A 72,089-nucleotide genomic window follows, 5' to 3' on the forward strand; every position below is an offset into this window, starting at 1 on the left:
CAGTTAAGGGTTAGGTATACAAATATGCATTGTGCAGGTACCCTTGTTGATGAGGTGTGCCGGCCCCATCCCCACACAGATATTGACTATTATTAATCCCACCTCCCTTCCCCTTCCTGCCAATTCTTTTCTTATAGTATTACGATAGTTGTTCAAGGTCCACTTATGAGTGAGAACATGTGATACTCTGATCTTTGTTTCTGTGAGAGATCACTCAGTATTATAAACTCTAATTCCATCCAGGTTGCTGTGAAATTCATGATTTTGTTCTTTTTTGGCTACGTAATATTCTATTGTGTATATGTACCACACTTTTTAAATCCAGTACTCTTTTGATGGACAGCATGGTTGGTTCCATGATCCTGCTATTGTGAACAATGCTGCAATAAACATATGTGTGCAGGTATCTTTTTTATAGAGTGATTTGAGTTTTTCAGGGTATATTCCCAGTAGGGAGAGTGATTTGAGATCTTCAGGGTATATTCCCAGGAGGGAGATTGCAGGGTAATATGGAAGGTCGATTTTTAGAGCTTTTAGGGATCGCCACACTGATTTCCACAGAGGCTGCACTAGTTTACACTCCTACCAACAGTGTAGAAGTGTTCCCTTTTCACCACATCCTCTCCAGCATCTGTTATTTTTGAGTTATTGATAATGGCCATTCTGACTAGAGTTAGGTAGTATCACAGTGTAGTTTTAATTTGCATCTCCTTGATGACTAGTGAGACTGAACATTTTTTCATATATCTGTTGGCCACTCGTATATCTTCCTTTGAGAAGTGTCTGTTCATGTCTTTTGCCCACTTTGTAATGGGGTTGTTTGTTTGGTTTTCTCAGCACATTTGAGTTCCTGGTAGATCCTAGATGTTAGGCCTTTGTCAGACATGGAGTTGGCGAATACTTTTTCCCAGTCTGTGGGCTGTCTCCCTGCTCTCTTGACGGTTTCTTTGGCTTTGCAGAAGCTTGTCAGTTTAATGAGGTCCCACTTGTCTATCTTCTCTCTTATGGCCCGTGCATTTCGGTCTTTGCTCAGGAATTTGACAGATTCTCTTGGGTTTTCAAGGTACACAATCATGTCATCTGCAAAGAGAGATAACTTGACTTCCTCTTTTCCTATTTGGATACCCCTAATTGCCTTCTCTTTTCTGATTGCTCTAGCCAGGACTTCCAATACTATATTGAACAGGAGGGGTGAGAGTGGGCATCCTTGTCTTGTTCCAGTTTTCAGAGGAAATGGTTCCAATTTTTGTCTGTTTAGGAGTATGCTGGCTGTGCGTTTCTGGTAGATGGCTTTTACTATTTTGAGGTATGTTCCACGTGTACCTAGATGTTCGAGGGTTTTTATCAAGAAGGGGCACTGCATTTTATCAAAAGCTTTTTCTGCATGTAATGATATAATCATATGGTTTTTGTTTTGACATCAGTTGATGTCTTTAATTACATTTATGGATTTATGAATGTTGAACCAGTCTTGTGTCCCAGGGATGAAGCCTACTGGTCATGATGGATGCTTTTTGAGATGTGTTGTTGAATCTGGTTTGCTAGGATCTTGTTGAGAATTTTAGCATCTATATTCACCAAAGATATTGGCCTATAGTTCTTTTTCTTTGTTGGCTCTTTACCTGGCTTGGGTATCAATGAGATGTTAACTTCATAAAATGATTTGGGGAGAGTTTAATCTTTCTCAATGGCCTGGAATACTTTCAATAGGATTGATATCAGCTCTTCCTTAAAGAATTCTTCTGAGATGTCATCTGGTCCAGAGCTTTTTTTTTTTTGTAGGTAGTTTTCTTATTACATAGGCAATTTCCTTGATCATTATTGGTCTATTTAGGGTCTCAATTTCTTCTTGTTTCAACCTAGGCATGTTGTGTGATGTCAGAAAGTCCTCCATTTTCTTAAGGTTTTCAAGTTTATTTCCATACACGTGTGCTTAATAGTCTGTAATGATCTTTTGTATTTCTTCAAATTCAGATGTGACTTCATCTTTTGTTTCTGATTGTGTTTATTTGGTCTTTTCCTCCCTTTTTCTTGGTCAGTCTAGCTAGGGGACCATTGATATTGTTTATCCTTTCAAAGAACCAGCTTTTTATTTCATTAATTTTCTTGTATTATCTTTTTGTCTTCTATGTCCCGGATTTGGGCTTTTATTTTGGTGATCTGGATTCTTCTGCTGAAGTCAGGGTTTTGGTGTTTTGCTTTTCCAGTTTCCTTAGGTGACTTGTTAGGCTGTTAATTTGTGATCCTTCCATTTTCTTCATTGGCATTTGTAGAGATATGAATTCTCCTCTTACTACAGCCTTCATGGCATCCCAGAAATTTTGGTAAGATGTTTCTTCATTTTCATTTGTTTCCAGGTTTCTTTTAATTTCTGTTTTGGTTTCATCACTGACACAGGAGTTGTTTATCATCATGCTGCTTAGTATCCATGTCTTTGTGGGTTTTGGTGGAATCTTGTTGGTGTTGATGTTCATTTTTATTCCACTGTGGTCCGAGAAGGTGCATGGCAAACTTTTGATCTTTTGAAATTAGTGTATGCTTGATTTATGGCCAAGTACGTGGTCAATCTTAGAATACATTCCATGCAGTGAGTAGTAGAATGTATATTCTATGGTCATTGGGTGGAGTGTTCTATAGTTATCAGTTAAGTCCTTTTGGTCAGGTTACATTGAGGTTCCACATCTCATTGCTGATTTTTTGTCCTGATGATCTGTCTAGGGTTGAGTGGGGTATTAAAGTACCCAGCTAAGATAGTGTTAGAGTCAATATCTTTTTTGAGTTTACTAGAAACTGCTTTATGAAAGTTGGTGCTCCTATGTTGGGTGCATATATGTTTAGGATGGATATTTCTTGTTGATGGATTGAACCTTTTATCATTATGTAGTGGCCTTCTGTATTTTTTTTTTAATTTTTGACAGCTTAAAGGGTATTTTGTCTGAGAATAAGATTGCGACTCCTCCTTTCTTTTGTGTTCTGTTCACCTGTAAATTTGTTTCTCATCCTCTTACTTTGAGTCTATGAGTGTCCTTTCTAGTGAGGTGAGTCTCTTGAAGGCAATATATTGTGTTGCCTGGTGATATTTTATCCATTTTGCCAGTCTATGTCTTTTCAGTGGTGCATTTAGTTCATTCACATTCAGATTAATTATTGAAATGTGAGAGTTGATCCCTATCATAAGGTTCTTACAGAGTTGTTGTTGTTCCTCTTTGTTGTCTTTCTTTTGGTTTTGGGGTTGATTCATGTGTGTTTTTAATCTTTTTCCTGTACTCTTGTGAAGAACGCTGTTGTTCTTTTTTCCTTTTCTTCTGTGTTCAATACTTTCTTAAGTGTTTCTTATAGAGGTGGTCTGGTGGCAGCATAAGTTCTTAGGGATTGAATATCTGGGAAAGATTTCAATTCTCCCTCACTGATGAAGCTTAGCTTGGCTGGGTAGGTTATTCTCAATTGAAATTGTTTATCTTTTAGGACTTTGAAATAGGGTTCTAAGCTCTCCTGGCCAGAAGGGTTTCTGTAGATAAATCTGCTGCTATTCTAATTGGTCTTCCCTGGTAGGTAGTCTGACCTTTTTCTCTTGCTGCCTTTAGGATTTTTCTTTTATACCTACTTTGTTTAGGTGAATTATTATGTGTCTGGGAGTTGGTCTTCTCATTTGTTGTCTTGCAGGGGTTCTCTGAATCTCTTGTGTTTGAATTTTTGCAGCACTGATGAGAAAAGGGAAGTTTTCTTGAATGATTTCACGAAATGTTTGTTCTAGTGTGGTCTCTCTCTCTCTCTCCCTCTCTCTGCTTCAGGAAGGCCAATTACTCTTAGATTCAGTCTCTTGAAGTAATCTTTCATCTCTTGAAGGTTTTGTTCTGTCTTTTAAAACTTTTTAAAACTTTTCTATGTTTTTGATAGTTTGGGTTAGTTCTGTATTTTGCTCTTCAAGCTCTGAGATTCTTTCCTCTGTTTGGCTAATTCTGCTTTCCATGTTTATTAGTTTGTTATTTATTTCCATCATAGTATTCTTTACTGCTGTTATTTCTGTTATCAGCTCTTTCCTATTTTCCTTTTGTCCCTTCTCAATTTTTTTCTCTCTCTATTAATGTCTTGATGTCTGGGTTTGTTGCATTTGACCAGTCTGGGGGCTCTTCATTGTTGTGTTCTGAAGTCTGTTTTTTCAGTGTCTGACCTCCCAAGGGTCTGTGTGAGACCTATATTCTTTTGATTTTTCTTCATTTGTGCAGATTTTTCCTACCTACTTTTTCCTTCCCTCCACTTCTCTGTCTTCTTTAATTCTGTTAGTCAGGGGTGGAGGGGTTGCTTTTACTCCTGTTGCTATGAAAATATCAGTTTTTCCATTACTTATGCTTGAGTATTTAATTTCTTAAAGAAGAGTTTAATTTTTTTCTTTTTAAAAAGAGGAAAATAAATAGATAAAAGGCAGCTGCTTGTATATAAGGATGTATATGTGTGATTCTTAGCCACCTATAGAAAATGGATAATTATCATTATTATAATAGTCTAGGAACTCAGCTGAAATGATTATGTTGTTTGCAAAAAACAAGATTGTAACTATGGTCTTGGTTGCTTGCTAGCTTTGTAATTCTGTCCTAGTAAAAGTTATCATAAATTTTTTTTCTTCAGAAAGATAATAACTAACTTATGTGGGAATTTTATAAGCATAAACTGCTTTAGGTATATCAATGGTTCTCAAATGTAACATTTCTTTACCCCCAGGAGAAATCTGACAATGTGTGGAGACATCTGTGGTTGTCTCAAATGAAGGCTACTAATGACATCTAGAGGGTATGCTATGGTCCCAATAACGCTTGGCTGCTCCCCTTCATACAAATAAATCAAAGGAGAAGGGAACTGATAGAAATAAGCTTATTTCTGAGTTCAAATAGAGCAGAGCCAGATTCAAGGTTTTTCTAAAATGGTTCTGCTTACCCTCCAGACATCTATAGTTCACTTTTAAAAGTTCAGAGTTGTTAGTACCTATACATTAGTGACGTGACCAGCAAAGCGTTGTATACAACTTGAGTTTCAGCTGCATTTATCAATAGTGACATTTTTTGGTTCAGACTTCCTGGTGGGAGATATCAGAGGTATCTCATAGTTTTTATCAGTAGGGCCTGGTGAAAGTGTTAATCAAGTTTGCCATAGAGTAAAGGGTGTCTACAAGACCTAAGGCATCATGCATTATGTAAAAGTTATACAAATCACAAAACTTATGATTACATTGATACAAAAGTTATACAAACCACAAGACTTACAATTACATTGATATTATGTTATTCAAACTTATAACCACTCAGAAAAAAAGGAGTAATGGAGATTTGCACCTTTCAGTTGTTTGGGCACAGACTACAGACAAGTCAAGGTTCCCCTGAAGCTACTTACTGGGAGTACATAAGAGATAAGAGGAAGTGCACCTTTTATTAGTTCTCAGGAATATTATTCAGGAATGTACAGGAGTGCTAGAGCCCTTGGCATGCCCTTCTCTAGGGGCTGTGACATTATGGACAGACATTAGCGGGTCTCTCTCAGGCAGAGACTACAGATGTTACCTACCATTCTACATAGGCTCTTCTACCTCTAACAGAGAATTATCCAGCTCAAATGTCAATACTGCTGAGTTGTACAACCCTGATCACAAGTTTATTTAAAAGGAAGAACACTTCCTCTTAGTGCTAAAGAGATAACCTCTAAATCTCTAGGTGCAATTTTAAAGTAATATCTTTCTATAACTAAACTTGCCCAACTCTAAACCAAGGACTCTTAAGCTGAGGTCCATGCAATGCAAGAAGTCCATGACTAACCATTTTGAAGTCTTATGTAGCTATTATGTATATTTAAAACTGCATATTTATAAGGGATTAGTCTATAACTTTCATCTGACTCTCTAAAGTACTTATGAGTCCACAAAACCAGCTACTGAATTTATTTACAACCTCAAATAGTTTTAGTGTATTAATCAAGCATTATCTTCCTTTTGTTCAGTCAAGCTTCTCTTTTAGGCATTGCTTTCCTGTACTTTCTCTGACATTACTCACCTGGGGCACGACACTTACTGAAATGAAGTTTAAAGATTTCCAGTTGATTCTCTTTTATTAATAGAAATAATATTGACAAGCAATGTTCCTTTTGGGGAGCTCATCATTTAAGAAGTCAGATTTTCTACTTTAACCACCATTTTTACAATTTACACTTGAGTATATTACATATTCTTTATGCTCCACATGTTTCTTAGGTGTTTATCATGATAGTATATACTATACAGTTAACAATGAATTTTTCCTAAGCTTCCTCTTTGTCCTCTTCTTCAGTCTTGAGAAGTGGTATTACTATCAGTCCAAGTCACCAGACCAGAAAAAATAATGGAAAATTTTCTATATGCTCTCATTTCAAACTTTAATTATTTTTCATGTTTTGTTCATTTTATTCCCCAAATAACGATCAAATCCCTTCACTCTTCTCAATCTCTTCTGCCATTTTCTCAGTTCAATAGCTCATTCGTTTTCTGTTGAAACATTGCATTAATAGCCTTCTAACTGCTGTTCCTGATTCTGCTCTTTTCCATTTAATTCTTTATACCCCTGCAGAGACATCATCCTAAAATATAAATTGAACTAGGTCACTTGCCAGGTAAAATACTAAAGGTCTGTCTTCCTATTACCTTCATGGGGTAATATCCTAACTTCAACATGGCAAGAAGGATCTTATATATACAGGTTCAAGTTCCCTTTATGACTTTGACTTCCCTATAGCTATGCCCTCTGGAAGACTGTATACCAACTGCATTGATTACTCACCATCCCTGAATATGTACTTTTCTGCTCTGTCCCTGCTTTGTTTACATTATTTCCCTCTGCTGTTGAAATTCTATTCATCCTTCATAAAGAAGCTGGGCTTTGAAATTTTTTTTTCCTTAGGCAGAATGCATTATTCTCCTATGTCTGCTAAAAAATGGTTGATACTTCAATGTGTTTTCATCTTTGTTTTCCAAGCACCTTGAGCTTAAGTACATTTTCAATAAATATTTCTGCAATTGGATTAGCAACACTGCAAATTCTAGACTTTGCTCGTTTCGGACTTCTTACATAAGCATTGTCTTTGTTGGTCAGGTTAAGTAATAGAGAATTCATGAATTAATGGAAGGAATAAAAATTTTTTAAAATTACAACTTGCATTTTAGTTTTTTACATGACAATTATTAACAGCATAATTAAATACATTTTCAAAATAACTTGCATAATTCATATCCCTATTTTATTAATAGAATAAGATGTCACCCATGAGACAGGCACCAGATTCTTCAGATCAAAATATGCAAAATTGAATAAAAATTAATAATTAATTATAAAATACACATTCATCAATGTTCTAAAAAATTGCTATTTTTATTCTAATCACAATTCTAATTATTATTAATTAAAGGTATATGCAATAGCAGCATTATATAGCTGCAGAAAGGTAGAAGTTTAAAGTTTAAGGTGTATAGATGAACAAAGTTTAAGATATTAAATGAAATAAAGTCAGAACACCCAGAAAGCTGAGGAGAATTGAGTGTAAGTAAAAACAACCCTTTCCACTTCAGTAGTCTTTAGGTAAATCACCTTATTAAAATACAGGACAGGGTTTCATCCTTGTCACTACTCCCATTATGGTCTAGATCATTCTTTCTTGAGAGAAAGGGCTGTCCTAGGCATTGTAGCACATTTAGTAGTCATTGTGGTATCTTCTTAGCAGAAGCAAGTAGCAATAGATACCCTCCCCAACATTGTAACAACCAAAAATTTCACCAAATATCCATCATGTAGGGATGAAAAATTCTCCCTGACAGTGAGGACCACTAACATAGGACAATGATCATTTGTCTTCATTATACATTAGTAATTAAGAAAAGGTTGAATTATCTTCTGTGTATTCCAGTTATTGGCTATTGGAAAAATTACTGAAGAAAAATTTCCATAAATGTTGTTAACAGCCAAGTACATAAGCAGGTAGGTTTCAGTTTAGAAAATTGGCCTTTGTGAAATATCTACTATGCGTTTTAGTGGGAAACAATAAGAAGTCACATTGCTTGAGCTGTGATAATAGAAGAGATTCCTAATATATTAGGCCTCTGTTTATTTTTCTATTAAAATGAAGGACTTGGTCTAAATGATCTTTAACATCTTAATCAAGTTCAATACCTTTAATGCAATGGAACTAAACAAATAAGTTTTACAATTCAATATCTATCTACTCAACATATTTACTGAGTGCCAACTATATGTTGGATACTGAGCCTGTTAGCATTTGTCAGAAAGATTAAACACACATTATCATAATATTTATTTTCAAAAGTAATGCAATTTAAAATTACTATTGTATTTTATTTTAAACATAAAATGTGATTTGTTATTGGCCTTAAATTTGAGATTTCTTTTAGCAATTTTAAGTCGTCAGGCAAGACTTGAGTTTAGTGTGACCATGTGCCCCACCTGCTTCTTCCTTCTTGCCCACCACCTCCTGTTCTTATTAGTTTTAATCTTTATGGTTTATTATGAAACACTTTCCATGTATTATTACCAGAATCACTTGACAGATGAAAATGAAAATCTGAGAACAAGGAAAGTTATCACAATTACACAATTAGGAGACTGTGTACTCTAGACTAGTTATACAATTAGGAATGAAAACACCTGGATTAAAAACTAGGGCAATGACTTATTTTGCTATATATAGCACAGTGCCTTATTAAGTTTATATTCCTCCATATCTACGATATCCAGAAGCACACTGAATTCTTGGGGGAGTATTAAAGTCAGAGTTAATCAATAATGCAAATTAAAAATGTGGAAATTATAGATGTCATTTGTATATTGTTCTTGGAAGTCAAAGAGAAAATTTAAAGTTTTAAATATTTTAATATTGAATATTAAAACTTTATTAGACCCCATCTGAACCAAAAGTGCACTGAGAACCAAATTTTGAAATAAACTATTTTGATTTTCACTATTGCTAAAGTTACTTAACTCTGAATATATAATATGATAATGGCACTTTGATAATGTAGTTTACCGCTTTTGGAAGGGATATGCTATTGAGCGGTATTTGAGAAATATTCTGGCAATGTTAAAATAATTGGAACTTCTGATGAATTTCAAGTTTAATGGCAGTAAAAACTGTTCATTATTCAATTGCCTAATTTACAAGGGTAATCTGTTATCTATCGGCTGTATGCCTGTATATGTATAGATACATCTTTTAGTTTATAATGGTGGCAACATTATAAGATGGTAAACAATGGATTCTGATTCCCAGAATTAAGTAAAAAATATCCTAAACACCTGAAAATTAACATTTAGAATAGCTTACTCCCCCCTAGTAACACAGAACCATTTAAAAAAACCTTTTCATGTTGCATTTTATAAAAACTTTCTAGAAATATCATTGTATTGTGATTGAAGAAATACATTTTTTCCTATCCTTAATTTTACATTATTCAGTCATGGTTGCCTAATGAGCAAAGCATCTTGAAGAAGAAAAGTAAAATTTAAACAGACTATATTTTATTTTGCTTTATTTATCATTTCTTTTGAGTATAAAGTTTTATAAAAGGAAATGGAAACTAGAGATGCCCTCTGACATAGACAATTAGATGTTTTTCCAAGACCAGTAGCTTCAGTGACCTTAATAACACAGGAAAATCCCTGATTTCTTTTCCAAACTATCACATAACTTTTTTCAGCATATTAATCATGGCTGATCAAACTGTTTTTGACTTCTAACCCTGTGCTTGGGAAAGAGAGACTAGTTAACCTGATTATATTAAATTAATAAAATCGCAAACCATAAAATCCAGCTTGCTGATTCAAGAATGGCATTCTGTCATTTGTTTAAAAGTCAGAGGAAAAAATAAATGTCATTTCATGCAGATGAAAGCTGCATTTGATTGCTTGTCTGACACACTTAATGGTTGAAAAACATCAGTGAATATTAAAGGAGAAAGTATTGTTATCACTTGTTTCATGTAATAATTTAGAAATAGAAATGAATGTGATTTGACATAAATGTTTAAACAAGAAGGAGGGAGCCCTGTTAGCATTTTAATTTTTTTCTGATTGAAGGTACTCTTGTTCCACCATGAAAAAAATAATGCCATTCTTCTAGCATGCCTCATTTCCAGTGGAACTTGGTAGAATATGAACATGCTAGCATTAGATTCCGCAGTGTTTAACGCAGTTGCACAATGAGGTTTTGCCAGAAGGTGGGATAAATATCACAGCTATTCATTTCATAACTTTCTTCAATCTGGCTGCAACTTTCTCTAAGCAGCACATCAGTGAATAAAAAGGAAATTATAAGGAGGGGCAGGAAAACAGGACTTTAGAGAAAGGGGGTTTTCAAAAACATTTTGGGCTTTATAGAAAACAATTCAATCATTTGCATGAGTAAAATTTCTGCTTAGCTTAAGTTGTTGAAAACACTAAAAGCAGAACTTTTTCAGGAAAACATCCTCCCCTCACACACACAACTGTCCTCTGAACTCTATTAGTGAGGATCCAGTGGAGCCAGAGTAAACATCCATATTTTGTATAGTTGAATCCCACTTCTTTAGACAATGCAGGAAATGTCCTCATATAGTGTACTTTCTGTGTTCATGAAAAAGGACATAAAATCCTGGTAACTGTTTCTAAATCAGTTCCATTAGCATTTACACCATGTAAATAATTTTTATACCATGTACTGTATTACACTAAAAATTAAATATTAGAAAACATTTATATTCCTTTGGTTGCAAAAATGGCACATGTGGACATTGTTCATAGTAGCAAAGGAAGAGGGCAAGACTTTTATTTTGAGTCTAGTTTTATTCCTTGGTATATTTGCCACAGTGGGAGACTAAATACAGGATATATGATGGCTATTCTTCTTCTGAGGTCTGGCAAGTTCTTTTTAAGAATCAAGTTCTCAAGTAGATTGTTCTGCACTCCTGTAGTTGTATAATATTTCTGTCTCTTTGTATAGAGAAAATATATACATTGCAAATTCATTTTTACCTACATTCTCATTTACTTTCTTCATGAACCTTAGGATGTCAGTACGAATGTCTATCTCATGTTTGTTTTCAGATGAGAAAACAGTCTCAAAAACTATCTTGTACAGACTCTTAGAACTACTGTGGGATGGAACTTAATTTTGAGCCCCAGACTCCAAAAGTCATCACATTATACCAGGCACTGAAATTAGAATGTGTCAGCATTTGCTAATTAATCAATTCATATTAAAAGTTTAGCATTAGCCTATGGCTAAGGAAATAGTACAGAATTGGACATAATTTAAATTAAAAACCAAATATATAAGTGATTTAATTAGTAATGCTGATATACTTGGATGAAGTATTGTGTAAGTGATTGGAATTTATACTTAATCATAAAAAGTTGTTGGTGGTATTGACTTATTTAATGTCGTATTTGTATCTATGATATGTAGTAAAAAATTATACTTAGCAAGTATACTTTATGGTAATATTTTCAACTTGGACTCTATAAAAGGAGAAAAAAGATAACTTTAGATTTCATATCATTTACTCTTTTTCTGTGGGAATATTTACTTTGATATTAAAACCCCAAATTTATATAACAATAATAAAATTGTTTCAAAATGTTAACAAAATATCCCAAATTAGGTCTGTACTAGGTTTCTAAGATATTCTAATTAATTTTTTTTACAATATATGTATTGAAATAATGTTAAGGATAGTAGCAGTATTTTGAAAAAATTACACCATAGTAGCCTTAATGATATTCTTAATAAAACATAATTTCCATCATTATAAATTATATCACCAAAATGATTTCAACTCAGTTAAATTAAATGGCAAAATAATTGACAAACATTCTTTTTCAAATTGATGATATTCTACCTGAACATATTACAAGGGAGGAAAAATGCATTTTCTCTGCCCTTTCCTAGATTCATTACTGAGGTTTTTATGACAAAGATAGATTAACAAGAGTAAAACGTAGGCATTTATCTAATATATGTGACATAGGAGATTTTATAAGGAAATAAAAATTTGAAAAATGGGTAAACGTATGTTTTTTATGCTAAGTTTTATGAATAAGTGGGAAGTACTGGAGAGGTATGATTAGATAAAAAAAGTATGACCTCATGATAATAAACTAAAAGAAATATAGTAAACCTATTTCTTCAGATTCTTCTCTGTGATCCCTTGTCGTTAAAGACGTGTTCTTTCCTCTGGGTTTAGGGAAGGCACCTCTCACAAAAGGGTTCTATGACCTGCTTCTGGAGAGAAGGGCAGAAGAAGGTCAGCCACACATTCATGTTTCTGTGTTTTTGTCAAATTCTTGCAGCCTAAATACTTTGTATGCCAACGGGCTATATTTTGGGGTTGTGTGCTCTCAATTCCATTAATATTCATATGCAAAAAAGACGAAATTTCAGACAGCAATAAAAGCAATTTCTTTTTGCTGTGTAAATGCAGATTTGAATGGACAAAAAAACTATGCTTTCATATATTTATAGCTAATTTTTTTAGGGAATTTTTACCAAATTCATTTTTTAAGTATTTATATATTATAGGTGAACCTTATAATCTATGTCCTTATTTTAGAAGGTAAAATTTGTAGGGATAGATAAAAATTATATTTTTCTATGTACAAGTATCAAAATTTTAACAAGTCGGCATTTGTAATTTACTTATAAAAATGAACAAAAAATATTGATTTTGTATATAAATATTTTAAGACATTCTTTCTACCTATCTTTTATATTATTCCTTACCTTTCATACACATTGTTCTTCTGTAGTCACTTTTAAATGATAAAAACAAATGCAATAAAGCATAATACTAAGCTAAACTGAACATGTGTCTGGTATTATTATATTTTGGATTGCAGTGTAAGGTCGTGGAGTGCAACAGATCAAATAGCCTATTTGGGACAGACTTGCAAGGTCAGTTTCATAGGCATGTGACCAGAGCAGTCACAAGGAAGCCTGTGTTCAGAAGCACTCCCTTTCATGTCAACACCACTTAGGGGTTAACGCTCTACAGTCACTGTCTTGATATTGTCAGTAGCTTTATGTTTGAATTTGTGTTTTGGAAGTGAAGCCCCATGAGACAATGGAGAGTGCACTGGGGACTCAGTGGTTACCCTCCGGCACGGCTCCACATTCCCCTGGATGAGTTCTTGGCCAACTACTTCCCCTCCTTCACTCAGAGATCGCTATAGCCCTCTGTCTCAGTGGGGACCAAAACACTGGCATGCGTGTAATACACTCTGATGTGGAGGGCAGGATACCAGGGATGTGGGCGTCTACATTCACCCTGCCAGTATACCTGTTTCAAATAGAGCAAGGCATTAAATAGCAAATGAAAATCAAAGTGACTGAATTTTTTTCTTTTTTTCTTTTTTGAATAGGAGTCTCACTCTGTAACCCAGGCTGGAGTGCAGTAGCATGCTCAGGGTCACCACGGCCTCAACTTGTTGGGCTCAGGGTATCCTTCCGCCTCAACCTTCCAAGTAGCTGGAACTACAGGCGCTACGCCATCACGCCCAGCTAAATTTTTGATTGATTATAGAAAGGAGGTCTCGCCAAGTTGCCCAGGCTCTTGCAATCCTCTCACCGTGGTCTCAGGTAATCCTCTCGCCTCTGCCTCCAAAATCGCTGATACTACAGGTGTGAGCCACTGTGCCCGGTCTTGAAGTTTTAAAAAAAAGTTTATTTCCTGCTTTTTTGAACAATAGCCTTGCATTTTAGTTTTCACTGGACCTTGACAATTTTATAACTGGCCTTGGTTATTTATAACTAATGTTAATGGATGTGACTGTTTGATGCAGCAGTTCAGATAAGAAGGGCAATTCTGAGGTGCGTGATATTTCAGGGGTATCAGGGACTTATTTAGAAAATGACCATCTAATGTTAAAGACTTAAATCTCCTCTCTAAACTGTTGCTTGGTCAGATAGATACACACTTACTAAATATCCTCACTATGACTACCACTAACTCCAAGTTCATCCAGTGTGTCTTGGTGGTGAACCAACAGATTCCTCAGGTAGTACCTGCTCTGCTTCCAGACTCAGGAAAGCAGAAAGAAGTAGCCATCAGAGATTCATACTTGTATTTTAGAAAATGTCATAGCTCACTCATGAGAAGGAATTATTTGTGTTAACTTGGAACACGGTGCTAGAATTAGCAATATAATTTTCCTTATATTAAAATAATAATTTTCAAGGCTTTCTCAATATTCATAGTTTGTGGAGCATGAAATGAAATGTTTTTCTAAAATTGCTAGATATTGAATAGAACTTGAAGATTACAATGAAGTGCATTCATAACTGGATCTTTAAAAATTTAATTATATGTATGCATTGAATTAATACATATATACATACATGTTATATACACATAATAACCAAAACAAACTTCTCACTACTTGGAACTGATACATGAGCAGAATATAGAACATACTGGACAAGTGAAGGGAGACAGCACATAATGTGTAAAAAAATACACTAAAGTCTTTTTATCTATCTACATAGACTGCTTCTCCTGCTTTCTTTTTTCACATTGGTAACATGTTGCCTATCTATCCTTTTAAAAATTGTTTTAATTTAAATCCTTATAGATACATAATCATTTTACATATATTGGGGGCATGTGTGATATTTTGATACAAGTATTCAATGTTTAAGAATCAAATCAGTGTAACTGGTATATCCATCACCTCAAACACTTACCATTTTTTTTTTTGTATTGGGAACATTTCCAAATCCACTCCTCTGTTATTTAAGAATATACAGTAAATTATTGTTAATTGTAGTTGCTTTATTGTGCTACTGAACACAAGATTTTATTCTTGCTATCTAACTGTAGTTTTGTATTTATTAACCATCCTCTCTTTGTTCCCCAATTCCCATTACCTTTCCCAGCCTCAGGTAACCATCATTCTAATTTCTACCTCATGAGATCAATTTTCTTACATCCCGCATATGAATGGGAGAACATGTGTATATGCCTTTGTCTGGCTTATTTTACCTGACATAATGTTTTCCAGTTTTATTCATGTTGTTGTAAATGATAGCGTTTCATTGTTTTTCATGATTGAATAATATTCCATTATGTACAAGGGTGCCTCCCCCCAAAAACAACAGAATTATTTTTTGGAGGATAGGTCTCTCATAGTACAGGGCTTTCCCACCAGCTGAGTGTTCTAGGAACCCACTGGCTTCAGTGTACCAGATAGCAATGTTGTCAGAGGATACGTTGCGCTTTCGTGAATTTTTTTTTTTTATTGAGTTCTTTCAATGTGTTTACCCATTTCATGATGGATAATTTGTAAGGAAATCTTTTTACACCACGCTGGTGCTGAGCTCAGCAGTTTTTGACCAAAAATGGCATGACCCCGGTGTGTCACCCTTCCTATTCACCCGATCTTGGCCTGAGTGACTTTTTTGTTGTTATTGTTGTTTCTCTGGATGAAAAAGTCTTCAAAGGGAAATGTTTTGTCAACGCATAAGAGGTGAAACAAAAAAAATGGCAGAAGCATTAAAATGTATCAAAATTGCCGAGTTCAAAAATTGTTTTGAGCAGTGGAAAAAGCATCTTGGTAAGTGTATTTTATCAAACGAAGAGTACTTTGAAGGTGACTAAAGTTTAAACATGTGAGAATAAATACACATTTTTAAATAAATAAATTTAGATTTTGGGGGATCTCCCATGCCAATTTTTCTTATGCATTCATTAATTGATGGATACTTAGGTTGATTTTATATCTTGAATAATGCTGCAGTAAACATGGGAGTGCCGACATATCTTCAATATACTATTTCCTGTCTTTTGGATATATACCTAATTGTGGGATTGCTGGATCATGTGGTAGCTCCATTATAAGTTTTTTGAGGAATCTCCATACTGTGTTTCATATAGGCTGTACTAATTTACATTTCAACCAGTAGGGTAAGAGCAATTTCCTTTTTCCTCATCATTGCCAGCATTTGTTCCTATCTATCTTCTTAATAAAAGTCATTTAACTGAGGTGAGATGATATCTCATTGTGGATTTGATTTACATTTTCCTGATGATTAGTGATGTTGAGCATTTTTTGTATACTTCTTGGCAAGAAAACAACCTAGAGAATGGGAGAAAATATTCACAAACTATTCAACTTACAAGGGATTAAAAACCAGAATATTTAAAGAATTCAAAAAGCTCAATAGCAAAATAGTAATCCAATTAAAAATGGGCAAAAAAGTCGGGCTCGGTGGCTCAGCCTGTAATCCCATGCCTTTGGGAGACTGAGGTGAGTGGATTGCCTGAGCCCGTGGGTTCGAGATCCGCCTGGGCAGCAAGACCTCATCTCTACAGTAAATAAAAAAAATCAGCTGGGTGTGGTAGTGCATGCCTGTAATTCCAGCTACTTGGAAGGCTGAGGCAGAAGGATCGCTGGAGTCCAGCAGGTCAAGGTCGAGGCTGCGGTGGCCGGGAGCGGCCACTGCACTCCAGTCTGGGCGACAGAGTGAGAATCCAACTCAAAAAAAAAAAAAAAAGGGCAAAAAATCTGAATAGATGTTTCTTAAAAGAAGATCTACCTATCTTGTTAGAACTAGATTAAACCTAGTTTTTATCATTGAAAACTCTTTGAAACTTTTTTCTAGGTCCCGAGGAAACACTTGCTCAACTCTCTCCACTATAGTGCTTTTAGCATTTTTGTTAATTCTTTCTAAATAAGTGATATTTAATCTTTTATTCAAAATTTTGTCTGTTGTCAGACTTCCTCAACCTGGGCTCATAATGACCATGACAGGAGCATCAGCTGCACCATTCTGAGGGTACTAAGGTGTTAGTTAATTCTTTAAGGTCTATAACAAGTTGCACGTGCTACACAATCTACCCTCCATACCCTGCTGTTATATGAAACCAATAACATCCCGATAAATGCACAAATAAAAAGAATCCCAATGCCTTTAGGTACAATTGAGCAATATATCACACATGACTGCAATAGGTCACACTTGCCAATGGCTTCTTTAGAAGAATACAGTACAATAACCAAAGCATGCTAGTGGGACAGTTTTGGGTATTTGTCTTTCATAAGTTTTCCTACAAGTGTCTAGGTAGATCATTTTTGTGATTCTGCAAATTGACAAGTATGAGAGACGGAGGCCATAGGTTGGTACGAGAGTTATCCAGACTTACACTTTCTATGTCCCAATAAGAATCAGTATATTTTATAACATTCCCTAAGTAAAGAAACTGACCAGTTACAAGCATGCACTGCACTCAGGAAAACTCATGAAGAGTTATAGTCATTCACAGATGCAGTTTACCAATCAGAATTTACTTTTATCATAAGCAGTGTTGTCTAGTAATATAGTTGACATTCCACCAGCATCAGGTTTCCATGGAAATAGAACTTGAAAGTTAACACAGTGTCATTTTCATTTTCACAGGAAAAGAAAAAGAGAATATGTTTTGCTATGCCTTTATTCACATCAAGAAACAGAAATATTTGGGAATTTTGATTACTAAGCAGACTCTATGCTCTGACTTATAAAACAATAAAATACAAAATGAAAGTATCCATTGAACTCAAGAAATGAAAAAAAGAGTTACAAATCCCCCCAAAAGATAAGAAATACTAATATTTTAAAAATTAATAAAAACTAGCAATCTTATTTTAAAAATTAATAAAAACTAGCAATCTATAGAAAATGGAAATCTTGATTTAAAAAAATATTTTATTTTGAAAATAATGTTAAAAATATGTTTTTTCATGTAAAATAAGAAGAAAAAGTAGAGCGGAAATACATTAGTATCTTTAAAAATCAGAATAAAGTATTTAAGAGACTACTATGTGTACATGTAATTAGAATGGCTAAACTTTTAGAAAAATAACAATTATCAAATTTACTTCAAGAAACAGTTAAACACCCAATACCAGCAGGAGAAAACGAAAGTCAGTCAAACCTTTCCCCAAAAAATGAAGCATCTTGATGACATGATTTGTGGGCTATTTTTTATTACTGATAATGTTCAACATTGTTTTAAAAATATTCACAATGAAATAAGACAAGTGTAAAAACCTCATGAGACCTACATTTTGAAAAGGTAAGGTGAAATTCTCAATATTTATACACAATATTGATCTAAGTGATACAAAATAATCAACAAAAACCTACTACAACAAATAAAAAAGAGGAGTAAACTTGGATATTTATATAATTTATTGCTATGTATTATATATATGTTAGATATTGTGTATAATATCTAACTAAATTAAAAAATATATATATATTTTTTCAAGAGTATCCATCTATACCAGCAATAAAAAACACAATTATAAAAATTTCATCCAAATTCCAATGAAAGCTAAAACCTACGGAAAAAATAGAACAAGAAATGAGAAAGATTTCCATGAAAAAATTTATGAAACTATTAAGAAGTTAAAAGTTCTAAATGAGTGCAATAATTGCCATGTTTCTGACATAGTGACTTAGTATATTGTACAAATGTGAATTCTGCCCTAATTATTGTTATACCATAGAATTTTAAAAATATTGCTAACTTCTCTCCCCAAATCTGAAATTATATATTGGAGAGAAAATGAAAGACTAAGTGTTGAGAAATACACTTGTGTGTCAATGTGAATTATTATGTGAAAAATAAAGCATATAATGTGGCAGACACATAACATATTGTCTTGTAGTTTAAAATATTTTAAATAGTATATGTTTCATACTGTTAAATATTTAAATATTTATATGTAAATATATACTAGCTTAAATTCAGTATTTACATATAAATATTTGTTTTGTATATTTTATAACAACTATGATTCATATGTAAAATTTATATAACTTCAAAATATGTAAATGTAAATTATAAAGAACAGAATTTTAAAAATTTTACCAAAATCCAAATAAATATAAAATTATGAAAAACTTCTGCTTAGAATAAGTTTTTCATATTGCTTTTACTTCTTCCTAGTTGCCTTCTATCTTTAATATTTTAAAACCATGCTGCCCTTACTGGGTAAAAATACTCTCAGTTACTTAAAATGTTATGTATATAAATTAATTAGTGACATTCGATGATTTAAAGCCTAAAAAAATATAGCATTTTCCATATCACGATTGGGTCTGGAAACACATAAGAATGAAAAATTGACCCTCAAAGTGCTTGAGAAATTTTACCTATTTCATTCAGAAAGTAAATAAACCTTAATTCATTTTAAGCAATGTCATTTTGAACAAAATATAGCAATTAATTCAGTGATATGAAGAATGGATCAGAAAGCATTTCCATGTAGGATACTTTAATTTATTTCTTATTGTACAATTTCTTAATGTCTAATTTATTTTTCATTATTTCATTGCTGAGTAAACATTTCATTGTATAACCGTGATGGTATATTACATGTCTCTATATTTGAAGTAAACATAAAAAAAGAACAAATTCGGACCTTTAAAATTTTTGTATTTTAAAATCTGTATTTATGAAATTATAAAATTGGTAATGTATACATGAAAAGTTATTTGGGGCTTTTCTTTAGGTGGCCTGCCATTAATGAATCAAATGTGGTATCTGAGGCCATTCAGTGAGAAGCAAGGACATCTGTAACACATCTTTAAAACTCAGGGAGACTTAAATATCCTTTGATATTCAATCTTAGAATCCAGTAAGTAGACATAGACTTCTTCCACTTTCCATTAGTTAGACAATTTTATTTTCTGCTTTTAATGTATAGCCACTTATGGCTGAAAGTCAAAGATCTGCTTCCATGAGATACCTAAAAACTGACAGAACAGGGAATGCCTTGTATTGATGTTTGCTCTTATCTTGAACAGATGGTAATCGAATAAAACTCTCTTAATTTAGTAAGAAGGAATGAGCTATTTTGCTCTCTTCAATTTACCATTAAGAAAACCTCTGCAACTGTAGTGATTAGTTATTGCTTTTAGCTGGTGTTTTCGCCAATTCTTTACTGAAAATGTGGACCTTAAGTGCTTCCTTTCCCCTCTATCATACTTTCCACACTTCTTCCTGTCACTCTTATCAGAATTTTTCAACATTTTTCCATTACCATTAGGATAAAAATCTAATTTTTTACACAGTATAAAAGGATGCATAGTTCTTTACCAATCTCTTCTAAAACTTCTGTCTTTTCTGTTTTAAATTTTATGCTACACAATATTTATGGTATCAAGCCCTCCCATTCTGGTTCTTGTATTTGAGATACTTATTTCATAACTAGTAGCAGTTTACTGTTTTTGAAAATTTCAACCTCTCCCTTAAGTCTCAATTCACATGCCATGTTCTGAGGCTTACTACCACTATGCTCTTTTTAATTTCATATTTACATATATTATGGTACAAATCTCCTGTTACTATGAATGTTGGTGTACTTTTTAACCTTCGGATACTAATCTCCTTGAAGGGCAGAAGATTAGCTTTTTGTAGCAATGACTCCTAAGCACAGTAGGTGCTGGATAAATATTTTTAAATGAATAAATGATAGATTAACAGTTATTAACAGCTTATTAAAGTTTACCAAACATCCCCATATTGCAGAGCCATAAAAATATAATTGTCACATTTAATTATCATTGTTTCAAATATATGAATTATGTACCTACATATTTGTAAAAAGTTACCTCTGCATATTTTACATCTTGCTTTTATTTACTAGTAAAGCCAAATATTAATTTAAACCAAAATGTAGGACTGTTACCTACATATTAGTAACAGCTTGAATACTGATTTCCTTTATATACATAAAAACTTGTATTTCTATATGATACCAAATGGTACACACAGGCAGATACGAGTAATGCTGTTGAGATTACCTGAAGTTAAGGTCAGTTTAGTACAGTCTTTTCCACTTTTCTATACAGATATCCTCTTGCATCTTCCAACTCCATGATGATATTTTTTGTATCTGTTGTAGAACACCTTTAGTGGTGAACCAAAGTGAGGCCTCAAGCCACATTGATTTATTGTGTTTGATGATTTTCCTAATTTTAGTCTTGAAGTAGTGAGAGAACGTTATTTATTTTTTTCTTTGTGATTGTTTACTTAAATTTTTTAATACTAAGATATCATCATGGTAGTTGGTAGCATCATGGAAATTATGACATTAATCTAATACAATACTAAGGAATGGTTTTGTTACAGAAGGACTAAATGATTTTCTCTGTTGTCTGTGTGTATGCTTCTCTACATTTTAGAAAGCAACATACTCTCTGGGTTTTGTCTACCTCTAAATGAAAGGATTAAAACAGAATGTTCTCATATGAACTTTTAAAGATTCAAAAACACACTTAAAGTAATTGCCTTCTCTCTGAGTTTTCTAACTATTTGTTAACCAATTAACTGTGGTATCAGGTGTGTATTAATATTTTCTGGACTTATTTTAAGTCAGTATAAGCATCCTAATTTAAATAGAATACCACAGACACACCCACATTAAGTCGTGCTAAATTTGTCTATGTAGGGTAGGCAGAATGATAATTATGAATAGACTACATTTTTTTTATTTTTCCAAGAATATTTTCATTAATTAGAAGTATGCCTATAAATTCTTTTAAAGTGTTAATTTAAAAGTATTTAAGATATGAAAAAAAGTAAGATTGATTCTATGGTAGCTATGCTATGTGGCATCAAGGAAAAGCTATCCTTTTTGCAATTTGATAACATATACATTTAAACAATAGAGATGTCAGGGAAAGTTTACATTACTCTTTCAGTACAAAGTGTTTCCAAAATACTTTTCTTGGGTTTTTTTTTTTGCAAATTAGTTTAGTTGTTTTTAATAATACTTTAAAAAATCATTAGCTTTGGAGGGTACAAATGATTTTTGGTTACATGAATGTATTATACAGTGACAGAGAAACCTGGATTTTAAGAATACACTTCACCCCCACCTATACACATTGTATCTAATAGGTGATTTTTCATTCCTCCCCCTTTTCCCACCCTCCACCTTCTGAATCTTCAGTGTCCATTATTCCATTCTATATGTCTTTGCTGTTTTGCTTACCACATCCTTGTAGTACAATTTGAAGTCAGGTTATGTGACTCCTCCAGCTTTGTTGTTTTTGCCTAGGATCACCTTGGCTGCCCTAGCTCTTTTTTTGGTTCTATATGAATTTTAGGATTTTTTTCCCTGAATCTGTGAAAAATGACATTAGTAGTTTAATAGCAATTGCACTGAATCTGTAGATTCCTTTGAGTAACATGGGCATGTTTAACAATGTTAATTCTTGCAGTCAATGAGTATGAGAGGTTTCTCCATTTGTATGTATCCTCTACAATTTCTTTCATCAGTGTTTTATAGGTCTTCTAGAGATCTTTCACCTTCTTGGTTAAATATATACCTAGGAATTCTAACTTTTGGGCAGCTGTTGTAAATGGACTTGTGTTATTGATTTGATTTTCAGCTTGATCACTATTGTTGTGCAGTGCTACTGAATTCTGTGTATTGTTTTTGTATCCTGAGATTTTACTGAATTCATTTATCAAGTCTAGGAGTCTTTTGGAGGAGTTGTTATGATTCTTAAGGTATAGTGTCATATCATCAGCATATAGATATAGTTTTAATTTATCCTTTTCCAATTTGAACACCCTTTATGTCTTTCTCTTGCCTGATTGCTCTGGCTAGGACTTCCAGTACTCTGTTGAATAGGAATGGTGAAAGGGTCGACCTTGCCTTGTTCTAGTTCTGAGAAGAAATATGTTTAGCTTTTCCCCATTTAGTATGACATTGGCTATGGGTTTGTCATATATGATTTTATTATTTTGAGAACTGTTTCCTCTTTGTCTATTTCGCTGAGAATTTTTGTAAGGAAGGGATACTAGATTTTATCAAATACATTTTTCTGTGTCTATTGAAAAGATCATTTTTTTTTTGTTTTTATGTGTTGGATCACGTTTATAGACTTTTGTATGTTGAACAATCCTTATTTCCTAGAATAAAATCCACTTTATCATGGTGATTATTTATTTATTTATTTATTTATTTATTTATTTATTTATTTGCTGTTGAATTCAGTTTGTTCTTATTTTGTTAAGGATTTTTGCATCTGTGTTCACTAGGCTTTGTTATTAAGATGATACTTTTTTCCTGGCTTTTGTATTAAGGTGATACTGGTTTCATAGACTGAGTTAGAAAGAATTTCCTCCTTTTCAGTCTTATGGAATAGCTTCAGTAAAATTGGTACCAGTTTTTCTCTTAAAGTCTGGTAGAATTTGACTGTGAGACCATCAGGTCCTGGACTTTGTATGCTAGGAAATTTTTAACTACTGACTCAATCTTGTTATTTGTTATTTGTCCTTTCAAGATGACTCTTTCTTCCTAATTCAAAGTTAGAAGCTGTATGTTTCTAGGAATTTATTCATTTCCTGTAGATTGTGTTGTTTGCTTGCATAGAAGTGTTTATAATAATCTCAAATGATCTTTCGTATTTCCATTGTATCAGTTGTAATGTCTCTATTTTCATTTCTGATTGCACTAATTTGTATCTATTCTCTTCATTTATTCATTAATTTAGCTAGTGGTCCTTCAATCTTGTTTATCTTTTCAAAAAAACCAACCAACCAAACAAAAAAATAGTTACTCAGAGTGATATCAGATTAATAGGGAATATGGGGCACAGGGGTCATGCTGCTTTTGGTCAAAAACTGCTAAACACTCAGCGTGGTGTGGACAGCCGTACACATAAATCATTAAATGGGCAAATGCATTAAAAGAATTTCTAAAAAAAATGCACTGAAGACGAATGCAGCTTCTCACAATGCTAGCTGGTACACTGATGTGAATGAGTTCCTAGAACACTTAACTGACCCTATCCTTCAAATGATAAATCTGCGTTTTGGGGGGGGGTCCCCCTTCTTATATAGTTCACCTTTTCCTTTGGGGATAGAATGCCAGAGGGCTGACAAAGTTTATCTTCTTTCCCAATAGTAGTGTGGTCCTCTCTCTTTCTTTCTCCCCAATATTTTTTCTATGAGTTAAATCATTTAGCCTATAGGCCATTAGGAGGCTCCCATGGATGAAAACTGGCTACAGCTGAAGCAGTTGTTTATATAAAATACCCCTACCATGGACCAAAGTCTCAGCCCTGACTAAGGCAGTTGGAGAAGCTCTCAGTGAAGTTCACTGAGGTCTTCACCAGGGCTTACAGGGAAATAACTCAGCTCCTCTGCTAGGTTGGCAGGCAAGTGGTCCACTTTTCTATTTATGCCCCTGTCCTATTTTGAATTTTCAAATAATACATGCACCTCTCACCATCTGTAGGAACCTTGAAGTTCCTTGTAGGGAGGGAGTAGGATTTCACCCCTTGTACTAAGAAAGTCTGAAAGGCCATATCTCCTGGGTTTGCCCTTTCCCCTGAATGCTGTAGAAAGGCTATTGACAGGTATAACACACTGAGATCCTCTGAGAAATGCAAATGTCTGCAGTGGTGGGCATGAGGGTGGAGAAACCCCTTCTTCATGACCCTTCATGAGCACCTGGTCTACTCGACTATTGGGGCAGAACCACCAACTTCCCCTGCTGAGTCTAGCACTATGTCTGCATCTCTACTGAAGAAAACTTCCCTCAGGTCAGGGTATTTGTGACACTGAGAAGTCTATGTGCTGACTTTATTTATTTGTCCCATGGGGTTCTCCCTGATGTGATATATTCCCCCCTTTCCTTAGGAGTGGTAATCTGTGAGGATCCATGAATTCTGCTATCTTCTGAGTCCAGCTGCCTTATGTGGTTGCCACAATTTGGGCTAGTTCTGGGGAGTTCCTGCAAGGGATCTGGTAATATGAAGGTGAAGAGGTTGAGTTCTGAGGAGAACTGGTCACCCGTCATCTCTGGAGGACCCTGGGGAGAAACTCTTCAATGCCTCAGACTATGAGCTAATCTGTAAGATGTGTATTGACATGAGATTTCCTCTTATCTCTGGGAGGGAACAATGTTAGGTTGTGCTTAACTGGGCTGACTCATTCCCTCGTAAGAGTTGGGAATGTACAAGCATCAACTCTAATGTGGTTGGCAGGAGGATAACATAGACTTTGTGTAAGTTTCCTTGGGTGTATATAGCCTAAGTGTGATGGTTTCTCAATTGCCAACTGGGGCAATAATGTGCTGGGTACCTGCACAGGCTCAAAAAGTCCTGAGTGACTAGGATGGCTTGTACCGTGATGTTAGCTGAGGTCTGGATCAGACTTTCTCAAGAGCTGAGTTTTTTACATCAGACGTAATGGGCTGTGCCAGTTGATTTCCAGGCAGGAGGTGGTGCTTGTGAGAGAAATCTACCTGTGGTGTTCACTGTGGGCTTTGCTTTCTGCTTGTACTATGTTGCCCCAAAGAAGTAACTGACCTAGATGTTGGACAGGGCTATGGGAACTACCCAAGTTCCCTGGTTTTAGTCTTTGAGGGCTTGGGTGAGGAGAGCATTCCAGCTCCCCACCTGTGTGCATGGTTGACCACCCCAGTGAGAATTAATTGGGAAGGGGTCTCTGGCTGCTGGGGTAACACTGCTGTGTTGCAAAGAGTCTACTCAAAAGAGTTTACATGGTAAGTTCAGGATGTCTTGGGCAATGAGTCCCACCCAGCCCCACTGTCTTAGTCTCAGGCACTCAGTATTCAGAATGTAAAAGTGCAACCCACCTTGGGTGTCCTCATAGCACCCAGACCAAGACAGAAATTGTTTGTCAAGCAGAATTTGCCCTTGGGGAAAATGAAAGCCATTCCCTCCCAGGCCTGCTAGAAAGCAGCCACTAGCAAAGGTTAAGTTCCTGGGAAATGGTGACTGGAGCTGCTCAGAGCTCGTTTGCCTACACTGCTCCACATGGATTTCAGCAGCACACTACTATGGGCAAGGCAATTTCCCACGAGGGACTATAGACATGCAAGGCTCAACAGGCCTTCTAAATCTGGGGCAATAGCACAGAACTCTTGAATTACCCTCACTTTCTTGCCCTGCCACATTCTGAGGCTGCTTGTAGTTTGTGCCAGTGATCCAAGCAATTCTGTGTAGTTCCAACCCAGGGTGATCAATATCTGTCTTCTTTGCACTCTGTGGGCTCTGTTGCTTCTCTGGTAAGTTGTAGGGTGTGCTGCTGGTTTCATTCCTCTCAGTGCTGAGGCACTCTCTCTATTTTGGTTCTTTCTCTGTGAGAAACTCACACAGGTTGCTTCTCATCAGCCATCTTGCTTCTGAAATCAAATTAGTTTAGTTTAATTCAACTTTAAATCGGTTGCTTTAACTTTAAGCACTCATGCGCACTTCGGTTTTAACAGAATAAGTATATTGGTTATTGCTTTTAGTGAAAGTTTTACCTTAATGAAAAGGATTTCTTAATTATTTTTTGATGATGACATACATAAAAGAATTTATCATTTGGGAATTTAAGAAACATCTGGAGAACTTGTTACTTTTACAAAATGAGAAATTTATCTAAGGTTCCAAAAACTGTTAGGGATAAGAGAAGATTTTTAAATTTAAATACAGGCATAGTACTATACTACTAAATTTTGAGGACTAAACTATACAATAATGCTTTATATATAAAATTCCAATGGAATACTTGCTTTAAAACATTTAGACATAAAATAAAATGCTTGATAAATTAAATAATTAAAAATTATGTATACTATTAGCAAGCAATTGCCTAATTTGTAATAATTTTGTGTTTTTGTTGAATTATACTTACTGTTTAAACCGATTGTCTTTTTTTGTTTTTCTCCTTCTGTCATTTCCTCCAGGTTGGAAGAAATACCTTTATTTGGAGGCATGCCAGTTCTTTTTTCTCACTTCAGATTCATCATTATGACTTCTTGAAGTCAGATCTAATTTTAAAGTAACCAGGAACCTGACCATCTCAGAACATCAATCCTTCAATTTGGGAACACAAACAATCACTGATATGATCTGCATAAAATTGTCTGCCTCTATCTGACAGCCATGAGCAGAACCTTAGGGCAAAATAGCCACAGCCTTAAATCTCTTCCCTCAGAAATTACCATGAAGATAAAACATATAATGAAAAAGATTAAACAAGGAGCCAAGAAAAAGCAAAATTTATCTTATTTTGCTATGGAAATAAACTGTTCCCCATATGTGAGACCAAGATTAAAATTCAGCAATTAAGCTTGTGAAGTATAAACTGATTTATCAATTGAGAAGGTGAAAATATAGAGATAGAAGACATCTCTAGCCAGATATACATCATTTCAAAATATGTAGACAAAAATAAAACTGAGCAAACAGATGCACATTGAAGCAATGAACAGTATGAGGGCAGAATGTTGTTGTGTGCAGAGAGGATGTTAGCCATCTTGTGTACACCCTCAAAGCCACAAGGGGAAGATAGTATTAATGGCAATTGCTTGAAAAGTGTTTGCATTCAATCCTTCACCCCACATTGGTTGAGAAAGGGAGAAAGTCAATTTTACTGATTATTTCTCAATGCACTTCTAATATTTGCACTGTCACTTTCATTCAGGGTAACGATGTGTGCTGCTATTTGCACAGATGGTCCCATGAGTTTTGAGACCACAACAAGCAGTTTTGTCAAAAAGGAAAGCTTAAAAGATCTCAAGACATTGATTTTTGTTTCTTTCATAAAGTATTGGTTATCTAGTAAAAAATGGACTTGCCTTAAATTTAAAAAACAACAGAATATTAATAAAAAAGCATTAATGTTGTCAAGTGAATGAAAAAGGGATCAAAATGTTTTTAAAATAAAGATCGTTTTATATCGTTAACAGCCAAAAAGTCAAATACAGTGAACTGCATACCCAGCATTTGTGCTGAACATCTATTTGCTCTCTTAATTAAAGTCATTTGTAATTCATATCTGGCATTTACCAGTTTTTGTAGCCATTTATTGATGCTTCATGAAAAAAAGTACCAAACAGCATTTTCAGTTTATTTTTCTAAATAAATGTGTTGTTTGTATTACTTGTAGTTGCTTATTTGATTTGATTTTTATTACCAAGAAGAAGAATTTCCTTTGACGTGTTGGCAAGTTTTTGTCAAATTAATTCAGAACTACTGAAAGACTGAAATTTCAAATATTTTTGTAGTATAAACTTATGTTTCTGTTTTCTAAACTCTTAAAAATATATTTTTCACTTTTTCTTGTTAAGGGCTATTTTAATATTGTAGTTACATAAACTATCAGGAATTAGTTTCAATACAAAGGGGGCATTACTGAAAATCAGAAAGTTTGGGTACTGTATCAGTAAGGATTTTTCCTAAGTTTTGCTCTTGGAAATTTGCTCCAGAAGACAATAACTAGACTAAATAATTTTTAGATCACTAATCATACCTAACAGGCTCTCATTATTGCCATCCTGAGGTATGCTGATAATTTTCATCAATATATAAATGACTAGGCAATTTGCAGCAAAAATGGAGCTTTCTATCAACAAGGGCTTAATGAGTACCTACAAAATATTCATCGTTACTTGTGGTTCATCAGCTGGAGTCACAATGTGTGATTGTTGCTACCACCAGCAAGTAGTGTGCAGGCCAAATTACTTTTTAATAATGAAAAAAAAAAGCCATTGGGTTTATTCCCAAACTATGATGTGAAAATAAATTCTTCTTATATTGTTCTCTATACTCCAATTGGGTTACTCTCTGTAGTCTCTCTTGGTTCTGAGGATATTCTATAACAAAACAAGGAAAATTAGTTTGTCTTGCATAATTTAAACTTCTGAAAACTAAGACATGGTATATTAAACTAATTCAGCTAGAAATCAATTGCCTGTTCCTGTGAAATAATAGACATTGAAGTCTGGATGCCTGAAATCATCCAAATTCTTTTAAAATCTATTCTGATTGCTTCAATCTGTGAATAATTTGAAATTATAAATAAGAAAGTCAACTTTTCTCCAAACATTTGACAATAAAATTCATCAAGAATAAGTGATAAAAAAATATTTATTTTCTGATTATCCTAAGCAATAGACAACACTATTTCTGCTGTACTCTTCAGAGAGTCCTTAAAATACTTTACAAAGTTGTGATCAGTACTGTTTTTTGGCAGGAAAACTCTAGTAGTAATTCATAAAGAGTGAGACTGCAGGTGGCTAGATCAGAAAAAGTGTCTAAATTTTCTTTAAATTGAGTTTACTTTTTCCTCACTTTTAGTATATTTACTTTCTAAGTTATTTAACTTGCTCATCACTGTCTCTTCTTTCATGTTCAAATTTTAAACTTCCTATCTTCACTATTAAATTTGCAATTCAATATTACTTTTACAAATATATTAAACAATCTTTGGTACCTATTGAAAAGTTCTAATTGACAGATTTTTGGTGGGAGGGTTGAAAATGGCAATGTAGGTCATCTTTGCTTCTTGACTTTCGCTTTTAGAGTGCAGATATGCTACATTTAACATGCAACTCTTCTTGCTTGCTCATATTTACATAATTATCAGGTTTATCTACTTGGATAAGAAGAACTTCCTTGAATTATTCACTGAGTGCAACTATGAAACATGAACTATGCTAGTTACTAGGAACAAAAGAGTGAGGATGAAGACAGATTCTGTTTTGATGTAATTTAAAATCTAGTTGGGAAAACTATATTAAACATTTACGTATTAAAAGAAATTACAACTCTGCTAAATTTTATAAAGAAAGGCATATGGTATGCAAAGACCATATATGCAGTGGATCTAACCTGGTAGGTGAAGTAAACTTTGAGCTGAGATCTGAAAGGCGACTAGTAGTTAAAAAGAGCAAAATCAGGTCCAAAGCAGTGCAAAGGGGAAGAAGAACATAGAACATCAAAAGACCTGGAAAAGTCTAGAGAATGGCTATGCAAATAAAGAGGGTAGTGTAGAGAAAACTGGTCAGACGAACACCATACCTTACCTATTTATATCCTAGGCAAAGGCACAAACCGTATGAGAAGTAAAAACAGTATGAAAAGTAAAACAAACAGTATGAAGAGTAAAAACAGTAATTACACCAAAATAATAGAAGTACAATCATGCATCACTTAACAACAGGGATATGTTCTAAGAAATTCATCATAAGGTGATTTTGTCACAGTGGAACCATCATAGTGTACTTACACAAACCTAAATGGTCTGTTCTACTACACACCTAGGCTATGTGGTATAGCCTATTTTTCTCATAGTCTACAAACTTACACAGAGTGTAACTACATTGAATATTGTAGGCAATTGTAAAACAATGGTATTTTTGTATTAAATACAGAAAAGGTACAATGATATAATCTTGTACGACCACCATTGTGTATGTGGTTTCTCATTACTAGAACATCATTGTGCAGTGTTTGATTGTAAGACAAAGTCTACCAAGTCTAATAATTGTAGGGAAGTTTAACTTCTGAAAAGACTAAAATCACATTCCCTCCATTCCCTACACATCATAATTTCTCCAGCATACAAATATGAAGAATTTGCTTGTACCACCAAAACAAAGTAATGCAGAAAGTTATACAATGAAACAATGGGTTAAAATATATCTGACTGGGTAAAAGGAGGGCAAACCGAATACAGGCATACCTCATTTTATTGTGCTTCATTTTATTGCACTTCCCACAGACACTGTATTTTTCACAAATTGAAGTTTTGTGGCAACCCTATCTCAAGCAAGTCTATCAATGCCATTTTTCAAACAGCATGAGCTCACTTTGTGTCTTTATGCTGCATTCTGGTAATTCTTACAATACTTCAAACATATTCATTCTTATTATGTGTTATAGTGATCTGTATTCAGTGATTTTTTTTTAATGTTAGTATTGTAATTGCTTGAGAGTGACAGGAACCATGTCCATACAAGACAGCAAACTTAATAAATGTGCACGCTCTGACTGCTCCAACAACCAGCCATTCCTCCATCTCCCTTCCTTAGGCCTCCCTGCGACAACAATACTGATATTAGGCCAGTTAATAACTCTGCAACAACCTCTAAGTGTTAAGTGAAATAAGAAGTTGCACATCCCTGTCTTTAAATCAAAAGTTCGACATGACTAAGTTTAATGAGGAAGGCATGCCAAGACTGAAATAGACCAAAAGCTAGATCTCTTGTGCCAAACAGTCAAATTTTGAATGCAAAGCAAAAGGTCTTCAAGAAAATTGGAAGTGCTATTCTTGTAAATAAACAAATGATAAGAAAGTGAAACAGTGTTATTGAGGCTACAGAGGATGTTTCAGCTGTCTAGATTGAAGATCAAATCAGCCACAATATTCTCTTAAAGCAAAACCTAATCAAGAGCAACGCCCTTAGCATTGAGGCGAGATTCCCTCACCAGCAAAAAGATTGCAATTTGCTGAAGGTTCAGATGATCATTAACACTTTTTAGTAATAAAGTATTTTTAATTAAGATAGGTACTTTTTAAAGACACAATGCTATTGCATAGTCAATAGACTGCAGTATAGTAGAAACGTAACTTTTAAATGCACTGGGTTTAAGAAACATGTTTGATCAGCTTTTTGTTATATTAGCTTTATTACAATAGACCGGAACAAAACCAGTGATCTCTTCAAGGTATGCCTGTATCGAAGAGATCAGAATTCTAAATAAAAAATTAAGAATGGCTTTGGGAGCATTTTTTATTATATAAAATAGAATTCTCAATGAAGATATAAAAAAATTCATTTGGTTGGCATATGTGGGTTCATAATGACTCAAGCAACTACAGGTAGAGTTATAATAAACATACATAAAATGTGTTGAAATCAATTTGTGTTAAACTGTGTTTGCCTATCTGTGTCAAATAAAAATAACAAAAAAGTGTTTATTTAGACCTGACACGGCAACTCCCTAAATTCATCAGGAATCAGGCTTCTTCCAACTTTCTGCTCTGGCATCTTTAGAATATGGCTTTTTTCTTCATGATACAAAACAATTGCTATAACTCCAGACATCATGTGCATATTCCAGGTAGCAGGATGAGGAGGAGATTATCTCTTCCTTTTAAAGGAAACTTACTAAAAATTATTCACAAATTATTTTGGTATATTTGTCAATGTTCAAACTGGCCACACCAACATAAGGAAGACTAAAGAATGTAGTCTTTTGGTGCGGCACGTTGTCACATGGAACAAATTTGGCATTCTGATAACAAAGAGGCTGGGAAGAATAAATGATGGTATACACAACTATCTAACTCAGTCACAAGACTTTAAAGATATTGCACAGATTCATCGTGTGTTGGTGTGAATATTGAGGACTTTAGATATTATATGCAAACATGATGAAATAAAATTTTCAGCCGATATATTCAATAGCAAAATAACACAATGGAGTCATATCATATGCACATTTACTCTTTATGAATTCTACTACACTCATGTCTGTTTCTTTCCATGAATATATGTGCAGGAGTGGTAAGATGGAGAATTTCTCTATGTCTCCTGTTGCGACTTGCTCATCATGCTGACTGCCATTCTGGTTTAGAAGGCACGAGCATTTTACAGATGACAAAAGGGATTGCCAAGGGAAATTGTGACAATCCTTTTTGGGTATTAACACTCCACCATTATAATGTTCTAATGTATTGATATATATTATTATGAATAGCTGACTTGTGCACACTTTAATAGGGTGTTTTATCATTTCTTTTTTGAAAAAGGAATACTGAAATTGTCTAACTTTTTTCTTCCCAACAAGTATTTATGTTTGAGGGTAGGTACCTTTTATGCTGGGTCTATGAAAGCATCTCTCACACTTTTGGGTTCGGGCATGGCTAAAAAGAAGATTGTTCATCAGGAATGGTAACAAGATCCAGCTAAGTCTTTGAGGAAACAAATACACACTCAAAGTTAAATAGTCACTATGTGAAAAAGGAGATTCTAAGGTTCACACAGAAAATGCAGGTTCTCACAATTATATGAACTTGCCTAACCACACTCAGAGAATTTCTTTGGTCTAGTGTCAACTACAAATGCATAAAACAGCTACTTTTATTTGAAATCATTTGCTATTTAGAGGTAAAAAAGTGCACACATTATGGCATGTGATGTGATCCATCATAGAGAAGAAAGTCCACAGAATTAAGCTAATCTTTGAAAGAATAATTTAACCAATTACCATGATCAAAATAAGCTTTCTAAAGCATGGGAATATATGTTGTGCAAGCTCCCTTCAATTTCTCTAGGGAGGCTATAAAATGTACTTGGAAAGGTAAGTATTCGAGAGTGTTTGTTCTTATATTATCCAAAGTGCAGATTGAATCTGCAAATTTCTAACCAGGTATGTTTTTCTGATTGATTTCTATGTTTCTATATCTTAATGCAAGTAAAATCTAAAGTAAATTTTTTGTGAAACATAAAGATTAGATAGCAAAAGTGAATAACATTTAGTGCATTGAAAGCAGTTCCCTTGGAAGATTAGCAAAAAGAAATATGTTGTATTTTACCATAATTCAAGGAAACACTCTAGCACTTTTACCTTGACATATCTAGAAATTGAGGGAAAAAAGTTGGCACATAAAATAAGAAAGACATACAGCATCTTGCATTACTTTAAATTCAGATTTTCACTTAAGAATATGTTTAATTCATATCATTGTAAAAATAAAAATAATACATACAAGACTAAATTCCCATTTACCATCATTTGCACACCCCTGCTTCAGAAGAAATCACTATAATCTTTTACATAAGAATAAATATAAATAAAAATATAATATTAGTGTATGAATATAAATATATGTGTGTTTTATATTCATGACCTCATCACATATAATGCTCTACCACCTAAATTTGTTCCACTCAAGAATGAGTCTTGGAGGTCTTTTCATATCTAGAAGGTCTGATAGTTAGGTTCTTGAACCAGCCTAGAAAAAGTGCTACATATCTCATTCCTGAATACCACTACAGTCACCTTCAACGTACTCCCTTTGGGAAGCTATGCACTGATACCAATGCCTAGTCCACCCATCAAAGCAATTTTGGAACTCTTTTTCTGGAATGACCATCAGAGCTGTTGTCATTATTTGTTGAGGTCTGACAATTAAGTTTGCAAACCTGCCACCATGCATTCACTTACATTGGCAGGACTGTACAAATAACTGTATTGGAACACCCGTCCTACTCATCTGATCTGGCCCTCAGTGACTTTTTTTAATCCTGAAGACGACACTCAGGATATCAATGGTAATATGGCAACAGCTCCGATGGCCATCACAAAATGGACAAAGTATTGAAAGAGCATCGCCCTTGCCAAATTCATTGAAACGAAATGCAGCTTTTTACAACAACGCTAGCTGGTACACTAATGCTGATGAGTTCCTAGAAAACTTAATGGAGAAAGCCTGGACTTAAAGGGTGCTGCCCTCCAAAATATAATTCCAGTACTTTTTGGTCCCCCACATACACAATTTTTTAATGAATAAATTCCATTTTGGGGGTCCCCACTTGTATGCATGCACGTATATACATATGTGCACACATATACATTGTTTTTTGTATCTTTTTTTATTTTTTTGAGTTGGAGTCTCTCTCTGTGGCCCAGACTGAAGTGCATTGGCCACTTCCGGCCACCGCAGCCTCACCCTGCTGGGCTCCGGCAATCCTTCTGCCTCAGCCTTCTAAGTAGCTGGAACTACAGGCACGCGCTACCATGCCCGGCTAATTTTTTTTTTTTAATTGTAGAGATGAGGTCTCGTCAAGTTGCCCAGGCAGGTCTCGAACCCTCAGGCTCAAGCAATCCACTCACCTCAGTCTCCCAAAGCGCGGGATTACAGGCTGAGCCACCGTGCCTGGCTGTTATTTGTATCTTATGGCAATGTTCAATCAGAATTTAATTACTCATTTCTCAGCTGTGGGAAATTGAGGTTATTTACTTTTTGGTCATACAATTAATGGACTACTGGTATAGGTGATCTTCTGTGCACTTATATATACTGTAGGTTAGAAACTGAGATCACCTCTTTATTAATATACATGGCCAGTTTTACAGAATTTAAAAGTGCTGCAGATCTTTTAATTTTACTATTATTATTTGGTAGTAATGGTAGTGATGTGAAAATGCCTCTTTTTCATTTCAGGAAATGTTATGCAATTAAGAGGAAATAAAACCAAGAAGGGAGAAAAACCTAGCTTTGCTAATGGGAGACTTCACTGGAGAAGTGCCCTTTGGTACAATAACTATTGTTTTCTAAAAGTGTAGATTACCTTAGAAAACATGAGAAAAAAGATAGATATATTTAAAAAAGCAAGGCATGCTTCCTAATTATGTTACAAGACATTAAAAACTACGATGGTTATTAAATCGTACTTGCTGTGTGGTTTCAGTTAATATTAATGCTTCCTTTTAAAGATGTCATTAAAATGATCTTTCTCTGAAATTAAATCATGCTTTAAAAAAAGGTGTTCAACTATAATATAAAATATGAGGTGTGTACTTCCTTGTGACAATTTATGATCATTGTATCTTAATCACAAAATTGCCTCCCTTAGAAATCCACACTCAGGAGAATGTACATAGCAATTAATGTAGAACAAATAAAAATACCCACTTAGGTAGCCTAACAATTATTTTCAAGGAAAAATTATATACCCATTTTAATTTTAAATGCAATAAGATTCTGTTTGCACACTGAAAATATTAATATTCTCCCAAATAGTATTTAAATATGTAGGTCTTAAAATTATATTGTGATGAACAATTAACAGATGGTTAAAAATGATAAACGACCCAATTTTCTTTTCTTTTTTTTTATGTATTCTATGCATTTATTTATCTAATTATTTTCTTTTTATTTTATTTTTAAATTGTGGGGTACAATTCAGGGTTAGGGATACAAATATTCATTGTGCAGGTATCCTTGTTAATGAGATTTGACGCCCCCTCCTCAGGCAGATCTCAACTACTGTCAATCCCATCTCCCCCCCACCCCACAGTTTCCCGCTACTGTCAATCCTTTTGTTATAGTATTATGGTAGTTGTTCAAGGTCCACTTATGTGTGAGAACATGTGATACTCTGCTCTTTGTTTCTGTGAAAGATCACTCAGTATTAGAAACTCTAATTCCATCCAGGTTGCTGCGAAGTTCATGATTTTGCTCTTTATGGCTGCATAATATTCCATTGTGTATATGCATCACTTTTTTTTATCCAGTCCTGTTTTGATGGGTAACACGGTTGGTTCCTTGTTCTTGCTATTGTGAACAATGCTGCGATAAACATAAATGTACAGGTATCTTTTTTTATAGAGTGATCTGAGTTCTTTCAGTTATATTCCCAGTAGGGAGATTGCAGGGTCATATGGAAGGTCGACTTTTAGAACTTTTAGGAATCGCCAAACTGTTTTCCACAGAGGCTGTACAAGTTTACGCTCCCACCGACATGTAAAATTGTTCCCTTTTTGTCACATCCTCTCCAGCATCTGCTATTTTTTGAGTTATTGATGATGGTCATTCTTACTGGAGTTAGGTGGTATCTCAGTGTAGTTTTAATTTGCAACTCCTTGATGACTAGTGAGGCTGAACATTTTTTCATGTATCTGTTGGCTGCTGGTACATCTTCTTTTGAGAAGTGTCTATTCATATCTTTTGCCCACTTTGTAATGGGGCTGTTTGCTTTTTTCTATTCAGCAAGTTTGAGTTCCTTACAGATTGTTAATGTTAGGCCTTTGTCAGACATGGAGTTGGCAAATATTTTTTTCCAGCCTGTGGGCTGTCTCCCTGCTCTTTATGATGGTTTCTCTGACTTTGCAGAAGCTTGCCAGTTTCATGAGGTCCCATTTGTCTATCTTATCTCTTATGGCATGGGCACTTTGGGTTTTGATCAGGAATTGTTTGCCAGTTCCAACTTCTATAAGAGTGTCTTCTGCATTTTCCAAGGTTCTTATAGTTTGAGGTTTTATACTTAGGTCTCTGATCCACTTAGAGTTAATTTTTGTGTATGGGGATAGGAGGGGGTCCTGTTTCAATCTTCTGCATGTGGTCAGCCAGTCTTCCCAGCACCATTTACTGAATAGGTTCTCCTCTCCCCAGTAGTGGGTGGTGGAGGCTTTGTCGAAGATGAGTTGGTTGAGAAATTGAGGTTTTGCTTCTGGAATCTCGATTCTATTCCATTGGTCTATACACCTGTTCTTGTACCAATTCCAGGCTGTTTTGATTATTGTAGCTTTATAATCAAGTTTAAAGTCTAGGAGTGTATGTTTCCTGCTTTGTGCTTTTTTCCTGAGGATTGTTTTGACTATTCTTGGTTGTTTATGTTCCCATATGAATTCCTGCATTGTTTTTTCTAGGTCTGAGAAGAATGTTGCTGGTAATTTGATGAGTATTGCATTAAATCTGTAGATTGCCTTAGGTAGAATGGACATCTTAACATTGTTGATTTTTCAATTCATGAACATGGAATATTTTTACACTTGTTTGTGTCATTGATTTTTTTGAGCAGTGTTTTGTAGTTTTCATTGTACAGGTCTTTCATATCTCAGGTTAGGAAGATTCCAAGGTATTTTATTTGTGTGTGTATGTGTGTGTGTCTATGGTGAATGGAATTGTGCTTTTTATTTGGGTTTCTGTTTGTTTATTTGTTGGTATACAGCAGTGCAAAAGACAATTGCACTTCTTCAAGTGCAAGGAGGTTTTTGACAGACTCTTTTGGGTTTTCAAGGTATACAATGATGTCATCTGCAAAGAGAGACAACTTGGTTTCCTCTTTTCCTATTTGGATACCCCTGATCACCTTCTCTTCTCTGATTGCCCTAGCTAGGACTTCTAAAACTATAGTGAACAGGAGGGGTGAGAGTGGGCATCCTTATCTTGTTCCAGATTTCAGGGGTAATGGTTCCAATTTCTGTCTATTTAGTAGTATGCTAGCTGTAGGTTTCTCATAGATGGCTCTTACTATTTTGAGATATGATTCATCTATGCCTAGATGTTCAAAGGTTTTTATCAAGAAGGGGTGCTGGATTTTATTAAAACCTTTTTCTGTATCTAATTATATAATCATGTGGGTTTTGTTTTTACGTCTATTGATGTGTTTAATTAAATTTATGGTCTTATGAATGTTGAACCACTTCTGAATCCCGGGGATGAAGCCTACTTGGTCATAGTGGATGATTTTTGAGATGTGTTGTTGAATCTGGTTTGCTAGGATCTTGTGGAGAATTTTAGCATCTATGTTCATCAAAGATATTGGTCTGCAGTTCTCTTTCTTTGTTGGGTCTTTACCTGGCTCATGTATCAATGTGATGTTAGATTTATAAAATGATTTGGGAAGAGTTCCATTTTTCTCAATTGCCTGGAACACTTTCTTTTTTCTTTTTTTTTTTCTTTTTTTTGAGTTGGCGTCTCACTCAGTCGCCCAGACTGGAGTGCAGTGACCACTCCCGTCTACTGCAGCCTTGCCTGCTGGGCTCCGGTGATATTTCTGCCTCAGCCTTCCAAGTAGCCAGAATAACAGGCATGTGCTACCACGCCCGGCTGATTTTTTTATTTATTAAAGAGATGAGGTCTCGCTGCCCAGGCGGGTCTCAAACCCGCAGGCTCAGGCAATCCACTCACCTCAGCTTCCCAAAGGCGCAGGATTACAGGCTGAACCACCAAGCCCAGCTCCTGGAATACTTTCAATAGGATTGGTATCAGTTCCTTCTAGTATGTTTTGTAGAATTCTGCTGGAAAACCATCTGGTCCAGGTCTTTTTTTTTGTAGGTAGTTTTCTTATGACATAGTCAATTTCCTGGATTGTTATTGGTCTATTTAGAGTCTCGATTTCCTCTTGTTTCAACCTAGGGGGTTGTTTGATATCAGAAAGTTCTCCATTTCCTTTAGATTTTCAAGTTTGTTTCTATACACGTGTACATAGTAGTCTCTGATAAACTTTTGTATTTCTTCAGGGTCAGATGTGACTTCATCTTTTGTGTTTCTGATTGTGATTATTTGAGCTTTTTCTCTCTCCTTGGTCAGTCTAGCTAGGGGACCATCAATCTTGCTTATCATTTCAAAGAACCAGCTTTTTGCTTCATTGATTTTTTTGTGTTATATTTTTGTCTTCTATATCCTGGGTTTGGGCTTTTATTTTGGTGATCTGGATTCTTCTGCTGAAGTTAGAGTTTTGATATTCTTGCTTTTCCAGCTTCCTTAGGTGGTTTGTTAGGCTGTTAACTTGTGATCTTTCCTTTTTCTTCATGTGCGTTTGTAGAGATATGAATTCCTCTCTTACCACTGCTTTCATGGCATCCCACTGATTTTGGTAAGATGTCTCTTCATTTTCATTTGTTTCCAGGTATCTTTTAATCCCTGTTTTGATTTCTGTGTTGACCCAGGAGTTGCTTAGCATCATGCTGTTTAGTGTCCATGTCTTTATGGGTTTTGTGGGCACCTTGTTGATGTTGATATTTATTTTTGTTCCACTGTGGTCTGAGAAGGTGCAGGGCAAAATTTCAATTCTATGAAATTTGTTTATGCTTGATTTATGGCCAAGGCTGTGATCAATCTTAGAGCACGTTCCATGTGGTGACGAGTAGAATTTATATTCTGTGGTCATTGGGTGCAGTCTTCTGTAGGTATCAATTAAGTCCATTTGATCAAGAGTCAGATTGAGGTTCTGGATATCCTTGCTGATTTTTTGTCCTGATAATCTGTCTAGAGTTGTAAGTGAACTACCCAATTTTCTTAAACAAATCTTCAAGATCCCCTCCCAAAAAAGGGAAAAAATTCCATGTGGGAGGAGACTATAAGGCATGCTGAATTGGAAATGGCCTTTGCTAATAGATTTCTCTTTGCATATCTATTTTCTCCAGCATATGTGAGATAAACTGGACTCTTGTGTTTTCCTGAAAAAGGTAATGCAGGTTTACTATGAAAATTTGCATACCTGAACCAAAACAACAAAGCAGATGAGAGAAAGGAAAAAGTTTGCTGTCACTTGAGATTTGAGATGCAGTCTCCCTTTTTTATGAGGCGGTTCCTTTAAATTTAAGTCTTTCAGAGAAGAAAAGTTCTGTCAACATTACCTGCTGAGAATACTAACAGAAATACCCTAGATTTTTAATTACAGTAGGAGGCCCAAAAGTAATGCTTCTTAACCTTTTCTGAAACCAAATTATCCTAACCTGATGGAAACTTCAATTTCGTTGAGTCTCCATATAATCCAAAAACCTTGAAGTCATCAGCTCTTGTTCCTAGGATCGCATAATATTTGAAATTAGGATACATCCAATTTAATGTCTTGCTCCTGTCTTTTCTCTTTACTCGTTGAGCAAATATTAAGCAGATGTTATATTCCAAAGTTTGGCAGGAAATTAGGGATTAAATAAAGAACAAGATAGAGAATTGGCCTTCAGGGAACCTAGAGTATATTTTAGAAAAAGACCAAGAATCTGACAATTTGAGAAGACTCTGACAGAGATGGTAGAGCATACTTTTTCAAAACTTTTCTTTGATGCTCGCAAATTTAGCTGCCAGAAAGTACAATATACTTTTTAATAGAATGTAGGACTGCTTTGACAAATCATTCCACTTCTAAATACACTCTTAAATCTAAAGCCACTATTTGGAGTGATGAATCACCTATGGAAACATCTTTTATCAATAGAGTCTATCATACCCAGTGATCTATCACACAAACAAAGAAAAGAGCACCATATATTCTCACTCATAAGCGGATCTTGAACAATTATCATAATACTATAAGAAAGGGATTGTTGATATTGGGAAACTGTCAGGAGTGGGATGGGGGTGGGATTGGCAGTAGAGGGAAACTGCCAGGGGAGAGGGGCACACCTCATCAACAAGGGTACCTGCATAATGAACACTTGTATACCTAACCCTGAATTGGACCCACATTCTTAAAATAAAAATTAATTTCGAAATACTCCACAACTGTGAAGGAGATGTAGGTTAAAGTCTATTCTGGGTTGTCCATCAGGTGATGTGCTTCTGATCTGAGGTATTTTGAAGTGATTTATTTTATATAGCTTCTTTCCAAGAAGGAATTGAGGGTGCTTAGACAAAAGATAATTCAGGCAGTAATAAATTCACTAATGGAAACGTAAACATTGAAAAAAAAAAGAGAGGCGGTAAATACATTTACTGCAAGGGTTAATACAGTAACTTGCATTGCTTAAGCATAAAATTTAACTCAGAGTTTCCTGGAAGTCAGGGCAAAACTGAAAAATATTCAGTTATAATATTAATTCATTAGAAAGAGGAAGACAAAGTGCCAGGATATTAAGTAAAAGCCAAGAACTTAACAATCAAGTACTGTATACTTCAGTGAAAGAAGTTTTGTAAGTTAGTAGGCTAATGTGGTCTGTTTGTTCTTTCTTATTTTTTCAAGACCAAATTTGGAATAACCTGATGCCTGGGTGTAAAAACCTGTGTTGTGTATAAGCAAATATTTTGCTACTTTGAAGTTCCCAAATCCTCTAAGTATATGTTTTATTAGGTTTTTTTTTTCACCCTAAATAAACTTTTTCTTCTTTCTCTCTCCCTTTCCCAACACACTGTAGGATAAATCAGTCCCTTCTCAGTGTCCCACAGAGTATCTATTTCTTCCTTTCCCCCCAACTGCTCCACTTGCCTGTTCTTATTGATCTCCTGGTTCTGCATCTCACCCCTGGACCTGATATTCTCCTCCCTCCTGCATCTCTTCATAATGAACACCACTCGTATTCTCTTCTCACCAAAGCACAATAATATGACTTTTCTGGGTCTAGTAAAGTTCACTAAAACAAGAGCAGTGTGGATTTTCTTTGTCCACATCATACTCCTCATCTCCCTTTCCTCTCCATATTATATCTTCTTAGCCAATCCTACCTTAAAACCATCCTTCTCTCTTTCTAGCTGCTGTCAAACCCCAGTTGCTGGCACTTTCTTACATTGAGAAATTTACCATTAATAGTTTATTCTGCAAAGCAAAGGAAACTCTTTGGGATTTTTTTTTCAATAAAGACTTATCTTTACTATGCATTCCACTGACTTTGAAATTAAGATAGTGCTTGCTAAAATAATGAAATTCTTAAGTACATAGCAGGATAGAAAACAAGAAGAAATATATTTTTCTTATCTTTCCAAAGGAGTTGTGGGAGTGGAGTTGATGGTTTTTGATGTTTTGTTGGTGTTGATGTTTTGTTTTTGTTTTGATATTTTATTTTTCTCCAATCACATGAGAACTATCCTAAATATATTTTTATAAGTGAACTTATGCCCTCTGAGGTAAAATGATTAATTTGACTATTAACTTATTGTTAGTCTTCTAGATTTTATTTGAGAGAGAGAAAAATGTATTTGAAGATCTGTTTACTCTTCTGTTCACACTGGTGACTTAAATTATGATCTATACAGGGAGTTCTAAAAGCATAATAATCAAGTATTTTTATAATTCTACTAACTAGATGACAAAAATTATTTGAGTGAATCTAGTATGTTCAATTACTTTAGAAATGTACAATTATACAATAAATATGTATGTTATAATTTCATAAATTGATGCTAACTTTCCCATAACGTTAATGGATTCTACAAATATTTAATCAGTGTTTGCTAGGCCAAAACACAATTTTAAGAACTGAGATACATTAATGCATAGAAAGCAATAGAATTTGTATTCTCCTGAGAGTAGTCAGATGATATACATAAATTTAATATAAAATAAAAATATGTTCAGCGTTAATAAGAAATTTGAAGAAAAATACCGCAGTGAAAGGGAATAGAAAATGATGGAGGTCAGGAAAGTGAGGGTTGTAAAAACGTTATTTTATATAGGGCAGTATACAAGGAAAGAGTCCAGGGGCATTCCCATGTTTGGACATCAAGGAGATGAGACAGAAACAATAAAGAACTATGTGAAGGTTGGGTTAGAAAAATAGAATAAAAATGAAAATTTTTTAGAAATGTATTTTAAGTGGTCAAATCCCAAATGGCATGAAAATGATTATCCTTATTTCAGCCAAAAGCATAATGTTAAATGAAAAGACAATGTATTTATATATTTGATCCTGTACTGTGTGTTAGGAGGCAGTTAGACAGTTTCTCATAGGCAAGGCCACAGGAGTAGACTAGACTACATAAAGTAATCATGATGATAGTCCATGTTCTGTCTACGCATGAAATAGTGATGCCAATCTCAGACTAGGATATAGTGAACAGTCACTCCTAAATTCTAGACTCTGCAACTATCAAAAATTCAATTCAAGTGATATTTATGGGCTACTCTATTATGAGTTATGTTATACCTGCCTCGGAAGGGTGAAGGGATATCCACACAGCTCATATTGCTGTTAAGTCCAAAGCAGAGACTATGTGATTTATTTTTAAAAAGTAACCAAAACTGATGTATCATAATAGACAAAGTATAAAGAAGCAAGAAGGACCATTCAAAAATTGATGGTTGTGTGTGGAGTTATCCAGGGATTGAAGACCTCTTCATGACTGTTGCTTACAGTGCTCCGCTGGACAGTGTGAAGGCCTAAGGACAATGGGTAAATAAAACAATAGAGGCAAGACATAAGCCTCAGAGCTTTGAGTCCCAAATGAAAGGTTGTGCAATTGACTTGGGTAAAAACATGGGGATAATATGTAAATGGAGTGATCTATAAGAACCCTTTTACCAAGATGACGTTGATACCTGGTCATCAGTCAAGTTTCTTTGTTGGAACAACTGTGTAGAACTCAATCATGTTGCTTTGGTGCTCATTCTCTCTCCAGGCTTTGTATACAAGGATGCCTTCTCTGAGCCTGACTTTCTATCTCAGTTTCCCTTTCTCTCCCCGCCTCCTCCATTCTTTCTGCAAAACTGTTAGATACCAGTCTGGTTTTGGTAGTATTCAACTGGCTCAGGTGTGGTCAGATCTTCTTTTAATAACTTCCTTACCCTTGGTGAACTTGGGACTACTGGGTAATACTGCTCTTCTTAGTCACACATAGGCCTTGAATATAGGGTGTGAGTAGCAGAAAGTCATGAGGTTAATGGAAAAGGAAGAACATGCAAGTGCCTGTGGTCCCAAGATTTCTCTCAGCTCTCTTGGCAGTGTTTACTACTCATGCCAAGAGAGACATCAAGGAAATTGTTTTGTCTGATAAAACTTCAACATCACTACTGGTAAACAGCAAAGCAATTCTGATACTTGAGTACGAAGAATGCTATGTTAATATAGGAAGTGCATCTGGTAATGATATTTTTTAAAAGTTGATAAACAGTCTGGGGTCTATCAGCAAGATGATAGGTAATAGCAGTGGTTGATGTATTTATCACCTATTTAGTTTTAGGTTTGTTAACTCTTAGAGTCTTCATGTATTACAGTCTCACTGTTAAGATTACAGACCTTAAATATATAGCAAAAATGTACAGAAATTATTAAAGGGTTGGATAATAAGATGTATACAAAAGAACTGGGCATAATTTAGCTTAGAGAAGGAAAAATTGGGGGGAAAAAAGTGACAGTTTTCAAATGCGTGAATAGTTCTTACAAAAAGACTACTGAGCAATTAGTTTCCATGAGAACAAAGTAACAAAAAGTTGGCATAAGTAAGCCTTATTAAGTAGATTATTAAATATGAAGAGGAAATACCCCTGGTAGTATATGCTATATTAAACCTTTAATTGATTTTTCTGCACTCTGACATTGCTTTATTTTTAGTTTGGTTTACCCCAACCAGAAACAGAACAAACACTTGTGGACACTTATCTTTCATTTCTATTCAGAGTGATAAACTTAACTATAAGCCATAAGAGGGAAAAATAAAAACTGATAAAATGGTAGCAATGTACATGTCTGTACCCTTCCACCACAAAAATTTTAAAAAATTAATAAAACAAAGTTTAAATTTACAAAGTTGAGATTTGTTTACTAATTAATTAATTTGAAAACTAATACTCAATTTGTAGAAAATATTAATTCAAGACAATGTTATGCTTTGTTTGGTGATCTTTAGCTGGATAGCAATTTGAATTTTATAGAATGGACCTTAACAAACCTGCTGAGTGTAAGAAACATTGCAAAATCAAGCTATTATGAAAACTGCTTGGAGCAAAGCACACCATTTGAGTGTCCATCTGGCTGCTGCTTAAAATAATGCTTGATCACACTTATCACCCTAGAATCCCAAATGCAGAGTTTTAAGCATGAAATTCAGAGCAGGCTCTTGTCTAATGACTTTCCAAATAATTGACCTCTCTATTGCCTGTTCCTTAAGAAGCTATTCTCTGTTTTTTTCTAAGTGATACTTCCACTTCTGTGCTGCTTTTACAGATGTCTCTCTGATGACTGTGCTCTAGCCAAAGCAAGGAACGGTCTTGAGAGCATGGCTGTTGTTAAAAATACTTCTCACATGTCTGTTCCTTAGGTGGAAAGCATTTCTATTTTGCCTTACAGTTGTAATTAACAGATAAAAATGAATGTTTTGGTAGTTCAACAGTTAAGATCTGCAAAAAGGAAATAATTAAATCCATTAAACACATACTTTTCGTCACCTAATATAAAAGGTGAAAAATTCAGGTGTTCTGTTAAAGGCTAAGAATTGAAATAGAGCAGCATACTTCTCTCATTCCATTGCACTGGTTTGGAAATTCTCTAGGCGAGCCCTTAACAAATGAAAATAAAACTCTACTGAGACAGACTACAAAGGAGCACTGTATTTTCATGACTGGTATTTTGGTGAATTCCATGGGGTATCATGGGATAAAATCCTGGCTTAAATACTTACTAGTTTTGTGATCTTGGCAAGCAACTTAACCGTTTCTGATTCAGTTTCTTCATTTTTAAATAAGGATGATAATTATATCTACTTCATAAGGTTATTTGGGTTAATTTAACTAAAATGCACACACAGTACACACATTACCTGGCATGTACTAAGTACTCAATAAATATTAGTTGGAATGTGTAACTTGACGTAAACAACTTGGTTGGACTAAATTTGAAATAACACTACCTTTTTGTCAATAGAAGTCAGGTAAACATACACACTGATCTAAGAGCACATCTCTTCAGGTCTTCTACCCCGAAGATTCTAGACAAAAAGAGGTCTTTATACAGTGAAGAAGACCTGAGTTCCCAGAATTCCTTTTCTCAATCAGAGGTTAAAGATGCTGCACTTGATACCCACCTCTCCCTACAATAACAGCCTCGCTATCTCTATTTGTCTTAAATTCAGAATAACTAACTTTATTAAACTCTCTCTTCCCCTTTACATAGTATCCACTAGAAATCTCAGGCTTTCCAATCTTGGCCCCTGCACTCACTCTAATCACCCTTTCTAATTCCTTTTCTATTCCTTTCTCAAATTTTTCCTCAACTCCCAAAACCCTTAAGAATTCAGTGCATACTCTGACCCTTCTCTGAACGTCCTTTCACTTTCTAGATCTTTAAAACTCTAGGATATTCCTGAAAGTCTCTATTTGCCCTGAAGCTTCTGATTAATGACCTTTATACCCCTGACTGTCTAGTCACTGGGCTTTAAGATGAGGTTAGTGTCATCTGTTCTCTTCATAGTTGCTTTTAGACCATTTCAGACCATTATTCTTTTGTGTACCTCTCAAGACATCCCTATCATCCTCATCTGAATCTCATGAAAACAGATTATAATAACCCCTATCTTTCCTTGTTTCTTTTTTCTGCCTATGTCCTGGTCTTTCTTCTTCATTTCTCAGATATGAGGTCTTACAAATAAGTTCCAAAACTTATCCTAGAAAAATTGCTACATATGCCATTGCTGAATATCACGATGGTCACCTTCAAAGGACAACCCTTGGGAAGCTATGCCCTAATGCCAGTGCCTAGTCCACCCATCAAAGCACTTTTGGAACACTGTTTCTGGAATGGCCATCAGAGCTGGTGTCAAATTATCCTTGATGTCCTAACTGTCATCAAAATGTCTTCCTTTCAATATTTCCTTTATGTTTGGGAAAAGGAAAAAGTCATGGCAGGCCAGATCAGGGGAGTGGGAAGGGTGCTCCAATGCAGTCAATTGTCTATGGACTACAAACTCTCTCCCAGGCTGCTTGTGAGCTGGGGCATTGTCATGATGCAAGAGCTCCTTTGGGATCATTTTTGCACACGCCTTTCTTATGCCTAGGTTTTCAGTTAAGATTTTCCAGTTTCTCTATCACTGTTTATTTGTTTTGCTATGCTTCTCACAGTCAGTCGATGATTTTGAAGCACAGTTCAACAAATTTTTGCGATGTTTTCATCATTCTGCTTGCTACTGGTCATCCTGGCCTCTCTTCATCAGTGACACTTTCTCTCCCTTCAGAAAAATATTTGATACACTTGTTCAGTGCCATTTTCTTCTTGGCAATATTCTCATAAACTTGGACTCACGTGTTTCTGATTTTACTTCCACTCTTGCCAAGTTTAACAAGAAATTTAATGTTTGTTCTAATTCAAGCTCTGACATTCCCATAGTGGCACACAAAAGCATGCAACAACAGTAATGGATGCCACTCAGCAAAACACCACCACACATTGACACAAACACAGCTGTGAGACACTGATATCCCAAGGTTATGAAACCTCACCAAATTGTGTGTACAGTGCTGCCACCATAAGTGCACAGCGGACAAGTTCTCAAATTTAATTGTCAAACCTGGTATTTGGCTCCTGGTTCTTTGCCATTATCTTTAACACTTCCAGTGCCTTTATTCTTGGCAATATAAATATACCATCAATGAATCTTTCACTACCCTGGCCCCTCATTTTTGGGGCATCCTTCTTTTTGACCTCCACCTCTCACTTGACTTTCCTGCAATACCCTAGATTGTATTGTTGCCCCAAACTCTGCATTATTCATTATCTTTATTTTCTGTAATTCACTATGAGTACCTCTTCCCTTTCTTCAGCTCTTCTTTTAGTGCCTCATTCCCCATTCCAATAACCCATTCAATCACACTTCAATCAATTGTGATTATAACCATTCATACTCTTGACATCTTTTCTTCCTTACATAGCTCAAATTATTCACTTAATTTTTATAAATACTCATTTTTGATAACCCCTCAACTCCCTTATTACTCTTTTGCTTCCTTAGATAGCTTAGCTAAACTATAGCTATGGTTAAACTTAACTCTTCAAATACCCAGATATGTATCCATAAAATGTGATAGAATGGAAAAAACACACAACCATACTCCTCCATTTTAGTATAAATTTATAAAAAAGAAGAGCATATGTGTTTTTCATGTTCTTTAGAAATCTTACTCTACTCTTCCACTCATGTCCTATATTTTCCTTTCTTTTCACGCCACTAATATATCTCTTTTCATCCTTATTCTTAGCTGATCACCCTGATTCCTGCTTCACTATACCCACTGAAGTTATCAGAAGATTCCACAGACTCCCAATCCTAGTTTCACTAATCTACAAATATATACACTGACATACTCTGTCTTCCCATCGGTTACCATAGATAATCCATTTGAGTTGACACATAAAACTAATTTCTCTACTTATGCACTAGAGCATACTCTGTCTCACCTGCTTAAGAATGTTATTTAAGTAACTGTCCCTTCTCTATCTTACATCATTATTTTGTTTCTGATGTCTGCTGAGTTATTCTCATCCACATAAATACTTGCTGAAATGCACTGATCATTTCTCATTCTCATCATACTTGGACTATCATCAACACTTGGCAAGACTGATCACATTTCCTCATCCTTGACATACTTCTGCACTTGGATTGAGAGTTACTTTCTTTATATTCAACATTAGTAGTCAATTCTCAGTCTCCCTTCAATTTTTGCAAACATATTTTGGCATAGTTTTAAATGTATTAAAAAGTTGTAATAATAATGAGAATTCCCATATGCATTTTCTCAGTTTACTTTTTTTGGCTCATTTGTACCCACTTGTTCTCACACCCCTTCTCTGAACAGGTTGCAAGTTGTAGATATTTTTTCTTTACCTCTAAGTGTTTCTAAGTGTATATGTTAAAACAGTGATATTTTCTTATACAATAGTAAAATAATCTAGGCAAGAAACATTTACATTTTAAAAATAATATTATCCTAATAAAGATCCATACACATTTTTATCAAATATCTTAAAATGGTTAGATTCATCCCTCCTTCAGTTCAGGATCCAGCCTAAAATGACACATTGCATTTATGCATCTTATCTCTTTAGTCTAGCTTAATATGAAAATGTGACTCTCTTTTCTGATTTATAATTATTTGTAAAGAGTACTAAGAATACAATTATTTTGTAGAATATCTCTTAATTTGGTTTCTTCTTTTTTTTTCCATGATAGATAGATCTGGGTTGTGCACTAGCAGCAGGAATATAACAAAAGTGATATTTTACACTTATCAGCAATATTGCTCATATTACCTTTGATTCTTAAAGTAGTGATGGTCATGTTACTCCACTGTAGTGTTTCTATTTTTTTCTTTAGCAATTAATCAGTAGTTTGAAGGAATTTATATAAACTATATATAAATATTCAACTAGTTTTAATATCCATTGATCATTTCCTAATTCAGGGATTTATTCTTTATCATTTTATAATCTACAGTAAGAGATTTTCCTGTTTTTTATTCATATTAGTATGAGATTATGGGTTTTTATTTTATCCTATAAATTATAATCAAATATTATAATTATCTATATTGGATATTCAAATCTAGACAGATTTGAAAATTAGGAACCACTTCAATCTGGTTTTTATATATATCATCTTTTAAAAATAATACTCTTGATTTCTGGCACAAGATGATATAGGCTTATTTTGTGCTTCTCTAGTTCAAGACCTGGGTTCAGTCTTCTTTGCGAAGTCTTGCTGTTTTTAGGTAAATAATGGTTCTTAGTAAACATAAAGAAAGAATAAAATTTGCCTATATTTGTAAATACTGTGATTGCCTTGGAAACAATTCTTACTAATTTCCAAAGCAACTACTTCAACCAGTAAGTAGCAAGGTTTCTAAGTACAACATCAACAAGAATAAATTGCATTTGGATATATTGCAGAAAATAATTGGAAAGAATATTTTAAAAGTTCTATTTTTCAATAGTGTCAAATAATATAACGTGTTTAAAATAAATTTATTAAAAATGCATATTCAAAAATATTACTACATTACAATCAAGTTGCTTATCTGTTTTTCTTATGAATATTTGGATTGTTTCTAGACTTTTTGCTGTATTTCTCTATATATGTAGTACAACTCTTTTTCTGAACATATATTTTCATTTCCCTTGCACAAATACCTAAGATTAGAATTCCTGCATAATAAAGTAAGTATATGTTTATCTTTTTAAGAAACTGTAAACACTTTTTAAAAATCCTTGTATCATTTTACATTTTCAAAAGAAATTATGAGAGTTTTTGGTGCTTCTCATTCTTGGCAACAGTTAAGTTTTTGGTGTTTTAATTTTATTTTAATGCAATGTAGTGGGTTTGTAGTGGTATTTCTTTTCATTTTAATTTGAATTTCTATAATGATTCTTTCTATTATGATATTAAGCATATTTTTACGCATTTATTTATTTATACTTTCATGAAGCATTTTGTTCATATTTCATTGAATTCTTTGTTTTAATGGTAGAGCTGTAGAATTATTTAATATATTATGACTACAAGTTCTTTATTAGACATATATTTGCTAATTTTTCTCCTAGTTGGTTATTACGTATCTTTTTTTCAAAATATTCTTTGATTAACAGATTTTTAAAATTTTTGATGCTTTATTTTTTGTTTAGAATTATTCCTTTCTATGTCCTGTCAAAGATATATTTACATACTCCTACATCACAAATCTATCCTGCTATATTTTATCTAGAGCATTATAATTTATCTCTAATATTATGAACTATAATCCATCTCCAATTATATTTTTTTATTTAATGTAAGTTATGGGTCAAGAATTTTTGAAAACTAATCAGTATAATGTAGTATATTAACAGAATAAAGAAAAAACTTTATATGTTTATCTCAATAGTTGCTGAAAAGCCATTCAACCAAAATTAGTAGTTAAAAAAGAGGAACTTCTATTCAACCTACAATAGAGGCATCTAAAAATACAGCCAAGACCATATTTGATGAAATATTGAACTTTACCTCCTAAAGATTAATAATATATCATGCATTTTACTTTTTCTCTTTTTGTGCTTGTTCTTTTTTTCTTTCTTTTTTTTTTTTAATTTAAAAGACATGGGTTACAATTCAGGTTTAGGAATACAAGTGTTCATTATGCAGGTACCCTTGTTGATGAGGTGTGCCCCTCCATCCCCTGGCAATTTCTCTCAACTGCCAATCCCACCCCTACTCCTCACCGGCAATATCCCACTACTGCCAATCTCTTTCTTATAGTACTATGATAATTGTTCAAGGTTTACTTATGAGTGAGAACATATGGTACTCTGGCTTTTGTTTCTGTGTTATATCACTGAGTATGATAGACTCTAAATCCATCCTTGCTGCGAAGTACATATGTTTGTCTTTCTTTATGGCTACATAATATTCCTTTGTGTATATGTACCACTTTTATTTTTAAATCCAGTCCTGTTTTGATGGGCAGCAAGGTTGGTTCCATGTTTTTGCTATTGTGAAGAGTTGCAGCAAACATGCGTGTGCAGGTATCTTTTTTGTAGATTGATTTGAGTTCCTCTGGGTATATTCCCAGTAGAGAGATTGCTGGGTCATATGAAAGGTCAATTTCTAGTTCTTTCAGAAATCGCCACACTGTCTTCCAAAGAGGCTGCACCAGTTTGCATTCCCACCAGCAGTGTAGAAGCATTCCTTTATCTCTGCATCCTCACCAGCATCTGTTGCTGTTTGTTTTATTAATGATGGCCATTCTTACTGGGGTTAGGTGGTATCTCAATTTTGATTTGCATTTCTCTGATGATGGGTGAGGCTGAGCACTTTTTCGTGTGTCTGTTGGCTGCCTGCATATCTTCTTCTGAGCAGTGTCTATTCATGTCTTTTGCTCACTTTCTAAAGGGTTTTTTTTTTTTTCTTTCGGCATGTTTGAGTTCCATGTAGATCCTAGATGTTAGACCTTTGTCAGATATACAGTTGGCAAATATTTTTTTCCCATTCTGTGGGCTGTCTCCCTGTGCTCTTGATGATTTCTTTTGCTTTGCAGAAGTTTGTCAGTTTGATGAGGCCCCACTTGTTTATCTTATCTCTTATGGTGTGGGCACTTAGTGCTTTGATCAGGAATTGGTTGCCAGTTTCAATTTCCATAAGGGTGTCTCCTGCATTTTCTAAGATTCTTATAGTTTGAGGTTCTATGTTTAGGTCTTTGATCCATTTAGAGTTAATTTTTTGTTTATGGTGATTGGTACGGGTCCTGTTTCAATCTTCTGCTTGCAATTAGCCAGTTTTCCCAGGACCATTTACTGAATAGGTTCTCCTCTCCCTAGTGGTTGTTACTGGAGGCTTTGTCAAAGATGAGTTGGTTGAGAAATTGAGGCTTTGCTTCCGGAATCTCTATCCTGTTCCGTTGGTCTATATGTCTGTTCTTGTACCAATACCAGGCTGTTTTGATGACTGAAGCCTCATAGTAAAGATTGAAGTCTGGAAGTGTGATAGCTCCTGCTTTGTTTCTTTTGCTAAGGGGGTTATTTTTGTTATTCGTGGTTGTTTATGTTTCCATATGAATTTCTGGGTTGTCGTTTCCAGGTTGGAGAAGAGTGATGTTGTTAATTAAATGGGTATTGCATTGAATCTGTAGATTGCCTTTGGTAGGATGGACATTTTAATAATGTTGATTCTTCCTATCCATGAGCATGGAATATTTTTTCATTAGTTTGTGTCTTCCTGGATTTCTTTGAGCAGTGTTTTGTAGTTATCATTGTAAAGGTCTTTCATTTCTCTGGTTAGGAAGATGCTTACGTATTTCATTTTTGTGTGTGACTATTGTGAATGGGATTGTGCTTTTTATTTGGTCCTCTGCCAGTCTATTTTTGGTGTATAAGAATGCAATTGTCTTTTGCACATTTAATTAGTACCCCAACTTTGTCAAAGTCCTTTTTCAGGGCAAGCAGGTTTTTGACAGATTTTTGTGGATTTTCGAGGTATAGGATCATATTGTTAGCAAAGAGGGATAACTTGACTTCCTCTTCCTATTTGGATACCCCTGATTTCCTTGTCTAATTGCCCGAGCTAGGACTTCCAACACAATGTTGAACAAGAGTGGTGAGCGTGGGTAGCCTTGTCTTGATCCAGTTTTCAGGGGAAATGTTTCCAGTTTCTGTCCATTTAGCAACATGTTATCTGTGGGTTTTTCACAGATGACACATTATTTTGAGGTATGTTCCTTCTATACCTAGGTGTTTGAGGGTTTTGATCAAGAAGTGATGCTGAATTTTGTCAAAAGCTTTTTTTGCATCTAATGATATAATCGTGTGGTTCTTGTTTTTACATCTGCTGATGTATTTAAATGCATTTATGTTTCTTTGAATGTTGAACCAGTTCTGCTGGGGATGAAGCCTACTTGGTCATTGTGGATGATTTGTGAGATGTTTTTCAATCTGATTTGCTAGAATCTTGTTGAGGATTTTTGCATCTATGTTCATAAGTGATATTGGCCTGTTGTTCTCTTTTTTTGTTGGATCTTTACCTGGTGTGGGTATCAGTGTGATATTATCTTCATAAAATGATTTGGAGAGAAATTAATCTTTTTCAATCACCTGGAATACTTTCAATAGGATTGGTATCTGCTCCTCCTTGTACATTTTGCAGAAGTCTGCTGGAAAGTCATCCAGTCCAGGACTTTTTTGTGTATGTTGTTTTCTTATGACAGATTCATTTTCCTGGGTTGTTATTGGTCTATTTAGTGTCTCAATGTCTTCTTTTTATCAACCTGAGGAGCTTGTGTGATGTCAGAAAATCCTCCATTTCATTTAGATTATCAAGTTTGCTTCCTCATAGGTATACATAGTAAACTCTAATAATATTTTATATTTTTGGGGGGTCAGTTGTGATTTATCTTTTGCATTTCTGATTGTGTTTATTTGGGCTTTTTCTCTCTTTTACTTGTTCATTCTGGATAAAGGTCCATCAATATTGTTAATTGTTTCAAAGAACCAGGTTTTTGTTTTGTTGATGTTTTCTATGGTATTTTTGTTTTTTCTATATCCCATATTTGGGCTCTTATTTTTGTGATTTTGATTCTTCTGCTAAAGTCAGGGTTTTGGTGATCTTCTCTAGCTAGCTCTCTTAGGTGATTTATTTGGCTCTCAGCTTGTGATCTTTACATTTTCTTGATGTGTGCTTGTAGAGACATAAATTCCTCCTTAGGAATGTTTTCATGGCACCACAGAGATTTTGGTAAGATGTTTCTTCATTTTCATTTGTTTCCAGAATCTTTTATTTTTTTCTTTGATTTCAGTGTTGACCCAGTAGTTGTTCAGCTTCATGCTGTTTAGTGTCCATGTCTTTGTGGCCTTGGGGAAATTTTGTTACTGTTGATATTTATTTTTATTCCACTGTGGTCTGAGAATCTTCATGGCAATATTTAAACCTTATGAAATTTGTTTAAGTTTTATTTATGACCAAGGATGTGGTCAGTCTTGGAGTGCATTCCATATGGTGATGAGCAGAATGTATATTCTGTGATTGTTTGGTAGAATAATATTTAGTCCATTTAGTCAAGTGTCAAGTTTAGGCTCTGAATCTCCTTGATTTTTTTTTGTTTGATGTTGTTGTTGTTGTTCCCCCCCCCCCCCTGATCTATCTAGGGCTGTTAGTGAGGTATTCAAGTCCCCTGTTATAATAGTGTTAGAGTCAATATCTTTTTTGTTTGCTTAGTAGTTGCTTTACAAATGCTGGTGTTCCTATGTTGGGTGCATATATGTTTAGGATGGTTATTTCTTGTTGATGGATTGAACCTTTTGCATTATGTAGTGTCCTTTTGTATCTTTTTAAATTTTTGATAGCTTAAAGTTTGTTTTTTCTAATATTGGGTTGTAACTCCTGTCTTCCTTTGTGACCCATTTTCTGAACATTCATTTTCCATCCTTTAACTTTGAATATGTGTGTGTCACTTGTTGTGAGATGCGTTTCCTGGCTGCAGCAAATAATTGGGTCATGGTTTCTTATCCAGTTTGCCATTCTGTGTCTTTTCAGTGGTGCATTTAGTCCATTCACATTCAGATTGATTATTGAAATGTGATTGTTTATCCCTGTCATGAGGTTCTTATGAAGTTTTTTTCTTTGCTTGTTTTCTTTGGGCTTTGGGGGTTGATGTATGTGTGTATTTTCAAGTTTGTTGCTGCACTGCATTCTCTGTTGGTTCTGTGCTCTGCTGCTTCTTTGGAAGTTTGTTGTCATTATTATTTTTTCTTTTTTGTGTTTAATACCTTTTTAAAGTATCTGCTGTATAGCTGTTCTGGAAGCTACTTCATCTCTTAGGGACTGAATGTCTGGGAAGGATTTTAATTCTCCATCACTGATGAAGCTAAGTTTGGCTGGGTAGGAAATTCTTAGTTGAAATTGTTTATCTTTGAGGATTTTGAATATTGGACTCCAGTCCCTTCTTGCTTGTAGTGTTTCTGCCAATAGGTCTCCTGTTATTCTGATTGGGTTTCCCCAGTAGTTAGTCTGACGTTTCTCTCTTGCTGCCTTTAGTATTTTTGTGTGTGTGTGCCTACTTTGTGTAGGCTAATTACTATTTGTCTAGGGGTTGTTCTTCTCTTTTGATATCTTGTGTGTGTTTTCTTATCTATTGTGTTTGGCTAGTCACACTTCTGGAGAGATGGGGAAAATTTTCTTGGCTTACCACCTGAAATAGTTGCTCTAAGATGTTCTCCATTTCCCTTTCTTCTTCTGAGATACCAATCAGGCATAGTTTTTGGCTCTTAATATAGTCGTACATCTCTTGTAGGCTTTGCTATTTCTCTCTGTTTTTATTTCTATATTTTTGTTTTTTCTTTTACAGATTGGGTTAATAACACACTCTGGTCTTCAAGTTCTGAGATTCTTTCTTTGACTATATTAATTCTGCTTTTCATGCTTGTCATCTTGTAATTTATTTCCTGGATGAAATTTTATGGCCAAAATCTCTGTTACATGTACTTCCAGTGTTGTATCTTGTCTTTCTTGAATCTTATTCACTCTCCATCCATTCCCTAATCCCTGTTGTATTCTGGGGCCAGTTGTTGGTGATTCCATGGTTTGGTCTTTGAGGTCTGATTTTTGGGAGTTTTCTCTTTGTTTCACTTGTAATTACCTGTGGTCTTCCTTTGGTTTTTCCTCATTTGTGACAGATCTCATGCTTTTCTCTTTAGTTCTGTATTCAGTGTCAGTGGGAGAGGCTTTCCCTTCTGATATTTGCTCAGACCTATATCCTTCCCTGATCCAGGACCTAGATTTGTTCTATTTTGAAATAGGGCTGTGGGTGAGAAGTTTCGCTATCCCTTGTAGCTTTGAAAGTTGAATAAGGTAGGGCATGGGGAGCTAGGCTTCAGAAACTATTTGCAAATTACAATGCTCACTGATCGTGGTATATGTTCCCTGAGACCCACTCCTCCCACCAATCTATATGATGATGCAATGGGTACGTGTATGTACTCCCTGTGTCTAAGATACAGTGACAGCAATGAGGAGCACAGGGAAAAATAAAATTAAACAAGATGGACAATAATTTTTTAAAAGGAAAAAACCCCACAGAACTACAAAAGCAGAAATCAAAGCAAAAAGCAATTGAACACACACACAAACAGAGACATACGCACACCCCCAAATAAACTGGAATAACAACAATGTGAAAGAAAACTAACAACAACAGGAAAACTAATCACACACACACACACACACACACACACACACACACACACACACACGCCTAGTACAAAGTGAATGGAGAAGAAAAAAAAGAATGGAGGGAATAAAAAGGAATTCAGATTGAATCCTCACACCTGTACCTCTGTAGCCTTTGCACCAGTGTCTGGCCAGGCACTGAAGTGGTGAGGCAAAGTCTTTCCTGCTACAGTAGTGAGGTAGAGTCTGGAGCTGGTAGTCTCTCCCTGCCACTGCTTCACAGGAAAACTTTTGTCCCTTAAGAAAAAATGGCACTCAGCTTCTGAGACCTGGGAAGCACTAGGGACCAAGCAGAGCAGCTACAGCACCACCTGCTTCACCAGGAGTGCTCTGGCCACTTGCTCATGAGCCCCCACTTAGCCTGTCTCTCCCAGCATCTTCTTCCCAGAAAGGATTTTGTTGATTTAAAAAAGAATGATGCTCAGCTTCTGAATCCCAGGAATCACTAGGGTCCAAGCTGAGCAGCTGCAGCACCAACCACTGCACCAGAAGAGCCCTAGCTGCTAGCTCCCTAACCCTCATTCATTCAGTCACTCACATGCTCACTCACTCACAAAATTTTCCAGACACTCACTCACTCACACTGGGACTTGCATAGTCTGATTGGTCCGGCTGCCATCTTCCTGACACCCTCCAAGCAGTTAACTTTTACTATAGGTTGTTTTAGGCAGAGAAAGAAGGCAATATTAATTAAACAAATACTGCCTCCTCCAATATTAATATGTAATTTGTTGAATTTATCATTTGTATCATTTGTTGTATCATTCGTTTTAAGGATTTTACTTTCCCCATTGAATTACTTTGATTCAACTGATATAATAAGTATAGTTTCATTTCTGGGCTCTGTTTTGCTGTTAATCTATTTGACTTCTTCATGTCAATACTTCATTGCCTTGATTACTGTGGCTCTATATTAAGCCCTAAATTCAGTTCGTGTAAGTCCTCCAATTTTGGCTTTTTTTTTTTTTTCCAAAATTCATTAGGCTTCTGTAACCCTCAGCACTTTCACAAAAATTTTAGGATAAGTGTGTAAATTTTATAAAACAGTGAGTTGGAATATTAATTGGGGATGTATTGTATCTTAGATCCGTTTTTTGAATAATTTACACTTTTATAATATTGAGTTTTCTAATACATGAAAAGGGTATATCCCCCCATTTCTTTCTGTTTTATCGAATTTGTCTTAGCAATGTTTTTAATGCAAAGTCCTGCATTATTTATAAATTTATTTTAAGTATTAATATATTATTTGACATTATTGAATACAGAGTTTTAAAATGTATCTTCCAATTATTTTCAGTAATATATTGAATGCAATTTATTCTTGTATGTTAGTGCTGTACTTGAGAATCTTGCTATTTCCTAGTTGAAGTAGTTGCTTTGGAAAATAGGAAGAATTTTCTGCACAAGCAATCATAGTATTTAAAATATAGGCAATTTTTGTTCTTTCTGATCGTCATGTCTTGTATTTGTTTAATTCATATTGCCTTCTTTCTCTGCCTGAAACAACCTGTAGTAAAAGTTAAATGTGTGATATATTACTAACCTTTAGGTGGTAAAGTTCAGTATTTCATCAAATATGATCTTGGCTGTATTTTTAGATGCCTCTATTGCAGGTTGAATAGAAGTTCCTCTTTTTTTATTACTGATGTGTGTTGAATTGGTTTTTCAACTACTATTGAGAGAAACATATACAGTGTTTTCTTTATTCTGTTAATATGTTGCATTATACTGATTAATGTTAAACCAATTTTGCATTAAAAGGATAAACCCAACTTAATCACAATATAGTCTTTGTATATGTTATTGGATTCCATTTGTACTTAAGGATTGCTTTCAATGCATATAATCTCTTGGAATGTCTTTGTCAAATTTTGGTATTACAGTTATGATGGCCTGTGAATTAAATTGTAAAGTGTTCCCTCCTCCTCTATTTTTGAAAATGTTTTAGCATAATTTATTCACTATGTGTTTGATAGAATTCACCAGTGTAACCATTTGAGTTTTTATAGTAAGATTTTGATAATTAATTTAAAGTTAATTTAATTTCTAGAGTATTTACAAGGTTAACATTTTCCATATCTTCTTATGTCAGTTTAGTCAGTTTTGCTTTCTAAATAATTTTCCCATTTCATCTATGTCAAAGCGTATTGGTATAAAGTTGATTATAATAATCTCTTAATATTTCAAGTCCAGATGATCAGTAAAATATTCCTATTCTGTTCCTAATATTGATAATTTATGTTTTCTCTATTTTCTTTTGATCAATGTATTAAGATTATGTCAATTTTATTAATCTCGGTTATTTCATTCTGATAAAACAATATTTATATAATTTCAGTTTATACTTTCAAGCAATACATTTAAATGTTCAACTAATGTATTTACTGTACAAATGTATGTAAGATTAAATCAAAGATTCCATGTGTGTCATGGTAAATAAACATTCTAATTTTAATGATGTACATAGTTCTGAGTATTTTCAAAGTAATGAGTAATTATTGACCCAGTTATAGTATCTGTCAGCTTAAAAAGATATCTTATTAATAAGTAACATACCAATAACATTTCTAAGTTTTAATTTAACAACAAAAAAATTAAACTCATTATATTTCCATATGGATACTTCTGCCTAAAGTATTTATTTTTTAAACTGACACAAAATTTGTAAATTAAGACTTAATTACAAGGCAATTAAGAAAAAAGCTAAATTTTTTCTCCTAATGATATTTATTCAGAATTTTCTTTGGGTTATAAAATCTTTTTTAAGTTAGAAAGAGAGTCAAACACATTCATGACTGAGACTATAACCATTTGTATAATTATTATTTAAATGTTATCTTAAATATCTTTTTCTAACTCTTTGTATTAATACTAGATTTTTCAATTGTTATTTTATGTGGAACATCTAATGCAAAAAGAAATTTCATAAAAATACAAAACAAACTATAAGCCATAATTTTAGCGGTAAGATTTAAAAAAAAAAAAAAAAACAGTTGCTCAGTGTTTCTTAAAGACATTGCTGATACACTTAAAACTATATATTTGAAAATTACTTGCAGAGACTGCCTAGGAAAAATGTCTACAAGGAATAAATGATTGATTGTATAGATGTATATGTGCTGTTCCATTTAATCATAAACTAAGAAAAGAATGAGAACAAAGAGGTTATAAGTCCAAAACTGAAAAAGCTCTATGGGCTTAATGCTATTACTCTAGAAAATAAATCCTCCCATGCAACACACAAAATGAACAAAGGTTGGAAAATGTTTCTTGTGGGACAAAATTCCATTAAAGTGATCTGAATTACTTCAAAAGAAAGTCCATGGTAATATTAACTGCCTCTACCATAAAGAATATTTCCATTTCTTATTTCATTATGTTTGTATCAAATTCTATGACTTTTGTTTATGATCAATAACCAATTTCTTCTTAGAACACTAAAAGGTTACAACATGGTTCGCTCAGAGTAATGAAGATTTACTGGAATGTGAGTCATCCCTATTTAAATCAGCCTGTCGAATCATCAATTTTCAGGATCCCTGATGTACTTCTTGTATTTATCACTGTCTTTTAGTTAATGGTTTCATAGCATAGTTTAAGCCAAACATCAATTTTAAGTTATGATACATATTCAGAACCATGGCACTCCTACTATATAAAACTTAAGGGTAATAGTTATTAAGACCATAGTGGGGAAAAAGTAATAATAGAAAATATTTCAATAGTCAACAAATAATGCAGGGGAAAAGAACAAGAAAAGATATAAGAAATTGAAAAATTCGTCAAATGTACACTTAAAAACATAAATAATTAGATTAATTGCAAATAAGTACTAAAATGAATACAAGTACAATAGTAAAATAAATACCTAAACTTTCCAGATAAAAGCCAGAGAATATTACACTTAATGAAAAAGCTAAATTCAATTGTGTGTCATCTAGAATAAATGCATTTTATTTCTTGTTATTTTATCATTATTGTTACTTTTTAAAGACAGAATCTCACTCTGTTGCCCAAGGTGGAGTGCAGTGGCATAATCATAGCTCACTGTAACCTCAAACTCAAGTGATCCTCACATCTCAGCTTCCCAAGCAGCTAGGACTCCAAGTGCATGCCACTATACCAGGCTATTTTTTATCTTTGCTTAGAGTCAGAGTCTCACTATGTTGCTCAGGCTGGTCTCAAACTCCTGGCCTCAGTTTCCCATGTGCTGGGATCACAGGCATGAGTCACAGCATTTTAAATATGAAGTTACAGACAAACTAAAATAGTAAAAGGATGGAAAAATATACTTTTATGCCCAAAGTGTAGAACTCAGGAAAAGGAATAATAGTAAATATGAAGAGGGGCATTTCATAAAGATAAATGTGCCCACTAACAAAGAAAACATAATTCAAAAATCTGAACTTGTGAAAAAAACCTATAAACAAAAATAGACAAATTCACAATTGTAGTGAAATTTCTACAGACAAATTACTAAAGATATAAAAGACTTGAACAAAATATCAACTAGTATTACACAATTGAAATTTATCTAATCATTCATCCAATAACAGAGTATACCCAGTCTTTTCAAAGAGCACTTTCAACAGATGACCCACGAAGTAAAAATAAGTGAATTAATGCATAACTGAAGAAATAGCTTGAACAATTGTTTGGGCCAGCTTATACATGATTTCACATTGAATAGAGGCATGTTTTGGAAACGACTCCTTTGTGGCTAAGCAGACTTCAAACATGCACACATCACTTATTAAAGTTGATAGAAGTAATTTCTGTTCTGATATCAGGATTTTATGTCCATCTAATATTACCTCAGTACTGACTGCATGATCTAGAAATACCCCATTTTTAATTTCTATCTTGAAGAGAAGAAAATTGTCTTTAATGTTGATGCCTCAGATTTCTGGTCATTTTATATAAGGAGTTTCAGGTGATTAAAAATGGTACTTAAGAGGAAATTTTTAGCATTAAATACTTACATTATAAAAAAATAAATGTTTCAAATCTATTATCTATGCACACACCTAAAGAAACTAGAAAAGAAGAAACAAACTCCAAAAACGCAAAAGAAAAGAAATAATAAACATGAAACTAAAAATAAATAAAATAGAAAATAGACAAGTAGAAAAAAAGATGAAATCAAAAGTTAGTTATTTGAAAAACATTGCAAAACATTGGTAAACCTCTTGCTAGATTAATGAGAAAGAAAAAGAAATCGCCAGTGACAGCAAGAAAGTCTCTGCAGTTATTCAAAATAACGTAACACAGTAACTTGAACAACTTTATAACAACTTAAATAATCAGACAAAATAAGCTATTTAAAAGATATGAATTACCAAAACACACACAAAAGAAAATAGAAAATTGAAAGGCCCTATATTTATTAAAGTACCTTAGTTCATAACTAAAAACCTTTCTACACCTAAATCTCTAGGTCTAGGTGGTGCTGCTAATGTAGTCTACCAAACATTTAATAATGCAGTAATTCCAATCTCATAGGAACTATTTCAGAACTTTAAATGGCAACATATTAAGAATTTGAAGAAAATATATTTAAAAATATGTGTTTTCTTTGGGGCAGAAAAAGATTCCTTACTAAGACAGGATACAAAATACATTAAATAATTTTTTAAATGGCAATTTAAATTTTATCAAAATTATAAATTTCAATTATTTCAAGGATATAATCAAGGAAATGAAAAGGCAAGCAACAAAATGGTAAATTTTTTCATAATATATATATCTAACAAAGTTTATTTAAATTTGGATGAGATGAAGAATAATTACCATAATACTATAAGAAAGGGACTGGCAGCAAGGGAATACTGCTGGGGTGGATAAACGAACACATCGCCCGGCTCGGTGGCTCAGCCTGTAATCCTGCGCCTTGGGAGGCTGAGGTGAGTGAATTACCTGAGCCTGCGGGTTCGAGACTCGCCTGGGCAACTTGGCGAGACCTCATCTCTACAGTAAATCGAAAAATTAGCCGGGTGTGGTAGCACACGCCTGTAGTTCCAGCTACTTGGAAGGCTGAGGCAGAAGGATTGCCAGAGGAGACCAGCAGGCGAGGTTGCGGTGACCGGGAGCGGCCATTGCACTCCAGTCTGGGCAACAGAGTGAGACACCAACTCACAAAAAAAAAAAAAAAAAAAAAAAAAAAAAAGGACACAACATCAGCCGGGCTCAGTGGCTCAGCCTGTAATCCCATGCTTTGGGAGGTTGAGGTGAATGGACTGCCTGAGCCCGTGGGTTTGAGACCCGCTTGGGCAACTTGCCAAGACCTCATCTCTACAATAAAAATCAAAAATTAGCCAGGCGTGGCAGCGGGTACCTGTAGTTCCAGCTACTTGGAAAGGATCGCCAGAGCCCAGCAGGTCGAGGCTGAGGTGGCTGGGAGTGGCCACTGCACTCTAGGCTGGGTGACAGAGTGAGACTTCAACTCAAAAAAAAAAAAAGAGCACAACATGAATAAGGGCAACTGATGTCAAACCAGGCAAAGTGAGGACCAAAGGGAGGTCCAAACTTTACCTGTACAATGTCCACTTGTACACCTAATCCTGAGTTGTATTTAATTTAAAATTAAGTATATATTTAAAAAAGAAGAAGAATTAGAACTCACTAGTATTACGACAAACCATTGGGCAAAAAAATTTTCCTAAAATTTATACAAAATGTCTACTTTTCATAAAGTAGTCATCAGTGAAATGCAAATTAAAATCTCTGTGATATATCACTATACATCCACTAGAATGAGTACAATTCAAAAGATTGAAAATATCAAGTATTGGTGAGGATCTGGGAATAGAAACCGTATAACTTGCTAGTAAGAGTGTGTAGTGGTACAACCACAGAAAAGAGTTTGGCAGCATGAGATCTGTAATTTTATTATGTTATTTATCCCCAGAGAATAAAAACTGATGTCTGGAAAAAGAGTTGCATGCAAATGCAACAGCACCTTAATTCATAATAGCTGCAATCTGCAAACAATCTAAGGATCCCTAAACAGTTGAATGGATTGACAATTTGTGATATATCCAAACAATAGTACACTACTCAGTTATAATATGGAGCAATTTAGACAGCATTGATGAATATCACAACATTATGCTGAGTACTATATTAAGTCATGTACTTATAATTCCAGAACAGGTACAACTAATCCATAGTAGTAGAGAGTATATTAGTCGCTGCCTGAGCCACTGGTGACGAAGAGTAAAATTCAAAACCCAACTGGAAAAATTGGGGGGTGATGTAATTTTCTCTAATTTAGGATCTGTGTCTGATATGTTCATACTTTTCAAAGGAATTTTAAGAAATTTAGTATTGGCCGGGCTCAGTGGCTCAGCCTGTAATCCTGCGCTTTGAGAGGCCGAGGTGAGTGAATTGCATGAGACCACAGGTTTGAGGCCCTCCTGGGCAACTTGGCAAGATCTCATCTCTACAATAAATCAAAAAATTAGCCAGACGTGGTAGTGTGGGCCTGTAGTTCCAGCTACTTGGAAAGCTGAGGCGGAAGGATTGCCGGAGCCCAGCAGGTCGAAGCTGAGGTGGCTGGGAGCGGCCACTGCACTTCAGTCTGAGTGACAGAGTGAGACTCCAACTCAAAAAAAAAAAAAAAAAAGAAATTTAGTATCAGCACATATTAGGCACTGTAAAAATGTTTAATGAATTAATTTGTGAATACTTTCTTTTCCCTCTAGGTTTACACAGACTCTATTTTCCTAAGGAAAGGAAAAAGATAGCGACATTACCAGAATGTGTATAATGAACATCTATAAGTCTAAAAAATTTAAATTATTAAAAATTATTTCCAAGTCTGTTATTTGGTCATATCTATGGTTGACTGCACAGTGAAATATTATGCTGATTTTGGGAAGGTTACAGATTCATATCAAATAAAAACTCTTTCTAGACAGCACTTCTTTCTGGCTGGATAGTCACTTGTTCATTTGTTTAAATCCACCATTCAGTACCTGTGATGTGCAAGATCCCTTTGGGTATTACTCTTGTTGGTAGATAAAATAATCACATTCAAGGGGTGTGTGTGTGTGTGTGTGTGTGTGTGTGTGTGTGTGTGTAACAAGAATCACAACATGAGTAGTTATATTTTTTGTTCCCCTCCCCACTCCCAAGTACTACTTTCCATGATTTTATTTGCATAATAAGCAGACAAGGAAAGAAAAATGCTGACCAAAATCTTTCATGAGATGAGAGTGAGTGTGAGGAGAAAAAAAGATGTCATAAATATCTATATGTTGATTTTTTGTGTGACTTTTTACACACTTCTGCTAAAGAGCATATTTTGGCTCATATGGTAAATTAATTAGTACATTTGCTTTGAGTTTAATAGTTCCCATTTGCAAGCTGAAGAGTGTAGTGATTAGTAAATTCAGTGTGGAGGAGAAATAAAACCTACAAAGAGATTACTTTTAATTCATGATATCTGTATCATTGTGCAAGCTATTCTTACAACATGAAGTGTCAGAAAAACATAAGGGCACAGTATTTTAAAATTATAATTAGCCGGGCTCGGTGGCTCAGCCTGTAATCCCGCGCCTTTGGGAGGCTGAGGTGAGTGGATTGCCTGAGCCCGTGGGTTTGAGACCCGCCTGGGCAGCGAGACCTCATCTCTACAATAAATCAAAAAAATTAGCTGGGCATGGTAGTGCGCGCCTGTAATTTCAGCTACTTGGAAGGCAGAGGCGGAAGGATCGCCGGACCCAGCAGGTCGAGGCTGCGGTGGCTGGGAGCGGCCACTGCACTCCAGTCTGGGCGACAGAGTGAGGCTCCAACTAAAAAATAAAATAAAATAAAATAAAATTATAATTGATGGCAAGATAAAATATTGTATAATTAAAAGTATATCAGGTTTGGAGGACATAAAAGAATGAACATTTGCCAAAAGTTTCTAAACAATATTTAATGACAGAAATAAATACTCATAGAATTAAGCATGTCAAGGGGCTTATATGAAATTAAAACATACTAATAATGAAATGCTGAAATTTATATATATTCACTAACTTTCTTACTATGTAAACTAAATATTTGTGTCTCCTCAAAATTCATATGTTGAAACCTAATCTCCAATACAATGGTATTTGGAGTGAGGCCTTAATGAGATGATTAGGTTACGAAGGTGAAGCCCTTGTTGAATGGCACTAGTGCCCTTATAAAAGCAACCCTGGGAGTTGCCTTGAGTCTTCCACCATGAGAGGACACGATGAGATGGCACTATCTGTGAACCAGGAAGCAGCCTTTAACAGACATGGAATCTGCCAGTGCCTTGAAATTGGTCTTTCTAGTCTCCAGAACTGTGAAAAATAGATGTCTGTTGTCTATAAGACACTTATTCTATGCTACTTTGTTATACGAGCCTGAATTGACAAACACACACCTCTACTAGGAATCTCCTAGGTCTTCACAATCCAGACCCTCCAGGGTTGGTGCATGGTTCAGCAGGACTCCGCCAGGATTCTGCTTCAGTGTCACCAGTGTCCCTTCTGATTGATTGGTGCCCTACTGACCACTACCCCTGGTATTCATGATTGTTTAAACATGGTTTCTCCCTGTAAGCAAAAAAACCTTGGAAATGTCATTGAAGTAAATTTTGATACAATGAAAGAATTTTAGTGTCTTTTCATACATTTGGGGTTTCTATGGCAGGAGTTGATACAGTCTTTAAATCCTATTGCCTACTGCCCGCATCTGCCAGATCTCATTCCTCTAAGGCCCAGGGCTGGCCTTATCTTCACAACAACTCATCCAGTAGATTTTGGGTGTCTTCTTCTGGTTTATTTTGGAAATCTTACTCTAAATTGACTTTAGTTTATCATCTTCTCTTATCTGGCAGAAGCATGTTCTGTCAAGAGGTTCTGCTTTTCCTGAGGTGCTTAGTGCCTCAAGAGAGAAAGAAGGGGAAAAAAACATGAAAAAGACTTTGTTCTGATTTTAAGCCAGTGAACAAATGACAATTTGTACTTTAACAATCAAAATCAGATTCTGTGTCTTTAAATTTTTTTTTTTCCAATTTGATGAGCAGTTGATACTATTATAGTTGTAGTGGAACATGGTTTCTTTACTAAGGTCCTTGGAAAAGTTACTAACTAATAGCATGAACTTGTATAGAGAATTTGAGAGACTTTTTGTATTAAAAGTATTCATAACATAAATACCATTTTCCAGTTAATGGATACTTACTAACAGATAAATATTTAATACTTAATAATTACTCAGCTTTTAAAAAAAATATATGACCAAAACTTACTAATAATCCTAAGTATACACTGCTAAGTGAATTTCTGAAAGTATTATTATCTGGATAACAAAAAAATTATGCAAGTGAGAGAAAATAAACTACAAAAACGCTTCAATGGAAGATTATTATTTCCCCCCGTGGAACAATGTTTTATTAAAAACCAGAAAAAAATCATTTTGTCAGTGACTGCATTAGAGAAGCGACTACAGCTGTGATCCAATGAAAATTTCACCCTCTGGGTAGGCAGTTCATTGATTAATTGAATAAAGAGAGTGCTGTCTAGCACTTTTATTTGATTCCTTATGGTTATACTCTGAGTAAAACAATATTTTTTATTTTCCATAGTAAAAAAAACTATACATACAATATATATTCCATTTAAAATACAAATACATACACTTCTCATTGTAATTATTGTCAAATGTAAAGATGTAATGACATTAAATAAAAAACAATTTTTAAAAGACATGACATCAGGTTCCACCTTGTCCAGGATACTAATTAATGGCTATGCCCTATAAATGAGCATGACTAGGGAATTCGATGTTTTGGCAAAGTGAATGTTATAAATAAAAATCCCTTAATGTTAGGGGGCTTGTAGAAGCTGATACTTAACTTAATGTCAAAGTAAGGTCATTTTTCTCAACTTTAGCAATCTTTTCATTCTTCTTTAAGACCATTTAAGAGTGTAACCCACTAGGCACTTATCCCTCCTTTTGACATCCCCTTTTGTCCTTTCTTTCTGTCCTTCCTTCTATCCATCCTCTCTTCCAATTATTTTTCCTTTCTTCAAATTAGTGTCAAGCACTGCCATCAGTTCAGCAACATGCAGAAAACTAAGAATACAAAGATGAATGAGTCTATTATTTTTTCTAGATGCCTTTATTTTTGCCTCTCTTCCCACATTAAACTTATATTTACTTTCCCACTTATCATAATAGGGCATCAAGCTATTAAAATTTCCCGTACCAGCCGGGCTCAGGCTGTAATCCCGTGCTTTGGGAGACTGAGGTGAGTGGTTGCTTGAGCCCGCGGGTTCGAGACCCGCCTGGGCAACTTGGTGAGCTCTCATCTCTACAATAAATAAAAAAATTAGCCGGGCATGGTAGCGCTTACCTGTAGTTCCAGCTACTTGGAAGGCTGAGGCTGAGGATTGCTGGAGCCCAGCAGGTCGAGGATGCAGTGGCCCGGAGCGTGCCACAGCACTCCAGTCTGGGTGACAGAGTGAGACTCCAACTCAAACAAACAAAAAAATTTCCTGTACCTTTCCCTTCCAAATTAAAAAATGTACTTCCTCCTTGGTCCACCAAGTAGATCATAGTATTTCCCACTCGTATGCAAGGACTGCTTATGGAATAATGATGTTCCTCACAGTCAAAGGATCACATTATTTTTATCTACCTGAGTCAAATATTTGCCTTAAAGGAGGTATCGACCTGTAGGAATTGTGAGCTTTTGCGTAAGATAATACAGCATATCTCATGGGTATGGGCCAAATGCTATTTTTTGTTGAATAGCACAAAGTGAGAGAGATGGTTTGGGAAGCAGCTCTGTCCTCTTATCCATTCCCAGCATGTCTACGTACTAGTTATACAAAGTTGAGAGCCTCAGGTTTCTTATATAAAAACTCAATAATGGGAAATAAGTCTGTTGTGATTTGTCAGGTGTTATAAGTCAATAAGTAGTTTGTAATTTTAAAACTATTCATGCCTTAAACTTCTCTTTATGAACTTGTCTCATTAGGAGTTAGATCCTAAGCATTAATTGTTATTTCTAAATGTCTGCACTTTCTATTTTTTGCTAGAATGTATGACTAAATAGCAGTGGTATGCTTGAGCTGGCTGATCCCATCCTGGTGGTGGGGGTGGGGGACAATTGTAAGTATCTCTTCCCAATTTTTCATTTCAATATGAGCAATCTGGGAGCTTCAGACAAGTCATAGTGAAACTATTTACACCATGGGAATTATTACACGTTATTTTCTAACTTTTTTTTAACCTTTTTTTCCTGAGATAAAAATAATTAAAAATTTCCCAACATGCCAGTGCTGACAACAGCCCAGGTAAAAACGGAGACATACACTAATTTCTTCTATTCCCAATAACGGAGTAGGGTTTTGCACATTCTGAGTTTCCATTTTCTCATGGTTATGCTTCTCTGCTAGGAAGGGAATTTATCTCCAAATCCTTCCCAAACCTATCTCTACCTGCTGAGCAGCCTTAGCATTCCTTTCAGGTTGGCTTAACTCTAAACTGGTTTCTTCCTCACTTTTCTTAGGGCATTTACTTTAGAAACCTTGTAAGTTTCTTCTCTGCCCCTGTGAGGTATACATCTCCTCCTAGACTTTTGTCAGTTACACAACCCAGGAATATTTTTCCCAGGGTCCTATGAGCTATTGCTCTGAGAAGTAATCATCAAGAAAAAGCGCCCCACCTCCCAGCCTGAGGGAGGGTAGAAGCCTAACTTCCATAAACACCAATTAGCAAACACAGATGTAGACCAAATCTGCTGGTACTCTAAAGTCCTCCAAGACTTTTCCACTAGTTGGTGAGAGCTCTTAGAAACTCCCCCACCTTTTAACAAAGGTGAGTTCAATTTCTCTTCTCTTGTTGCAATAGTCTTGAATAATTCTTGCTTTCTTGTTTAACTCTATTGATTCAATTTTCTTTTGACATGTTCCCCTTTCCACTTTCTTTGCAACATCAATTAGTAAGTTCACGCATCTTCAAGTGTGTTTTTCAAACACTAATAACATTTGGTGGTTCTGAGCTGTCAATCTCTTTGCCCATAAATTAGATAGCCTGCCCTACATTTTTTCTATGATAGAAAGAAGACAGGTTGATATTTACATAGAACCCAAGTTAGTTTTATTGATGTCATTTAAAATTCATTTAGTCATTTGGATGCTTTTAAAATACAAAAGCACTATTTGCAAAGTACAAATTTAAAAAAAATGCAAAGCTGTTCCCTTTTAGTTCACAAAACTTTTATCAGTTTCGGCAAGTCATGTCACACAGCTGTGCTTTATGAGAGGCAACCAACCATACTTATTCAGATTCTCTGGGGTAGTGAACTCTCTGCTCTTGCCCAGAATTAACATAAGCAGAATCAGTTCATTCCTGGTTGTCAAGCAAATTTGTACCTTCACATCACCACCAAGGGAGGCATAACGGGGACCTTTCTTGTACTGCTTCTACATATTTTAATTGTGTGCGCCTTGCTTTATAAAACACTTTAAAATATACATTTCCTCTTTTATGTTTGACTATTTATGCCTGTTTCTTCTTTTTCATTAAATTATCCCTCCACCTTAAGAATCTTAATAGAAGCTGCAAATGACTGGCTTTCTCCCCTGCTTTCCCCTCCTTTTTGCTAGCTATGGCCTTCACAGCTAAGAACTGCTTCTAGAGCATCTCAGGCTGACAGATGAGACTGAATGCTTCATGTAAGTCTTTTTTCAATCTTGTGATGGCATTAAAATTGTAGATTCTTGGAATACTTGGAATATTGTTTCTCAACCTGCCTTTAACAGGTAATTAGCGACTGACTTAGTGAGCTCTGGGTACATCTATCACCATCACCAAACAATCTGGGTTCCAGCCTGCTGGGCAGGGTGCAGAACCCATCTTTCTCAGGAAACTGTAGGTTCTAATTATTTCTTATTTCTACTCTATATTGACCCTGGCTGCCCTTCTCAGACCTACACCACCCCCCACTGTTTTGCCAACAAAATCTTTACCTATATGGTGGGGGACTGTGGCAGGAAGCTTTGCTTGCAGTTTTCCAAACCTTTTCAGGCTCTTATTTAGACTCTGTTTTTGCCTTTAAAATATCAATTCGCTTTTCTCTACTCTGCTGGTAAAATCCTTATTCTAAAGTTATACATCTCACAGTTTAGGTGTTTTTGCATGGGAGAAAGGGCAAGTCTTTATGGAAAATTTAAGAGAATCTCTGCTGATATCACAAAATATGATACCATATACATGTTGAGATAAACACACTGCCTACAGAAGAAAGTGTTTTGGTGTAGACTCTATGCATTATTATCTTTAAGCAGAAGTCCAGTTAAAAGGTATGAAAGCCCATGTTTTACCCATTTATCCTCTTTACCCTCAAATAAAAGAGAAATGTATTTAGGTAAAGATTAAAAACAGCACACACAAAATTCACTTTAATGTGAATAAGTTCTATTTGAAATAAATATTTTTTCAACACTACTTTTGTATTTGTGAAGATATGTTGAAAGTTAAATCTGACACAGTCATTTTTAAGCACAGTTTGAAATGCAGACAAGGGAGTAAGTGTTTACTAGAGTTTACCCACTGCAGAATGCAGTTAGGATACTAGCATAAGGCCATCTTTGTCTTCCACAGTATACATTAATCTTTCCTACTGAAAATACTGCATATTTTGCTCATTAAAGAAGACCTTTCAGTTTAACATTCCCTTTGTGAAAAGAAACACTACCCTGCTACTATACACATATGTTACATATATAGACATATATGATTAAACTAGTTATTTATTACTATTAAACCAGTTAATTATCATTATTAGGCAATTTACCCAAAAGATTATTTCCAAATTCATGCTTCTTTCCAAATTATGAATTATAAATATTTCAACAAAAGATAGAAAAATGTTGCAAATTTCTTGTCCACAACCCATTTTTGTTCAAAAATTACGAGTTGAAGGTTTATATTAAAAAATAGAGTGCAGTATGGACCCGCAAAGCTTTACTGGGAGTAGGAGAGGAAGCTCCCACTGCCTGTCCCTTCATTCCTGTGTGCTCTGAAAATTTTGACTCAGAGCGGCAAAAATAACTAGAATAAAACCTAGCCAAGAGGCAAGTCATCTCAGATTCTGTCAGAGTTCTACTACTTGCCTACAGTATCATCACTCATTTTTCTCGGAATATTGTTAAGTTTTTAAAGGCCTGCTAATAGAATCTATGTCAAATATATTCTTGGCGGGGAAAGGTTTTGAGGAGGAATAAAAGTATATTATTTAATCCTCTCAAGTTCAGAGTGATTTACTTTAATCTGGATTAAGTAAAATGCCTGAAGACCCTAAGAAATTGCATGAAATTTCATCTTAGAGAAAGCTCTTTCTTCTTTGTAA

The sequence above is a fragment of the Carlito syrichta genome, unplaced genomic scaffold (genome assembly GCF_000164805.1).
Source record: "Carlito syrichta isolate Samal-C Ts95f unplaced genomic scaffold, Tarsius_syrichta-2.0.1 Scaffold305807, whole genome shotgun sequence".
NCBI classification, from domain to species: Eukaryota; Metazoa; Chordata; class Mammalia; order Primates; family Tarsiidae; genus Carlito; species Carlito syrichta.